General features: G+C 37.7%; 3 protein-coding genes across 4 annotated transcripts; 2 read left to right on the forward strand and 1 right to left on the reverse strand.

Moving 5' to 3' along the window:
- Positions 1 to 12,986: 12,986 nt before the first annotated feature.
- Positions 12,987 to 16,097, forward strand: LOC145006100 (EIN3-binding F-box protein 1-like). Its single transcript, XM_078965198.1, has 2 exons — positions 12,987 to 13,309; positions 14,013 to 16,097. Exons 1-2 carry the CDS (start codon positions 13,285 to 13,287, stop codon positions 15,875 to 15,877), a joined length of 1,890 nt encoding a protein of 629 aa, XP_078821324.1. The 5' UTR covers positions 12,987 to 13,284; the 3' UTR covers positions 15,878 to 16,097.
- Positions 16,098 to 16,412: 315 nt separating this feature from the next.
- LOC145003974 (glucan endo-1,3-beta-glucosidase 5-like) lies at positions 16,413 to 18,701 on the forward strand. The gene is made up of 2 exons (XM_078962879.1): positions 16,413 to 16,815; positions 17,481 to 18,701. The coding sequence occupies exons 1-2, from the start codon at positions 16,472 to 16,474 to the stop codon at positions 18,631 to 18,633; spliced, it is 1,497 nt and encodes a 498-aa protein (XP_078819005.1). The 5' UTR covers positions 16,413 to 16,471; the 3' UTR covers positions 18,634 to 18,701.
- Positions 18,702 to 18,850: 149 nt separating this feature from the next.
- LOC145003975 (CBL-interacting serine/threonine-protein kinase 24-like) lies at positions 18,851 to 22,936 on the reverse strand. Of its 2 annotated transcripts, XM_078962880.1 has the most exons (16): positions 22,695 to 22,936; positions 22,485 to 22,572; positions 21,735 to 21,956; positions 21,512 to 21,574; positions 21,344 to 21,415; positions 21,130 to 21,237; positions 20,962 to 21,036; positions 20,783 to 20,836; positions 20,574 to 20,699; positions 20,247 to 20,336; positions 20,061 to 20,183; positions 19,852 to 19,968; positions 19,664 to 19,780; positions 19,524 to 19,580; positions 19,355 to 19,429; positions 18,851 to 19,244 (listed from the first exon to the last, which is right to left on the reverse strand). In XM_078962880.1, exons 3-16 carry the CDS (start codon positions 21,897 to 21,899, stop codon positions 19,152 to 19,154), a joined length of 1,335 nt encoding a protein of 444 aa, XP_078819006.1. In that variant the 5' UTR covers positions 21,900 to 21,956; positions 22,485 to 22,572; positions 22,695 to 22,936; the 3' UTR covers positions 18,851 to 19,151. The 2 variants fall into 2 exon arrangements, with proteins under 2 accessions (XP_078819006.1, XP_078819007.1); XM_078962881.1 differs by lacking the exon at positions 22,695 to 22,936 and having other exon boundaries at positions 21,735 to 21,952.
- Positions 22,937 to 72,089: the final 49,153 nt, after the last annotated feature.

A 72,089-nucleotide genomic window follows, 5' to 3' on the forward strand; every position in this document is an offset into this window, starting at 1 on the left:
AGTTGGGGTTCCCTTTTTTGGAGATTAAGGGGTATGTTTTTAGATTCCCTAATTATCACGATTTCTTCCAGACATGTGATGGTCCTACCTTGGAGGGAATGTAGTTGATCAGGCTACATCCGCTCCTTGATACAACCAAGAACAGTCCTGGATTAACCGAGATACTAGCAGTATCTTGTTTGGTTCGGTGTTAGGTTCTCGTTCCTAATACAAACAAGGGTGTTTTATTGTTATGTTTTACTTGTTTTGTTTAGAGTTATGTTAGTCCCTCTTTTGGTTTATAGTTGCATATCAATGTATGGTTAGATATGCTAGTTCACTATAAACAGAGCTCTGATACCAACCTGTCACACCCCCGAACCAGACGGCGGAAACGTCCGGGGGCTGTTGTGACTCAATTGAATACCATCACAATGAATATACATGAAACATAACATCATACATCACTAAGCATTGGAATAATACAACTGGTAGCGTTTACATTTAGTACATTGTTCCCTAACATTACATGCCCAAAAAGTAGATTGTTCGGTACTAATTTAACAAGCAGCAAAACGTCACTGGGTACACTTATCCCTTCGACTTATCTGTTACCTGAGAATACAAGTATTTTGAAAAACGTCAACATATGAAATGTTGGTGAGTTCATAAGTAATGTTTGAAATCCAATGTTTGTATCGTTTCGAAAACCACCAGAAAATCCGATATTTTCTGAAAATAGTATGGTAAAAAAAAATGTGTGGATCCGTAAGTATGCTTGTTTGTTTTCTATAGATGTAAGCGTACGAGTTGTAAAATTCGGCATGAAATTCGTAAATGTATTAGTTGAAAACCCTAGGAAAACCCGACGTTTTCCTATCACTTTGCTTTACTTAGTTTGTGTACCGTTGTTTCGTTGCGTTAGAGGAAACCGTTGAGCTCCGGAGGCATTGAGAATACAGTGGGTGGTGAAGTGTTGTGACGTGCGTTAATGAAAACGTCCAATCAACAACCTTACAAGCGATCCTTTAGGCATCACTCGTAATTCTTCACACAACTCAATCCTCCCGGACTTGTGTAGTCCCACGACCGGAGGGAAGAAGAGAAGGTGCAAAACCTTCGGTATTTCCCCGCGTCGTTCAAGACCATTGCAATTGCGAAGGGCCCGAAGCCCAACCCGCAATCGTGAGTTACAGACTTTACTAGCAGCACTGAAGGACCCTTAGGGACCATCAACATGTTTGCCATTGAAAGTCCTTTTACGTTATGTCGGATCGGTAAAACCCAACACTTCGTAAGAGAGAGGTCTTCGGGCCTTAAGATCAGGTCATTGGGCTAGCTAGGCTCAACAAACAAGATTTTACACTTTTGGGGCCCAAAGATGGTGCGTAGACGTCTGTGCACACTCGCATGTATAGTGATTTCCCAATCGTTATTAGTTATAAATCGTAATGTCGTAATGTCATAGTGTCGTCGTGTTAGTAGTTTCGGATTGTTATTGGTTCGAGACCGAACCCATTCGTTTGACAACGACTTTTGGTATTGTAATGTATTGTATTTCGTCGATAGGCGAGGTACTAGTATTTCATCGTGTCGGGTTCGTGTTAGTTATTGTTTTGTTTGTTTTGGTATTGATTATTTACATGATTGAAATCTAAAACCCACTTTTGTAAAATGATGCTCTTGGCCCAATAAGCCAAAAATTTAGGATTAAGGCCCAATTTTTATAAGAATAACACTTTGGTCTCCATTTTGTTCAAAACTTGTTTTGATAACTATTTTGTAGTGAAAACGACATTTTGAAATCCCTTATTGTCAAAAATAACATTCTTAACTTGAGTTATGTGAAAACGCATATTTTCTGATTTTTGAACTTTTTCGACCTAGTTGTTTGAAAATTTGTAGAAAAATCATCGTAAGTCGAAAATTGGATCCGTAAACTATCAAAGTGTAGAAATCTTGTCTATTTTGTTCCAAAATTTTCTCATAATTTTTGATGGCTTCTAACAAGTGTGAAATTGTTCATCTTCACAGGTTGGTCCGAAATTATTTCAAATATGATAGGCAGTTTTGTAAAATTCGCCAAAAATTGTAGAAAAATCGTATGAAAATGTGCGAGTAGTCATTTTAAAGGTATAAACCTGAACTTTATCCATGTAAAACAGTTTTGACAAATACTCCCATTTGGATGGTCAAAACAGTCCGAGATTGGACCAAAACTTTCCTGTCAAGGGCTGTTTTGTGAGTTTAGCTTATAGATCTTTGAATACAACACTCATTTTTGCTATTTCAAGTGTACAAATCCCAGATCTAAAAGTTTAAATGCATTATATGTGATAAAACATACTTTTCTCATGATTCATATGGAGATCCTAGTGATACACTTCAAGTTTCTTAACATCTTTTTAGATTAGTGAAGGAATCAACACATAATCACTAAATGTTTCAAGAAAACACACATAGTCAAGCATAAATATATAGATCTACACATATGACTTGTATTCTCCCCCCAAAAACAAGTGAAAACAGAAATCAAGGGGGTATGAACTCACCTTGGGGTTTGGTTTGGTTTTGGTGAGAAGATGGAAGGAGAATTCGGCCTAGCTTGCTTTTTGATAGGAGTTTTCGAATTCAAGATGGATCTAAGAGTCATGATCCACAAAAATATGGTGTAAGAGGAGTGATTTTTGAAGAGATTAAGAAGCTAAACCATGGATCTAAGCAAAACTTACCAAAGATGATGATCTAGGTGAAGATCCTCTTGAAACTACACCAAAACTCGAGAATTTTGAGAGGAAATGTAGGAGAGTTCTTAAGAGACTTATTGTGAGAGTTTTAGAAAGTAAGAATAATGGTAAGGAGGCCTTATAGCCGTGAGTTTTGAAGAGGGGAGAGGGAGAGAGAAGGATTGCCTAGTTATATGAGATATCACCTTGTTATATGTGGGGTTTTGGTGCATGGGTGACCACCATGCAATATTGAGGTGGCACTTGCTCATAATTTCCCATTTCTTTCTTTTTTTTTTTCTTTTGTCTAGTAAACACCTTGGGCCAAGAATTTGGGCTAGGAGGAAGGAGTTGAAGTGGTTTGGGCTCAATCTTGGCTTTGCTCGATTTTTATGAAGTTTAAGAATACTTTTCGGCCCATTAGGCCTTTAAGGTAGTTCGTGGTTCAAGTTGTATAACGAAATGGACATTATGGCCCAACAAGGCCTATTAGAGATGAAAATGAATTATTTTAGGCCCACATGGCCCAAAAAAATCTAGTTTCATGATTGTGGTCTATTTAGAGCCCAATTAGGGTTTCTAGGTCCAAGATAGTCAACTTGAAGGTTTATTGGTCCATTAGGCCCAATAAGAGAATCCTAGGCCATAGTAAACTTGAAATGGGATATCTAGGGTTTCCAACCCTTATTTGAGCATATGAGATGTATTTGAATAGGAATGGAGCATAGTATTCACTTAGAGTACAAGTTATCACACTAGGTGAATGATCGCATGAGAGTAGAATCTCCTAGCAAAAATGCTAGTTGTGACAAGTTTGTTGATAAACTCAGCAAGTTGGCTCAGTTTTTCCCGACTTTACAGATAAAGGAGAAACACAGCTAGTTGAAGGATAAATTGGTGTGTTGGGTCAACTCGGTCCGTTGACCTTGACTTTTGACTTTGATATTGACCATAAGTTGATTTGGATTGGCCATTGGATATTTTGGGTCGCGTGGTGTCATTTCGGGCATGAGCTACCGTTTGGGTTTTTATTGTTTAGGGTTTTGTTGGGCTAGCTGTGGATGTATGTTTTGGAAATATTAATGGGATTTTAGGAAAGGCATATGTAAGGGTTTGGGCCCAATTTGGAAAATCAGGCTATTAGTGGGCTTTTATGGACCTTGTAGTTTTAGGTCTTTTGGTTTTGGGCTTAGGCCTCAGTTTTGGTTCATGTTTGGGTCAGGGGTAAAATGGTTATTTTACCCCAGGTAAGGATTATGGATTATAGCTTGGAACCCAATTGCTAATTGGGTGTGTTGTTGGTATTGATAGCTCGGGAAGCCGTCAGGGTAGCAGCTAGGGATTTCTTTCAGTGAACTTGTAACAACCCGTAACGTTTTGTATAAAGAAAATTCTAGACCATAACCAAGTACAAGTAAAACTACATTGCAATCCTTGTTGCATTGTATCCTCTATTGCCTTTATAAGCTAAGAACTAAGTGTAGTTTGAAACCTAAGTTGATTTATGTTAGTATAAATCAATATAAGCCAAAAATAAAAACTTAAAACCATGAAATATCCCACCATATATGTGTTTTCGGTCATAGACTTCTAGAACTAGTGGTTTTCGGTCCCAAGATAATAAAAACAATTAGATTTTGGTCCAACAAATTAAAGCAAAAGTAGTTCACGGTTTAGAGAATCAAATCAAAATGAGTTTTCGGTTGCTTTAAGCCAAGGAACTTGTGTTTTTGGTCATGTGTTACCAAAATCACCATCATTGAAACCGAAATCAAGTAGCAAAGCCCATTAATGGACCGAAAACACAATCTTAGGGCCCATTATGAACCGCAAACACTTTCCTATATATAGTTATTCAGCAGCAAATACTCCTCATTTCTCACTTTTCACACCGTAAACACTCCCACTTTTGCTCTCAAGTATCATCCGTAAACCCCATATCTTCAAGAGATCAGGCCGACGTCTGAAGAACGTTCTGACGTCTGAAGAATGTCGCGATCAGGCCAACTAGGTTAGTATGGTTATAAGAACTCACAAGGAGAAAACAACGACATATTTACGAATAATATATTTTCAAATAATTGTATTTGAATATTAACTTTACATTAGGATTTCAGGGCAAATATACTTTCAAGGGTTTTATTTAAATAATAAAGCAATATTACATTGTTTTCGAGTACTGCTGATAGCAGTGGACCCGTACCCAAACAAATGCTAGACCTGAAAGCTTGGAGGAGAACCGGTGCGGAAAGATCCCCTATTTGGGGCGTACTGATCATTATGGTTTACGTCATTACAGTTCAATATGGTGATGACACGATTTGGAGTGGGGGGATCAGGATCCGAGGCTGGGTCAGGTGACACTACCGAGGTTATCAACGAGAGGCTGCATGAGCTTATTGCAGCAGAGGTTACCAAGGACATCCTTAACACCACCCCAGTTATCTTTGGGACGGTCAAGGAGGGTATGATGGAGATTATGGAAGAGAGGCTCAGGGCGTTCAGAGCCGAGATTGCTGCCGACTAAGTCGGGACCCAAACTCCCTCGTTCAGGAAGTTCAAGGCGTGTGGAGCGCCAGAGTTTTTCGGGGTTAGGGACCCCATTGTTAGCCGATGCTGGGTGGCGAATATTGAGATTGCCCAGCACACGAGTTCTTTCTCGGATGCGCCAAAGGTGGGATTCGCTTCCTGTATGCTGAGAGACTGAGCTCGGGATTGGTGAGGCGAGGTGACCAGTCAGGTGGGAGCAGCCGAGGTGGCTAAGATGACATGTGTCGAGTTTGTTCGGCGATTTGATTTGGAGTTTGCACTAGCCATTGAGGTGCAACGGATGGTTAGGAAGTTTCAGGAGCTCCAGCAGACCACCGAGACTGTGGTGAAGATCACTGCCAAGTTTCGTGAGCGAGCGTTTTTGATCCCACACTACGCTACTGATGAGGATATGAGGAGGACGCAGTATCATTCCATGTTGAGGGATGATATCCAGGAGTTCGTGAGCTTCACAGGGTGCAAAACCCTGAACGAAATGGTGGAAAAGGCCCGCGAGCGGGAGATGGAGTTGGACTTTCGCACCAAACGGAAGTCTAAGTAGACACAAACAACAGTATGTCAGGATAAAAAGCCTAAGACCTCGGATTCCTCCAATAGGGGCCAGTAGGGACGGGGCCAGTATGCCAAGTACGGTAAGCCACATGGTGGAGCTTGTCGGATAACATGCTCGTGATGCTACATATGTGGCCACCAGGGCTATTTGAGCAGCGATTGCCCCAAGTAGGGCTTGATTTGTTTACATTTCAACCAGACTGTCCATAAACGGGTCAATTGTCCGAGGTTGCAGTAAGGGGGAGGAGCAGTGGCGGCGCCTGCGCCTGCCACGATGAGGATTATCGATGGCCTCCCTTCTAAGGCGGATGCTCCATTGGTGAAGAGCTGCGCATTTCAGTTGACTACCGAGGAGGCTCGAGCAGCACCAGACGTCGTGGCTGGTACGCATTTATTCTTCTCTGCTCTATATTTAATTGCATTGATTATGTGTATATTGTGCGTATGTATAGGGACTTTTTTGGTCAATGGTATGTCTGCTCACGTTTTGTTTGACTCGGGAGCTACTCGATCATTTGTGTTTCTTGCGCTTAGGAAGAAGTTTTTGGATGCGCCGGGAAATTTGGATTCCCTGCTCGAGGTAGAGATTACCGATGACCGGACTGTGAGTTCTGCGAGGGTGTATTGGCACTATGTCCTGAACGTGTTTGGAGAAAGGTTTCGGGTTGATCTAGTATTCTAGTCTCGATACCGTTATGAGGGCTGAAGGTGATTGTCAGAATGGACTGGTTGGGGGACAATGGGGCCATGATCGATTGCGAGCACCGGTTAGTAAGGGTTCAAACCCTAAGTGGGGGTGAACTGGTCATTTATGGAGAGGGCTAGGGGCCGATCCTCTGTTCGACAGTGAGGGATCTTAGATTTTTGCAGCAGGGTTGCATGGGATTTCTGGCATATATCTCGGATACAAGGACCGAGACCACGACAGGTGTGGGCAGTGTGCCAGTCGTGCGGGAATTTCAGGATGTCTTTCCCGAGGAGTTACTGGGAGTGCCTCCGGAGAGGCAAGTAGAGTTTCGTATTGACTTGATGTCGGGTTCCGCTCTAATCGCAAAGGCATCGTACTAGCTAGCACCACCCGAGATGCAGGAGCTATCTACATAGCTCCAAGAGTTGCTAGACCGATGGTTTATCCGTCCGAGCAGTTCCCCATGGGGAGATCCGATCCTTTTCGTGAAAAAGAAGGATGGATCGCATAGGATGTGCATTGATTACCGGGAACTGAACAAACTAACGATGAAGAACCATTACCCGTTACTGAGGATCAGTGATTTGTTCGATCAGCTGCAGGGCGCATCTTGGTTTTCCAAGATTAATCTTCGATCGAGATACCATCATATGAGGATATACCGAAGACAACTTTCAGGACCCGGTATGGGCACTATGAGTTTGTGGTGATGCCATTTGGGCTCACCAATACCCTAGCAACGTTCATGGACCTCATGCACAGTGTGTGTAGACTGATGTTGGATCGGTCAGTGATCATGTTTATTGATGATATCTTGGTCTATTCTAAGACCAAGGAGCAGCATGAGCAACATCTAAGGGAGGTATTGGAGACTCTGAAGGCGGGGAGGTCGTATTCCAAGTTCTCCAAGTGTGATTTCTGGCTGCGAGAAGTACAATTTCTAGGGCACATCATCAACTAGGAGGGTATTTCGGTTAATCTAGCCAAGGTTGAGGCAGTGATGCGGTGGGAAGTACCGAAAAATGCCTCCGAGATCCGTAGATTCTTGGGTTTAGCGGGATATTATCAGAGATTCATTCAGGATTTCTCCGAGATTGTTGTGCCTTTGACTCGCTTGACCAAGAAGAATGTGATATTTCGGTGGGGCACAAATCAACAGATGGCTTTTGAGACCCTAAGACAGAGACTATGCAAGGCTCTGATTCTAGTGCTACCTGAGGGGTTAGATGATTTGGTGGTGTACTATGATACATCGATTTCAGGGTTAGGCATGGTGCTAATGCATAGAGGGCATGTGATAGTTTACGCCTCGAGGCAATTGAATCCTCACGAGGCGAATTACCCCACTCACGACCTAGAATTGGGAGTAGTGGTGTTTGCCCTCAAGATTTGGAGGCATTATTTGTATGGAGTGCGGTGCACCATTTATACTGATCACAAGAGTTTGAAGTACTTGATGGATCAGCAAAACTTCATCATGTGGCAGAGGAGGTGGTTGGATGTGTTGAAAGATTACGACTGTGAGATCTTGTACCATCTCAGGAAGGCCAACATGGTGGCCGATGCTTTGAGCCGCAAGGCGGCAGGCTCCTCAATTGGGAATGTTTGTTTGAGGATGACGGTGATCTCTCCCTTTCTAGATATGATCAAGGAGTCCCAAGTCGAGGGTGTGAAGAAGGAAAATTGGAAGATTGAGCGAATTTGGGGACAATATCCTTTGTTTATTAAGGATAGCCGAGGTCTTCTGACACAATGTGGTCGGGTATGGGTAACGATAACTGGAGGGGTGAGGTAGAAAATATTGGAGGAGGCACACAAGTCCAAGTTCTCTATACACCCAGGAGCTACAAAAATGTATAGAGATTTGAGATTGAGTTATTGGTGGCCCTGCATGAACCGCCTGGTTTGTAGAGCGATGCTTGACCTGCTAGAAGGTCAAGGTTAAGCATCAGCAGCCTCATGGCAAGGTTCAACCACTACCCATTCCCATGTGAAAGTGGCAAGATATCACTATAGACTTCATCACGAAGTTACCAAGGACGGCGAGGGGTGTGGATGCCATATGGGTGCTTGTGGACAGATTGACGAGGAGTGCCCACTTTATTCCGATCTCTGAGAGTATATCCACTGAGAAGTTAGTGGATATTTATGTGCAAGAGGTGGTGGCTAGACACGGGGTGCCAGTGTCGGTAGTCTCTGACAGGGATGTTTGGTTTAAATCTAGGTTGTGGAAGAAGTTTCATGACGAACTGGGCACTCGGCTGCATTTTTGCACGGCTTACCACCCGCAGACCGATGGCCAGAGCGAGAGGACGATCCAGACATTGGAGGACATGCTTCGAGCATGTGTGTTGGATTTTGGAGGGAGTTGGGATATATACATCCCATTGGCAGAGTTTTCATACAGCAACAATTATCGTGCCAGTATTGACCGACCGTCATTCGAGATGTTGTATGGTAGGAGATGCAGGACCCCAGTTTGTTGGGGCGAGGTTGGATATCGGGTCATAGGGAGCACTGAGGTAGTACTTAAGACCACCGAGCTGATTCAGCATGTACGTGATCGGCTGCGGGTCGCGTAGAGCCATCAGAAAAGTTATGCTGACCGGCAGCGATCGGATCTTGAGTGCCAAGTGGGGAACTTTGTGTTACTGAAAGTGTCACCATGGAAGGGGGTCATCGGGTTTCGGAAGAGGGGTAAGCAAGCAACCCGATATATAGGCCCGTTTAGGATCACAGCTCGGGTGGGGAAGGTGGCATATCGTTCGGATCTACCAGATAAGCTTAGCCAGATCCACAACACTTTCCACATGTCACAACTTCATAAGTGTGACACCAATAAGGTTGCAGTCGTTTCGTTGGACGACATTCGATTGGATGAGATCCTAAACTACATCGAGAGTCCGGTTTCCATCTTAGATAGGAAGACTAAGGTTCTACGGAACAAGGAAGTAAAGTTGGTGAAGGTGCAATGGCATCACCACAGGGGCTCCGAATGGACTTGGGAGCCGGAGGACGAGATGCGAGGTCACTACCTGGATTTGTTTAAATTAACAGACTTCGAGGACGAAGTCTAGTTCAAGTGGGGGAGACTTGTAACACCTGTTCCAGGTATTTCTTGATTTATTTAATTTTAGGGTTTTGGTGCGTGGACTCGGCGAGTTGGGAGTCCAACTCATCGAGTAGAGGGATTATTTACGGATGCGGGATTGGGACCTACTCAAGTCGGAACGCCTCGACTCTGCGAGTAGGAGTTGTAAAGTGAAACCCTAATTTTCAGGGGTTTGTACCCTATTTAAAGGACTTATGGCTCATTTGAGCTTCCTTGAGTGTGTGTGAGCCATTTTGGAATATTTGTGAAGGATTTCAAGCTTAAAGAGGAAGGAGTAAGGAGAGGAACAGTAGATCCAACATTTACTTCGTATTAGCCATCATCCTGAGTTACAAAGTTGTCACCTTGAGCTTTAGTTGATTAGATCCCTTCTCTTTCAAGTATATGATCATTTTTGGGGCAAAATGGAGTCCAAACTCGGATCTAGAGCTATCACAAGGATATGGTTCCAAATCTGGACTCCTTTAGGTCCCCAATGACACAAAGTTGCTCATTTTGTGTTGTCTAGCCACTTTCCATACACAAAAGCCTTGTAAGAAGCCTAGTTTTGAAGATATAGCCTTGGAAGACCTTGCATGCACGTAAAGTTTGCAACTTTGCGTGGTATCTGCACTAGGAGAGCTTAGATCTAGAGTTTAGGACCTTAGATCCCACTGAAAAGGACTAAACATGAGAGGGAATGAAGGAACTCGTCGAGTTCCTTATCTGACTCGGCGAGTCGAGAGGGGTTTTTCCCGTTTTCGGGGTCCAGAGTCTTTTCGGTGGAGAACTGGGATTTCGGCCATATGAGTTTTTGGTCTGAGTTTTTGGCCTAAGTAGAGTTTTCGGTTGGACTAAGTTTTCGGTTCAGTATTCACGAGTTTTCGGGGGGATTGGACGAGTTACACAGGTAACTCAACGAGTGGATGAATTACTCAAAAAACTCGATGAGTTGTTGGATGCACTCGACGAGTAGAGGTCAACATTGACTGTTGATCAGGTTTGACTTTGAGGGTATCTACGGGATTTGACGAGTTAATCACATGATGATTATAGGCGGTTGATTTGGAGCAGCACGTGGGGATTAGCTAATCTAAGCATGTCAGTTCAACATTCACGAGAGGTGAGTCTTCTCACCATACCAATGGGTCTAAGGCACCAAGGTCGGCCCATTTCATGATAGATGGTATACTTGTTGTGTAGAGATATGTGATATGCTTGTTGTAGAGATGTGTGGTATGATAGTTAGATATGTGTGGTAATATGCTAACTATATATGTGATACTTGCATGGAAAGACCATAGGGGGAGCCCATGACACTTGGATGTAAGACCATGTGGGGAGCCTATGACTTTTCAAGCAAGACCATGGAGGAGCCCATAACACTTGGATATAAGACCATGTAGGGGAGCCCATAGCTTCCAGCTAAAGACCATAGGGGAGCCCATGGCACTTAAGTGTAAGACCATGTGGGGGAGCCCATGACATCCTGGAGTAAGACCTTGGGAGGAGTCCACGACATCCTTATATGTTTGTATGCATGACTTATGTGGTAGAGATAACTTTTATAGCTAATATGATATATGTTATGTGGATTGTGTGTAGGGTATACTCTGGGGAACTCACTAAGCGTTAGCTTACAATTTGTGGATTTGTTTCAGGTACATCTGAGCCTAAGGGCAAGGGCAAAACTTGATGGCGCAGCGTGTACTCTCTCTCTGTCTCTTTCTCTCTCTCTCTCTCTCTCTATCTATCTCAGACATTTTATGGGACACTTTGATAATTTGAAATAAATTGTAATGGTTATGAATTTTGGAAACAATTGTATTTGGAAATCTCATGGTTTGTGAAATATTTTAGTTAATTAAAAATGAAAATTTTCTTTTGAAAGATCGGGCAGTTACATCAGCATTCAAGTATGTTTTTCTGAATTATGATTCTTGTAGTACATTTATTTTAATTTTGTTTGTTTCGATTATATATTTCATTGTTGATTGTATGCTTCTGTCATATTACTATCATTGAATCTATAATTATCACACCATTAATCATAATATTAATGAAATTGTAACTAGAAGCAAGCAAATATTGTAGTACAAATTTATCGTGCCACACATACGATAATGACAAAGAAAAACTAAAAATGATTGGTCCCATTTGTCTTGACATGGGAAATAATTCACAAATTAGTTCTTTCAAGATTATGATAGTAAAGAGGAGGTTGACAAGTTTTTTTTATTTTTTATTTTTTTTATTTTTATTTTTTTTCGTGAGCTTGATTTAATGAATTCATTTTTAGCTATTTTGTAGTACAAATTTATCCTACCACACATACTACAGCTAATAAGAAAAACTAAAAACGATTGGTCACATCTTTCTTGACATGAGAAATAATTTTCAGATTGGTTTTTTCAAGATTATGATAATAAATAGGATGTTGACAAAGTTTTTTTTTTTTTTTTTTTTTTTCGTGAACTCAATTTAATGAAGTCATTTTTAGTTGTTCGAGGTTGATAATCATAATGCGTAAATTGTAATAATAGAAAAGGTGAAACAAATGCACCGAAGAAAAGGTCAATATTAAAACCATTTCGGAATGTGTTCGGAACGTACCATATTCTGTTCGAAATGTACGAAGTCAATCCCGAACATTCCATCCCTTCTTTGTGGCATTTCCAAAATGTGTTTATGTCACATCTCACCAACCTCTTTTCAACTCCGGAAAATACATTAATACTCAAGTAACGGTGTTTTAGTGTAAATGGTCATTTTATTAATATGAGAAAAGCTAGATCATTTTTGTTACTTTTTTTTTTCGTAATGTTAAGGGGGTGTTTGGATAGGAAAAAAAATAAATTGTTTATTGTTTATTGCTTAATCCCACTGCGATAAGCAAATTTAAGTGTTTGGATAGAAGTCTTTAAAAATCAGCTTATTGCAGTATGAATAAGCTAAATAAACTAATTTTAATAAGCAATGGAGGGAATGTTTATTGCTTATTAATCATTTTACTCATATAAGCTTTTTTTTTTTTGTCAAACACTTAAAATGTTTATTACTTATTGTTTATTCTCACCACAATAAGTTATTCAAAACACATTTTAAAAAAATGTTTATTCCCACATCAATAAACAAATAAGCAATAAGTTAATAAACCAAAAAAATTAAGTTTTGTTAATTTTGTGTAAGTTTTGTTAATGTTGTGTTATTATTTTTTGGATACAACATTTCATCCTAATCATGAAACATAATTATTTCAAACCTACAATTCTACAAATGGGAACACTACGGAAAATGAAAATAAAATAAAATCATTGGGCTCCTAGTGTTGGTACAAGTTGTAATGCCGCAGAAACAACCGGAAACAATATGAATTCTTTAAAGATTCAATGAATGTATATGCAACATGCATTTAACATCTTCTGCGATGGTTTAGGGGGAGATGCAGGCAATGTATTTGTAGACTAAACCTCACTTTTACATACATGCACCCCATATATATGTACATATATATAGCCCAGAAAACCTGTAACACAAATAAGTATACGCTCTTCAACAAATTCACAATTTAGGTTAAACGCAATAAAATCTTGAAAAAAAAAAAAATCAATCAAGTACTACACTTTTTTGATAATTTCTTTGTGCTTTTCGGTGGAATATCAGATTCTCTTGGTGGGTTATTCCCAGAAGTTACAAAGATGCCTACTTTGGTTAATTACTGTGGTAAGTTGCCCTAAATTTCGTGTTCTTGAAATTTTCCAATTGGGGGTTTCTTGGTTTCTTGGTCAAAGATTGAAACTTTTAGTTAGATCTTGATGGGTTTTTTTTAAGCGGGATGGTTTTCATTTCTGGGTATTTCTTAAATTTCTGAATTATGTGTTTTTTCATCCATTTTTGTTTGTTTATGTTGGTTAATTGACATGATGAACCTAAATATTTTTCAACTTTGAAGCAGTTTTTAGAGTTTATCTTAGTAGAATGGACATAAAAGATTTAATAAACTATTCTGTAGGGTTTTGTGATTATCTATTTGTAACCCTAGATTGTAGTTATAGTTTAGTACAAAGCATTGACCTTTTAGAGACCATTCTTGATTCTTCAACTATAAATACATGTAAATCTTGAAATTTGCTATTATGAGTAGCATAATCGTTGAATATGAAACTTGGTGCATCGAATGTTCTTTTGAGGATCTAAATGGAAGGACTGATTCTATTCAGGGCTGATTTCCGATTGGATGAACAAAGACTATTTTTTGCACCGAACCGTCTGAATGACCATTTTACCCCTGGATTTTGGAATCTGATGGTTGTATAGATAAATAATGTCTGTTCGGATAAAGTATAATGTTTATGTTGTGCACCGAATGACCATTTTACCCTTTTTCTGAATCTAGTTTCTGATGATCTGATGTTTGCATTTATAGGTGATGATAAACATCATACGGGAGGATCATTATGTTCCATGGATTCAAACCGTTTACTTTCCATTCTTGATGTTTATAACCACCCTTGCAAACGTTCACGAATCAATGATTCATATAGTCTTTTTTCCAATAACAAAAACAATCAATCAATCGAAATCCTCCCGGATGAATGTCTTTACGAGATCTTCCGGCGATTATCTGGCGGCAAAGGGAGGAGTGCCGCCGCCTGTGTCTCACTCCGGTGGCTTACCCTTATAAGTAATCTCAAAACCTCAGAAATTATTGATAAAGTCAAAGTCAAAGTCAACAACGAGTTTTCATATGATGATGAACAAGAGAACGATGGGTATCTCACGAGGTCTTTAGAAGGAAAGAAAGCAACCGATACAAGACTTGCTGCCATTGCGGTTGGAACATCTGCCCGAGGTGGATTGGGCAAGCTTTCGGTCAGGGGAAGTGATAAAGTGACAAGTGTTGGATTTTCAGCGATTGCCCGAGGCTGCCCAAATCTTAGGGTTCTTTCTTTATGGAATGTTCCCATGATTGGAGACGAATCTTTAATCGAAATCTCCAAATGCCAATTTTTAGAAAGTCTTGATCTTTGTCATTGTCCTTTAATTTCCAATGAGGGTTTAATTTCAATAGCCAAGAACTGCCCAAATCTGTCTTCTTTGACAATCGAATCTTGTAAAAACATTGGAAACGAAAGCCTTGAAGCCATTGCCCGGTGCTGCCCGAATCTACAATCACTCACCATCAAAGACTGCCCGAATGTTGGTGACCAAGGTGTTGCTACTCTTTTTTCATCATCTTTGGTTCTTACAAAGGTAAAGTTTCAATCTTTAGATATAACGGACTTATCACTAGCGGTGATCGGGCGATACGGGAAGTCAATTACCAATCTTGCCCTCACAAACCTTCGAAACGTGAGCCAAAAAGGTTTTTGGGCGATGGGTAATGTGGGAAATCTTGAATCTTTGATGTCCTTAACAGTAATTTCGTGTTGTGGGATCACGGATTTGAGCCTTGAAGCGATTGGAAATGGTTGTCATGCTTTAAAACATATGGTTCTTAAAAAGTGTTGGTTTTTATCCGATAAAGGGTTGGTTTCGTTTGCCCGAGCTGCCCGGTTTCTTGAAAGCTTGCAGTTAGAAGAGTGTAATCGGGTAACCCAACAAGGGATTTTGGGTACTTTGTCGAATCAAAACTCAAAGATGAAATCTTTTTCGGTTGTAAAATGTATGGGGGTTATAGATTTAGACGAAAAAGCCATTGACTTTTTCGAAAAAAGTCAATCTTTACATTCTTTAACAATCAAGAATTGCATCGGGTTCGGAAACAAGAACTTGGAAATGATCGGGAAGTTATCTCCAAATTTACATAATATTGATCTAACCGGGCTCTCCGGAATCACCGATTCTGGCCTTTTCGACTTACTCAAAACCCACACCGCCGGACTTAAAAAAATCAACCTTACCGATTGCATAAACTTGACCGACAAAGTGGTGGTGGATTTGGTCAAGATCCATGGCGGAACCCTAGAACTACTCAATCTTGGCGGGTGCCGGAAAATCACCGACGAAAGCATGGCGGCAATCGGAAGAAATTGCGGACTTCTCAAAGATCTTGATGTTTCGAAGAGCGGAATCACGGATTCCGGTGTTTCTTGGCTGTGTTATGAAGGGAATATGAGGTTGCGGGTTCTTTCTTTATCGGGTTGTATGGTTTCGAATAAAAGTATGTTGTCTTTTGAGAAAATGGGAGAGACACTTGTGGGGTTGAACCTCCAAATGTGTAATTTGATTAGTAGGAGTGCGATTGAGTCACTTGTGGTTAATCTTTGGAGATGTGATATACTTTCTTAAGTGAACCGGTTAGGGTTATGGTCCGGTTTTTTTTTTTTTTTTTTTTGGGCTCATTTTGGGGTTGGTCAAACGTGAGATGGTTGACTTTTTGTACGGTCAAAGTCAAAGAAACAATTGGGGTTGATTTTGGTTAGGTAAAACCCCAAGTTGTTTAATTGGATTTAAGTTCTTATTTCCCATTTTTTGTGTTACACTTTATATTAATTATATTTATTTATAATACTTATTGCAATTCGCAAAGAATTAAAGTACACATTCCAATAAATCATCAACAATTCAAATGAATAAAAGACATTTAATTTTGAAGTAAAAGAATATCAACGATTCAAATAAATAAAATATAATTTTAAGTAAAAAAGAAACACGCATGGTTATAAAAATACATTAGAATGTCATTTTTACATATTTACAATGTTAAAGAAACAAATTCCTACTTAACCTTTGTTCCAAATAATCTCTAGAACAAGTTACCACAAAGATTGATCCATTTGGGCATCTAATCCCTTTATCAACTTTTGTCCAATTCCTTGCCTTTTCACAAAGTTCTCCTAACCTTATATCAACATACCTTTGCCACTTTCCATACCCACAAAAATGGAATCCCGCAAATCTTTATTTTTGTGGGTTTCTATGATCGTTTTCATATTACATTTCAAAACTTTATCAGTTCGAGGGCTTGGGGTTAATTGGGGTACGCGTGCATCACATCCTTTGTCACCTAATATTGTGGTGAAGTTGATGAAGGATAATGGGTTCGATAAAGTTAAACTGTTTGAAGCCGAGCCTGAGGTTTTGGATGCGCTTAGAAATTCAGGACTTCAGGTTATGCTCGGGATTCCTAATGATTTCTTAGCTCCATTGGCTAGTGGTGTTAGGGTTGCTGAAGACTGGGTGGCAAAAAATGTATCTGCTTATGTTTCACGTGGAGTTGATATAAGGTTAGTTATATGTTAAAGTATGAAAATTTTATTTTTATTTATTAGCGTTTAATAGTTGGACTTGCATTGTTGTATCGAATGCATCGATCAAATCAATATTTCAATGATCAACCACTTTCAGCAGTCTGTTTATTGATTAAAAAATATTAAAATTACGGATAAATTTCTTCGACCTTTTACTTATTTTTTTTGTATGATGATTAGAACACTTGTATTTTGTGACTAAATGGAATTAGTATTTTGTGACTAAATGGAATTAGAAACAAATGTATAACTTTTCTATTACATTATAGAACTTTATATATCATGATGTTTCTTATATTTAACTAATTATTCATATAATTACTTATTTGTATGAAATCATTTTTAAGTATTAAAGGTAAATAACAATTAATCCAATCATAGTAGACAATGTGACGTATCTATTTTTTGAATAACAATAAAAATTGTTTTCTATTTTGAAAATATTGTTATGATATAATAAGATGAATAAAACAAATAAAAATAAGAGTAAAATAAATAAACAAATGATGAAAATAGTCGAATCGAATACATTACTATTTCTTGGATTAATCTAATAATAAGATGATTAAATAAAAAATAAAATAAGATTCTAAAATAAAAATTGTTTCTAATTTGAAATTTTTGATTTTGATTTTTATTAGGTATGTAGCAGTTGGGAACGAACCCTTTCTCAAGACCTACAAAAACATGTTCACAAACGCAACTCTCCCGGCTCTCCAAAACATCCAAGCCGCCTTAATAAAAGCCGGTCTAGGTCGTCAAGTCAAAATAACAGTACCACTAAACGCCGACGTTTACGAAAGCAACTCCGGCGTCCCATCAGAAGGTAATTTCCGGTCAGACATCCACAGCCTCATGATCTCCATCATCCAATTTCTAAGCGACAACGCAGCACCACTCACCATCAACATCTACCCTTTCCTCAGCCTCTACGCTGACCCACATTTTCCAATCGACTTTGCATTCTTCGCCGGAACAAATGCTCCGGTGGTTGATGGAACAATTTCATACACAAATGTATTTGATGCTAATTACGATACCCTTGTGTGGGCCCTTGAAAAGAACGGTTTTCCAGGGATGCCGGTGATCGTCGGAGAGATCGGGTGGCCAACTGACGGTGACCAAAATGCGAATTTAGGATATGCACGGAAGTTTAACCAAGGGTTGATAAGCCGGATAATTCAAGGACAAGGGACACCGAAAAGGAAAACACCACCGGATGTTTACATTTTCGGGCTTATCGATGAGGATCGGAAAAGCATAGACCCTGGTAATTTTGAACGACATTGGGGAGTTTTTAATTATGATGGCACAGTCAAGTATAGACTTGACCTAGGAAGTAATAATAGGACGCTTGTGTCAGCTAAAGGGGTCCGGTACTTATCCCGACAGTGGTGCGTTATGGCAGAGGGGGCAAGTGAATCAGACCCTAATTTAGCTGATAGTGTGAAGTATGCGTGTACTTATGCAGATTGTACAAGTTTAGGTTATGGTTCTTCGTGTAATGGTTTGGATGCGCGGGGTAATGCGTCGTATGCGTTTAATCAATATTTTCAAACGTTTAATCAGCAAAAGGGAACATGTGATTTTCATAATTTATCCATTGTTACGAAAATCCAGCCAACGATAGGGATGTCGGATTGTAAATATGAAATTATGATTGATGTTGGGAAGCATGAGAAGCCGCGGAATCCGGTGACGTCTATGGCAGCACTAGGGTGGAGATTGCAAGATTTGAGTTACTCCGGTGTGGTGGCGGTTATATTGTCTTTTATCATTAGTTGGGTTTCATGAGGAGTTTTAGTTTTGAATCTTGTACATCGTATTTCTACTTTATGTTCCACTTGATTTATTTGATCAAAGATGAATAATGATTTCTGTCGCGTTTCTAATTGTTTATTGGTTTATTTAAGTTTCACTAAATCATTGACGTCCCTACTGTTTTCGGTTTGTACCAAAAAGCCCTTCAATTATATTTAATCACCAAAAATGTATTCAAATGACTGCAATCTTTTGTTACAAAAATAGATTATTATTTTAATAGTATAGTTTTGCAACCATATAATACATTCACATAATGGATCAAGAACATCAACAAGAGTCACGCTAACACACCCATTTAAGAAATCCACCAAAGCCTATTTCGTCATATCAACTATATTATAACTAATTACATGGGAACATATAATTTTGTTTTAAAATTTTAACACACCAACTCTAAGTTGTTGTTTTTTTTTTTTTTTTTTTTTTTTTTTTTTTTTTCTTTTTCCATTTTCTCGACTTAATATAAAGGAAAATGGAAGATTTTTGACTTAACAAGTCATAGTCCTAAGTAAAGAATTCTCCATACCTTCTTTTGGTTTCCAAATAATGTGGTCCAGTTTGTTACAAAAGTTCTTGTAAAACTGCAAGTCAAAAGTACACGACTTTAATTTCATCATATTTAACTCAATAATTCTTTATAACAATATTATTTATTTATTTTTAGAATGGAAGAAAGATATATATTGTTTACCTTATGGTATTCAAGAGTATCTCCAGCAGCTTTTCGCACATCCACCATAAAAAGAGATGCTGCAACTTCAAATACCTTCATAAAAAGATTATTAAATTAACATAACTTAACAAAATAATATTCCAAGTGTAATAAAAAAAAAATGAAACGCAAAAGTTTTAACTTTTACCTCTAAAACAACCGCAAATTGCCCCACTCGATTCACACAAGCTCCTTCGAGACGCATCTGTAGATTAATTTGTGGAATTTAAATTATGAAAAAAATATATTAGAAAAAAGAAAATGATGGAAATTTAAATTTTGTATAACCTTGTAGCCATGTGTTTGGACCTTGAAACCCAATAATTCCGCAACCACTTCAATTGTTGAAATTATATCTTTTGCTGGCTTACGTGACACAAATCGAGTTTGTCTCTTTACACGATCCTTTAAAAAAATAAAAAAAATAAAGAATCAGGTATTTATCTGACATTGGACTGAGACTGAGACTGATGTACCTGATGTCTGTCAAACAAGGCAGACAGGTTTAGGCCTTGAGACAGAGTGATCATTTCAAACGCGTTCATTAGTAAAGGGCCGGTTTTTTCTTCGGATTTTTCAGTTACGTATTGATCCTGTTAAATAAAAATATAAAGTCCAAATTTTAATAATTTATTTTTTAATATAGTTTAAAAATAATTTCTGGATTATGATATTATGATTAAACCTCTATCCCATTAAAAACTGCATGAACATCGTCTAAACTGACATCAATGTCTTCTCCATGGCTGATAGATGTGTAGTTTATTTGGAACCATGGGTGTTTCTTTACCCCATCAATCCCAATTCGCTGCATGGGCAAAATGGTCATTTCACATGTAAAATGAATATAATAATTAAATCAACTCCTTACAGTTTTAGGGTTTGGATCCAGTATCCTATTTATTAATGACTTTGCATTATCTGGGAACCAAAAAGGATATGAAACCTCAGCAGCATTAACCTGAATATAAAAGATTATTTAATTGAGTTGATTATAATAATATAATATATAACAGAGTGCTTAAATTTTTATGAGCCCATAAATAAATATAGTGGAAAGTACACAGAAAAGCAATTCTACTTGATTTGACCTAATATTTTCTGTAGTGATTCAACCAGTATACCTTTTTTGACAACTTCAGCCAATAAATATATAACATGTGACAAAATTATAAATATTTGATGATTGAGTGTTAACCTTTTTATACAAAGTTGGCAAGTCTGATTCCTCAAATGGAAGGTATCCAGCCAAAATGACATAAAGAATGACTCCACATGACCAGATATCAGCAGCAGCACCATCATAGCCTTTGTTATTTAAAACCTGAACACCAAAAAAAGTTGCGTATTATAAAAATAAAAACCAAGAAAATTAATAAAATGGGAAAGATGAGATGTATGATGTACCTCAGGTGCAATGTAATTTGGGGTTCCACAAGTGGTATAAAGAAGTTCAACACCCTGAAAAGAAATCACATCAAGAGATGCTTTGATGGAATGGAATGAACAAAGTAATGGGAATGGGACATTCCATTCCATTCCCTCTTCAATTACCATATACCAAACACTACCTAAATTCTGCTTACTTGTTGTGGTAATGCACTGAGTCCAAAATCAGAAACCTTCAGCTTTCCTTCAGAATCAAGAAGAAGATTTTCAGGCTACATTTTACAAAAAAGACTGTTAGCAGAAAATAATAATAATAATAATAATAAATCTTTTCACTATTCTAAAGTCTAAACCTTTTTTCTCACCTTTAAATCTCTATGATACACACCCTTTTCATGGCAATATGAAACAGCATCAATAAGCTGTTGAAAGTACTCTCTAGCTTCCTTCTCAGAAAGCTTTCCTTTGTGCACCTGTAACCAAGGGTATAAAGGGAAGAGGGACAAAAATTGGTTTCATGAATGATGTCTGTTGATTAACACATATCAGTGTTCTATCCAATGGGGTAATGGACCTTACAATTCTATCAAAAAGCTCTCCTCCATTGATGAATTCCAGTATTATGTATATCTTTGTGTGGCTTGATAAAACCTGACCAAAGGAAAATCATGGCATCATTGGAAAACTCTTATATAAAGAAATGTAATATAGGATCAAATGTATTGCATAAGTTTTAAATATATATACCTCATGGAGTCTCACAATATTAGGATGCCTCATCATCTTTGTTATTGAGATCTCTCTTTTAATCTGCAAGTCAGCTGAGAGAAATGAGAATATTTGCAAATACAACAAGAAATAACTACAAAAGCAATATAAGTGAATAACAAGATAAAGCTATAATATTTATATAGATAAGTGAAGGACAATTTAAATTGGTACTAAATATGCAAAAGATACAAAGCCAAACCTGATCCACCATTTTGTGCTTGAGTATTGTGCTTTTAGCAAGAACTTTAATGGCAACTGCCTCACCAGTCTCTGTATTTTTTGCAAATTTAACCTTTGCAAATGTACCTTCACCAATGGTTCTACCAATCTCATATTTTCCAACCTTCTTTGTCACTCTTTTCATCTTTCCCACAAGGCTTTCAACATTCAAAGTTTCTATCTCCACTGATTTGATAGCTAGCTACATGGAATCACAAATAGTTTAACAAGTACAAGTATTTAGAATCAAATTTAAAAAAGTAGGCTCTCATTACTACTATGATAACCAACCATCTCCAATAACATCCACAGAAAATGAAAGATGCAATCTGTCAAAGATAAAGCTACTATAGGCTTTAGCTACTTTCACACAAGTCAGGGGACAATTTTCTATCAGCACATATATTTAAGTAGGAAAAGTCGAGCACTAAAGTAGTATTACCAACTTTCCATGATGTCATTGATAATTATTAGTACTATTAAATGTATTCGATCATTAGAAACAAACGAAATTCACCTAGTGAAATGTGATAAATAACAGAAATTTAGCAAAAAACCATACCACAATTGTAACATAAGTCAATAACAAGACCTAAATACTCGCTCCAAGCAGCGAGATAAAAAATGATATCATCAGCGAATAGAACCCTCATATACAGGTAATTTGTAATAGACATACATGGATAGTTTAATCACAAGGAATTCTAGAAATTGAGTAAAACGCACTTACAATTTAGGCGCAAATCAAGCAACAATTGTATAGTTAGAGATCCGAGAATAGTACAGATCACCAAAACGCTCAAGTCTCCGTCAAATGACTACAATTGTTAGAACAAGAGATATGATTAATCGCAATTGAAATTCTCCTGGGCAATAGAAACACAATTTCAACAAAAAAAAATCATATTAAAATTCTAATAGAAACAGTTGAAACCATCACCTTATAAGTCCCTAACTACGCATATACATAGTTTAATGCTAACGGATTTCAGAAACGGTACAAAACGTCGTACACGGAAGAGCACGAAGGGAGATGCAGCGGAGTTGGAATCGGCGGTTACGGTGTAGAGCTCCGGCGAAACGAGTAACCGAGCTGTTAGCTACAACATGGAAATCGAGCCGACAATTTAATTTGATGAAAGTCGCCGGAAAATGAGATACATGTTTAATGGACTTTATAAAAGGATGACGATTAAAAAGGACACCGATTCAAAAATGTTTTTTTTGAGTACACAAAATATTATTAAAATATATTTATTATTAAAATATATTTTTTGTAAAATATCAACGAAACAAAATATTATTAAAGTATATTTTTTGTATCTAAAATACTAATAAAATTCACAAAATACTAACAAAATACATATGTGTTCAAATAAAATCTTATGATAACCGATTATCTTAGGTAAACGGAAAAATAACTAAAAAATATAATAAAGTTTCCAAAATATTCAAAAAATATCATTATTTTTTTAGTATAACAAATATCTTTAAAGTATATCATTTGTACACAAAATACCAACGAAGTACATATTTTAGTACAAAAAAATATCATTGAAATTTCCAAAAAGTTCAAAAAAAAAAAAAAAAAATCATTGTTGTTTTTTCAGAGCGCATTGTGTTAATTTGTTGTTTCCGGATTATATAGAACACAGTTATCGGAAATTAGTCACCGTCGTACTAGTTCACACCAGTTGTGTACTCTTTTTCATTCAATCATTTGATCAGTTTGTATCTAAATCCATATTTATGAATTCTCATGATATAACGTCACACTCATTTCTCCTTTGTGTCTCTCTTGTGTCACAACACTAATGAATAGTTAACATTGATGTATAATATGTGTATTTATATAATGTATATATGTTTTAGGTTTGAGGCATAAATGTGATCTGGAAGCAAGAATGTTTACCTAAGGTTATTACCCACTTACTTCTCTTGTTACCATAAGAACGATCGAGTGAAGGAATGAAAGAGATTTTCACAATTGTTGTCAACTGATATGACGGTTCATGATCTCCGATGATTGTGTTCAACATAATCCGACAGGAACGCAGTTAACAAAAAGTGTGATATTTTTTAACATTTTGAAAATTGTCCATGCACATGAAGTACCTGGTTACCACAATGTTTTATTTGAACACATGTGTGCTTTGCTGATATTCTGTGTACAAATAGTAATATTAATGATATTTTTTGTACTAAAAAACAACAATGGTATTTTATAAACAATTGGAAACTAGATCACCTACAATAACCGGTAAAATAATATTTTATGTACTAAAAAATGATAATGATCTTTTATATATATATATATATATATATATATATATATATATATATATATATATATATATTAAACTTCGTTACCTTTTTAAATTATTATTCCTTATAAAATCTTTACTATTATAAGTTGTTATATATTTATCTCACCATTGAATAAACTAAAAATAAAAACAAAAAGACCTAAAGAGCTACAAGAAATGGCTTTTGAATTAATAGTTTTTTTCTTCTTTTTTTTCTTTTTGAATCCAACAAATTTTTTTTAAGACAACTTAAAAGCACATATAAAGTTTACCAATTGTGGAAGGATTTAATAATGATCATAATTAGCAATCATAATACTTTTTAATCAAAACCTGTCTTTTAACTTTTGAAATTTTTTATTGAAGAACAAAAAGAGCTATTCTCTTTTTACACTTTCTTTTTCGACAAGACCAAACTTTTGATTAGTATACTAAAATAAATGACAAGACAAAAGCACACAAACATTTTTTAATTATTATTTTTATTTTAGAAAAATTACCCTTCTAATATATTAAGCTGGATCGGATATATATTAGTTGGATCAGATCAGATAAAGATTCAAAAGTTAGGCTACCAGTTATGGGTTAATATCATGCGTCTTGGGCTGAGGTGGCGTGCCTCCCCACGCGTGAACACCGCCTCCAAATCCGGTGAGTTGATTGTACCGTGGCTCCGGAAACGGAACGAGACGACGAATCAAAAGCTTTCTTTTGCAACAGGTGGATTTGGGTGGGGAAAAGGTCATTTTGACCATTTTGTTGCTGTAGCCATTGCACATTAAAAAAACACATCACAGTTGCAGGTATAGAAATGGAGGAATGGAGACGTCAGGAAGGAGACATATTTTCAACAATTGTCAATTATAGTCCTTTGAGTTTGGGTCAAAAACAGAAACAACCTCTACTTTAATTTTCTTCCTCAAAACTAGTTTATAAAATGTACAAATTCCACAATAGACTTTTATATATATATATATATATATATATATATATATATATATATATATATATATATATATATATATATATATATTAAAGTTTTCAATAAAAGGAATAGTAAACTTACTTATTTTTTGGTAGAATTGATCTCTACACTTTGCTTCTTATCTTTTACTTATTTTGATATTTTTGGTCCTTACAATCAATATTTTTACACATTTTAGGAACCTTTTAATATTTAAAGTTTGACCACAAAATTTTAACGGTTTGACAACTTTGAACCATTTTCTAAAAATTTGTTAATTCCTACCCCTTTAATTCTTTAGTCGTTTTGACACTTCTGATCATTGCAGTCAAAACTTTTACATTTTTTCATAAAAACATGAAAAAAAAACGTTTCATGGAAAAGCTCGGGCTTTTCATTCTTGCACTTTCTACGTTTGTAATATTTATCGATTCGGAAACAACATTGAAAGTTTTTAACCCCCGCGTAGCAGGGGTAACCTTTCTAGTATATATATTAAAGTTATGAAAAATTTTAACAATACTTTGTTGTTTTGATTGGTTGAAATTTATTTTTTCAATTAATGTTACAACATTCACCATTCAACTTTATACTTTTGTTCACAAACAACCATTTCACTTTTGTTTGAATATTTCATAACCCTCGCTTTTTATTACATATTATTAGTATTTAGTCATATTAATATATTTTTGGTAGGAATGATCCCTCAACTGTATTTGAGTCATTTTAAAGTTGCTTCCTTTTTATCTTTTTTGGTCCCTCTACTTCCGTTGGTTATTTGTGGCATTATAGGTTCCTATGTTTTCGTTTAATTGTTACTTTATTAGTTTTGCTTACAGATTCATTGATGTTTTTTTATTTCTTATTTATTTATTTATTTATAGATCAGTTAAAGAGGGAATGAATGAGCAACTCAAACTATAAACATTTTCAAAGTATAAACAATGGAAAAAATTATCGCATCCAACCCCCACAACGCGGGGGTTCCCCATCTAGTTATTATTATTTTTCTATGTTTGTATTAATTATGTTTTTTATTTAATTTAATGTACAAATTCCACCCTAGACTTTTATATTATTATTATTATTATTATTATTATTATATACATATTAATTTTCAGTACTTTTATGCACAATACCTTATTCTTATTGGACCGTTTCAAATTCTGCAACTTTTCTCCACCGTTTCATGTATTACTACTTTCAGTTTCATCTCTCAAACGTATCCGTCTTCCACCGCTTCGGATTTGATTTTCCCTCCTCTCTATCGTGCCTCCGATGACGACGTACGGATAATTCCCCCGGTCGCACCGGACTCGGAGTTCCATTTACGACATCCAAAGATCAAGTTCATCCGTCTCCTTCAAACATCATGGAATCAGGCTGGAAAATCCTTGGAATGGATCCGTCAAGTCCTTTCGAAGAGGATACGTTAACTCTCTCGTACTCCTCAGACAACCAGTGCATCCAAACAGCTTACATCCTCCATCTCTCAATCCTCTTTCTATCTAACCCTACATGTCATCTGTGACATCCCCAATTTCACAATCAGAAAAGACCGATTTGTTTATGCTTTGTTTTTAAAATCAGACTAATCTTATAAAGAAAACAGTTGCAAAATTTGTTCCCAAAACAAAATATGATAAGAATTTATCAAAGCATTTCTTTAAATAAATGTATTTTTGCTATATAACAAAATTTCGGGATGTCATGTTCAATACAGACCAAAAGCATAAACATAACAAAAATAGACCTTACAACAGTTATTCATAACTACTGGCCTATAATCCAAAATCTCTCGTTATGTCAGCCAACTTATGCTCTCGTACCATAACCTGTAATACAAAGAAAACTGAGAGGGTCAGGTTTTGGAGTCTGGTAAGTATACAGGGTTTTCAACCCACAATAATATAATTATTATATTCAATTTTCAAACAATCAATCCAATTATCCACCCTCATTATCTCTATTTATTTCTTAAAGATTTATCATAAGAACCGATTACCCTTCTCCCATTCATTCCTAAGGATTGCCCTAAGGAACCGACACAAATTCTAGTGCTACTAAGGTTCTTAGATTACCTCTGGTGAATACGCAGTTCATAATAATTAATGAACACCTAGTTCAAGAACACCTAATGAACACTTAGTTCCAATATTACCAAATGAACACCTAGTTCACAAACACTTAATGAACACTTAGTTCAAATATCCCTGATGAACACTAAGTTCAAATATCTAATGAACACTTAGTTTGAATATCCTTGGTGAACCCAATCACCTAAGGAACATAGAGTACGAAAGCTCTTAGTTCAAACAATGTGATAATAAAGTATATCTCGATCTTGCAAAACCACTAATATTATAAACACATATAAATCATATTTCTAAAATAATATATACCATCCCGTCGATCCCCACATACTGACACTATACAATGATCTTACGAGATCTAGCTTAAGGAATCGATATGAACCACAAACTGACGAAGCTACTTTGGAAATTCCCTGGCAGCAAACGAGGATCAATAGAGACATCAAATGAGGGGAATGTGTAACAGCCCAAAATCTCAAGTATTGTTTAATTGCATTTTGGGGTGTTTTAAAGGGGAGACTCGGCGAGTTGGAGCCAGACTCGTCGAGTAGGGTCGCAGTTGTGGTCGCGGGTTCGCGACTGGACTCGACGAGTCCAGGTATGGACTCGGCGAGTCGACGCTGTTCAGCGGAAAACCCTAGCCGTTCAGTGTGGGACGTATATAAGGGATCTTATGCCGTCATTGCTCGCCTTTTGGCCGACTGAGAAGGATCCTAAATCGGTTGTGGGCATCCAGAACAAGGATTGAAGATCATTGGTGATTTGAGGAAGTTATTGTCCAAGAAGGAGAAGGTTTTGGCTAATGGGACAGCAAGGGAATCACGTTTTGAGGCTTGGGGACACTGAGAGTGCATGATTCAGGTAACCTTTCGGATTATTTTCTGTTATGTGAATGTGTGCACGGATTTAGGGTTTGTGAAACCCATTTGGAGATTAGATGGATTGTTGTGTTGTTATCCAACGTTTATAACCCTGTATTAGGACCCTTAGAGGTCCAGAAGGTCCCATGTTTGTATATTCGGGAAAATATGTATCTCAGGAAGCAGTTTGATCGACTGCATGGCATGGACTCGCCGAGTCGGATGATCAGACTCGGCGAGTAGCTTGAAGATTCACTGGGACTCGCCGAGTTGTTCTTCAGACTCGGCGAGTGGAGTCGGGGTGGCCCCACGATTCTTCCAGGAGTAACTCGTCGAGTCAAAGAGGATACTCGACGAGAAGAAGGGGAATCTTAGAGGATTGAAGGACGACCAGACTCGCCGAGTCGCCAGGGAACTCGCCGAGTCCAGTCGGGTTGACAGTGGACTGTTGACCAGAGTTGACCGGTGTGATTTCTTAGGGTCAGTTAACGTGGGAGATAGAAGTATTAATAAGAGATATATGATGTTACAGGGAGCTGGTAGCTCGGAGGATCAAGTGCAAGGGATTTCAGGAGTTGCTATCTCCCAGCGTCCGCGAGGTGAGTCTTCTCACTATACTTTACCCGGAAGGGTTTGATTGTGTGACCGGAAGGTCAAGTATGTTATGTGTTATGTTTATATGCTATAAATGGAAAGTTAGCTGCTACGCGTGATATACATGTTTATATATGGGCCGGAAGGCAAAGTATTATGTGACAGAAAGGTCAGGTATGATATATGATATGTGTACTTTATGTGTTAGAGTATGTTACGGGCCGGAAGGCAGGTTGATATATGATATATGTGCTTTATGTGCTAGAGTATTTGTATTATGTGTTATATATGTGTATGGGCCGGAAGGCAATTATCTTATGGGCCGGAAGGCAATTATCTTATGGGCCGGAAGGCAATTATTTTATGGGCCGGAAGGCAACTATCTTATGGGCCGGAAGGCGATTGTCTCATGGGCCGGAAGGCATTGTGCAGTGGACCGGAAGGTCAGGGCCTGGAAAGGCGTACGTGCGTAAGGTGTATATTGGGGAACTCACTAAGCTTCGTGCTTACGTTGTTTATGTTATGTTGTTTCAGGTTCTTACAGTAGCGCGGGATGGCAACGGTTCGATTGTACACACCGAAGAAAGAGTTGTGTTTTGGAGGATCCTGGTCTTCTATTATAATGAAAATGAAACTATGTTTTGTAATTCGAATGTGAATAAGATTTTAAACAAGTGTTTTTAATATTAAATTGATTATTTAAATGAAAAATCTTGTCTTGAAAATCACGGTGTTACAATTGGTATCAGAGCCTTGGTTTGAGGGATTCGGACGCGCCTACGGGTAAATCTGGACTCAAACTGAGGAAGTAAGAAAAAGTTTTCCAAATAAATGGTTTTCTAAAAGTGAATAAGAGTTCAAAGAGAAAGCAAGAAAGAGCAGTGTGTACAATCAGCCAGAGCCAGACGGTGATTTCCCAAAATACCCTTACTTTTGTGTTATGAAATATTTATTATGCACTTTATGAGATATTATTGCATGCTAGAGACAGGCTAGGTATTTCATATCTTAGGACTAGAGTGGCCTGATTTGTGATGCCTTAGTCTAGGGTTGGTTGTTATATGTGCGTTATGCTTTTGTGTGTATGTGATGAGTGAGGGTATCTAATTAGAACGCACGAGGGTTAGAGCTACAGAGTACAGTAGTACTTCCGAGGATGAGCCGAGAAGGTGGAGCTATCACAGATAGGGAGTCCTATGTATGCTTCGATGCTCGAATGCTGCTTGCTTCGTGCTTTGTGGAGTTCTCGATGATGGGAGTCAGCTACTAAGTGAGTATGACGATACTCAGGAGGTAGATGGCTGGCATCATTAGGAACTCTTCAGCAGCTGATAGCAAAGAAGTGGGGGGACGGCGGAAGGGACTAAGGAGTAAACCTAGCCAGATGAGTGCGCTGGTAGAGTAGAGGATTTCGCTGGAGAGCGAGCACGTGCGATGGGATTGGTGAAAGAGTAGATTGATCAGCTACTTAGGAACTTTGGGATGGTCCGTGTAGAAAGTATGGGTAGATGTGGCAGGTAGTATGGGCCCGTACTACTGAAAGCAGAGGACCCATACTTGATACAGGGAGCATTCTGAAGGTCCTAAGGAACGGAACGAGGAGTGATGTTATGGTTCGAGTACCATACATCGGAGCAGATTGCGGAGTGATGTTATGGTCCGGGCACCATACATCGGAACAGATTGAGTTAGATGTTGTGGTCCGTGTGCTATACATTGGAGCAGATTGAGGAGTGATGCTATGGTTCAGGTACCATACACCGAAGCAAATTGAGAAGGGATGTCATGGGATGAGTACCATGGTTCGTAGTGGATGATGCTGGTGACTATCTTGTTATCCGGTTATGATCGATGAGGTAAAGATCGGACGCTATGGGTTTTAGGCCAGTAGATCATGATTGAGGATGGAGAGGCGTTCCTTGAGGGGAAAGGTGAGTACCTATCAGAGTATTGTGGTAGGGAGTTAAAAGGAGAGGAAATTTCGGTCTGAGTCGAGAAATCAGTCGATAGAGGAGAGGTCACCTTCTAGGTGGGTAGTGCCATTTACGTTCGTGTGCAAGACACGAGAGGTCTGGTGTTTCAGTTTTGGATTGGAGTATACCCTGCAGGTAGTTATCGATAATGATTTCCCTCAGAGCATCAGGTGGCGGGTGTGCCGCGAGGCAGTGATTTACTGTGAGCAGACAGTCAGTTGGGACTGAGGTAGTCGAGAACCACACCACACCTAATTGAGAATAATAGGTTGTGTTATAGTGGTAGCCGTGAAGAGTTCAGTCGAGTTTTGCAGTACAGAGAGTTTTCGTCTATGTTGAGAGTGAGTTCCTGTCCTTGGGACAAATCCGGCGTTGGATATGGGTTGATGAGTTGAGATGAGAGAAACGATGATTTTGCGGTGCAGTCTACGAGTCAAAGACGTTATCGAGCAGTGCAGATGCTTAGTATTAGGTTGGTATGGGATTTGGAACGATTGGAGGCAGCCGTGATGAGAAGTTCTTGGAGAGTTAACCAGAGGTTCAGAGTATAGAGGGTTGATCGACTTTATAAGGGGAGGGACTATTGGGTGTTGCATAGCACTTTCCTGGAGCGGGTACGATTTCGCTGGTGAAAGATAGTCGTGGGTTGATGGTATGCTAACTAGTGACGGTTCGAACCCTAGTGGGGGAGAACCGGGTGCAGTACGTAGAAAACAAAGAATTGCCAAGAGTAGTTATAAGTGGAGTATAGAGATGCAGTAGGAAATCATGAGACCAGAGGTGTCGATGATCGAGTAAAGGGGTCAGAGTGAGTTAATGCGGGAAGTACTTGAAGAGGAGAACGAACGTATTCATGACAGTTGATTGGTGTTGTTGCAAGAAGATAGAGAATGATTGGGCAGTCAACTTCCGGAGTCGGTATGCGTATCCTTGTTTGGATTTTGAGTGTCGGGAAAAAGGGATTGGAGAATTATCAGCGCATTTCGTACGTCAACGTTATCTCGCATTCCAATCGAGAAATTATATGCACCAAGGTTGTAAGGCGGGGAAAATATAGATTAATTATGGGGTGCAGGGGATCAGTGGTGGTGGTAGTATTCTGGGATATTCGGGTATGATATCCTTATTTTGGAGTTATTCGGGAATCCCGAATTGAATTGACGTGTGGCATATTAGGTATCTGCAGATTTAGTAGGAGTCTTCGAGTATGGGCATTTAGGGAGATTATTTGAGAGGATGGATTTTCGCAAGATGGGCGTTCGTTATGTTGATTGCCTCCATAGTCTGTGGTGGATGTTCGAGTCGCAGTACTCATTAGTCAGAGGGTGTTGTGATACTGCGTGGAGTTGCAGTACTCACTGGGTGACAAGAGAATTTTTATGTTGGAATATTTTCGAGCAGCGTATGAGGTGGAAGAGTTTCGAGTTTGGGTAGCCCTGGTATTGAGTCTTTGGAGCTTGGATGTTGAGTCGGGGGCGAGACGGGGGTCTTCGTCTCTGTCGGGAGATGCGGGGCGATACGCAAGGAAGAGGCACAGCAGAAACCAGAGATTAGAGTTGAGACGATCCTCGGTGGGATTGTATTTTCTCTTACGAGGAAAAGAAGATTTTGTGACTTACGTGTCACTGGGTCGGGATAGTGGTCACGGGGAGAAAAGTTAGTGGAATATTTGGATCGCGATATGGGTGACCGTTGGGGGCTCAGAGGTGGAGCCAAAAGTTGATCTGGTACTTAGTCTTGAAGAGGAATATGGGAAAGGAGCTTATCATGATGACATCTGAGGACACTTTAGAGAGGGCGAACGATGCGGACGTTCGAAGACATGTTTCGGGCATGTGTATTAGTTGTCGGAGGAAGCCGCGGTACGTAATTATCATTGGTTGAGTTGTTCCATATTAACAACCATCATTAGTGCATTAGTATGCCGCCCTTTGAGCTGTTGCATGGAAGGTGATGTCGGAATCTCGTTCATTGAGGAAAGGTAATGCATGGACCCGAGAGTCCTTGCGAGCAGATCCGGAACGGGTGCGGTACATGGAATAGTGACAAGGTCGTCAAGCGGATTTCCTAGGTAAGGGAAGAGAAAGGTACGTGGGGGGCGAGTGCAGCATGTGTATACGATTGCAAGAGGAGAACTCGTGAGAGTTGCCCTGAGAATTGAGAATGGGTCCCTCAGTTGTCCGATATGGATAAAGTGGGCTTAGGAACGGGGAACCGGTGATTCAGAGTTTCATAACCCTTATGGGTCGTGTGATCATTGAAATTTAGATCAGAGTCGCGTCTTGGGTAATTCTCGGTTGCAGGAAGCGGTGGACAGTACAGCGATCGTGTTTTGGTCGACAGAGCAGATGTAGCAGGATTAACCAGAGGTTAAAGATCGTTAGAGTTGACAGGAAGGTTATGCTGACAGACGCCGTTTCGAGCATGGGTTTCAGGTCGGCGACCTCGTATTCCTGACAGTCTCTCCCTGGGAAGGGGTGTTTCGATCCAGGAAGAGGGGTAAGTAGGGGCCCGGTATGTTGGGTCTTTGCGTGAAGGTGCGAAGGTAGGAAAAGTGGCCTACCGGTTGGAGCTGCCAACGGAATTGGGATGGATCCATGACACTTTTAGGTGTCGCAATTGAAGAGGTGTATAGCAGATGAGTCAGCAGTGGTTCTACTAGAGAACGATTAGGTGGATGTGAGCCTGTGTTACGCCGAGAGACCAGTGGCCATCAGGGATCGGAAGATCAAGTTTCTGAGGAACAAGGAGGTACCTCTGGTATTGATTCAGTGGCAACCTCGGAAGAGATCGGAAGTGTCTAGGGAAGCCGAAACGTGTGATGCGGGAGCAGCATCCAGAACTATTTTCAGAGTGAGACTTCGAGGGCGAAGTCTAATTCTAGTGGGGGAGAATTGTAACAGCCCAAAATCTCAAGTATTGTTTAATTGCATTTTGGGGTGTTTTAAAGGGGAGACTCGGCGAGTTGGAGCCAGACTCGCCGAGTAGGGTCGCAGTTGTGGTCGCGGGCTCGCGACTGGACTCGACGAGTCCAGGTATGGACTCGGCGAGTCGACGCTGTTCAGCGGAAAACCCTAGCCGTTCAGTGTGGGACGTATATAAGGGATCTTATGCCGTCATTGCTCGCCTTTTGGCCGACTGAGAAGGATCCTAAATCGGTTGTGGGCATCCAGAACAAGGATTGAAGATCATTGGTGATTTGAGGAAGTTATTGTCCAAGAAGGAGAAGGTTTTGGCTAATGGGACAACAAGGGAATCACGTTTTGAGGCTTGGGGACACTGAGAGTGCATGATTCAGGTAACCTTTCGGATTATTTTCTGTTATGTGAATGTGTGCACGGATTTAGGGTTTGTGAAACCCATTTGGAGATTAGATGGATTGTTGTGTTGTTATCCAACGTTTATAACCCTGTATTAGGACCCTTAGAGGTCCAGAAGGTCCCATGTTTGTATATTCGGGAAAATATGTATCTCAGGAAGCAGTTTGATCGACTGCATGGCATGGACTCGCCGAGTCGGATGATCAGACTCGGCGAGTAGCTTGAAGATTCACTGGGACTCGCCGAGTTGTTCTTCAGACTCGGCGAGTGGAGTCGGGGTGGCCCCACGATTCTTCCAGGAGTAACTCGTCGAGTCAAAGAGGATACTCGACGAGAAGAAGGGGAATCTTAGAGGATTGAAGGACGACCAGACTCGCCGAGTCGCCAGGGAACTCGCCGAGTCCAGTCGGGTTGACAGTGGACTGTTGACCAGAGTTGACCGGTGTGATTTCTTAGGGTCAGTTAACGTGGGAGATAGAAGTATTAATAAGAGATATATGATGTTACAGGGAGCTGGTAGCTCGGAGGATCAAGTGCAAGGGATTTCAGGAGTTGCTATCTCCCAGCGTCCGCGAGGTGAGTCTTCTCACTATACTTTACCCGGAAGGGTTTGATTGTGTGACCGGAAGGTCAAGTATGTTATGTGTTATGTTTATATGCTATAAATGGAAAGTTAGCTGCTACGCGTGATATACATGTTTATATATGGGCCGGAAGGCAAAGTATTATGTGACAGAAAGGTCAGGTATGATATATGATATGTGTACTTTATGTGTTAGAGTATGTTACGGGCCGGAAGGCAGGTTGATATATGATATATGTGCTTTATGTGCTAGAGTATTTGTATTATGTGTTATATATGTGTATGGGCCGGAAGGCAATTATCTTATGGGCCGGAAGGCAATTATCTTATGGGCCGGAAGGCAATTATTTTATGGGCCGGAAGGCAACTATCTTATGGGCCGGAAGGCGATTGTCTCATGGGCCGGAAGGCATTGTGCAGTGGACCGGAAGGTCAGGGCCTGGAAAGGCGTACGTGCGTAAGGTGTATATTGGGGAACTCACTAAGCTTCGTGCTTACGTTGTTTATGTTATGTTGTTTCAGGTTCTTACAGTAGCGCGGGATGGCAACGGTTCGATTGTACACACCGAAGAAAGAGTTGTGTTTTGGAGGATCCTGGTCTTCTATTATAATGAAAATGAAACTATGTTTTGTAATTCGAATGTGAATAAGATTTTAAACAAGTGTTTTTAATATTAAATTGATTATTTAAATGAAAAATCTTGTCTTGAAAATCACGGTGTTACAGAATGGAACAAGTTTCACCATGGAACTTTGTTCGTAAAAGAAAGAACCACAAGACATTTTAAGTCAGGGGTAGTTATCTAGATAACAATGCCTAGGCGTGGTCCGACTATCATGAGGTATTATACCCCCAGACTCTACATATCCCAACATCAAACTTTGTCTAGCAGTGGCCTGAATATCATGAGGTATTTCACCCCCAGACGCACCCTTTCCAACAATATAACACCAGACATACCTAGCAGTGGTCTATTACCGACATACTTTATTAGGCAGTCTACGAAGTTCCCTTAATTACTTCGTGAAAGAAAACGCTGATATACGAAGCTCATTCGATCACTTCATAAAAGAAATGCTGACTCCAAAGTTCTTTCAAAATAAAAGTATGGGGAAATACTACTAGAGTACTCCCGTACGCTCTCGTAACCGACACACAAAATTGTCAAAAAGACTTTGTACATGATAGTGCTTCTGGCACATTATTGTACTCTAGTATGCGAAAGACTCGTACCCGAGAACATAATAGTACCCTGGCACAAGCAGCACCCAAGACACAGAGCTTTAAAAAGGACTTTGTACATAAAATATACTTCTGTACGTAGGACGTACTCCACCGATCATCAATCTCACAAAACACGTACTCTTAATAAGAGGCTACCCAATGTCCAAACTTAATGGAACTAAACATCCCTATTTAAGTCTTAACCCATCACTAGGCAAGCCTATAATGCCTATAATCAATTTTCGATACTATCTCCATTTGGAAACGCTAACTATGAGTATACTTAACACAAAGTTTTTAAGTAATATATCATATATACACATCTTAATACATATTGGACCATAACTGGTTCGTACGTTGTGTATCATCAATTATATATATAACATACGTTTTGAGCAATAGCAAATAATTCACACACACACACACACACACACACACACACATATATATATATATATATATATATATATATATATATATATTTCATACTTTAATCAATACTCATATTAAAATCATGTTCCTAAAAGGGACTATACACATGATACCTTATCGAATGAACACATAGTTCAAAAATACATAATCCGTACTTCCGGATCTTAAATTTGCCTCATTACCTAATCCATAATCTCGGATCTAAAACTAGCCTCTTGATCTGACCCATACTCCCGGATCTATAACAAGTTTATCTCTTTACCCTTTTATCTCATGATCCAACTCATCTTTTATCACATACCAACAATCTTATTTACCCATGTTCTACCCAACATATTTGTAGATACACAATACATATACGGTTTAACTCATTAAAACCTATATAATTCATCCATTCCACAATCATCTCAAATAAACAACAATATATACACACGTAGCATGTATTTCATAGCAAATACTTAATATTTATGTGTTAGAAGAAAGTGACCATACACTCACTTGATTAGAAGATGATCGGGCAGCACTACGGCTTGTAGAAGTAGTATTCTTCGGTGAAACTGTGATCTCTTCACACACTGGGCCTCTCGCAGGAAGAGCTTCGGCTCGGAAACTCTTTTCTTCTCGGGATCTTTGAGGCTTTGGGACTTTCTTCAGGTCTTGGGATGATACCGGGGCTTCAGGGTAATTCTTTGCATGAAAATCAAGGTAATATGGGTGAGAGAAGGGTGAATTAGCAACCTTGGCCGGCTGCCCCTTCAAATCTATTTATAGGGCTAATTTCTCATTTTCCACGTCGTGGGCTTGGTCATCATTACATGCGTCATCGCAAGTTGGGTCTGGCAGACTCAGGAGGCGTCAGAAAACATGCCACGTCGTGGGCACTGGTTCCACGTCGTGGCCACTGACACAACTTTGGGGTTCGCGCCCCGAACTTCAGAAAGTTATAACTTTCGTATACGAACTTCGTTTTCGACAGTCTTTATATCGATGCATAGGTGAGAATATGCTCTACAACTCTCTTTTAGACTCCATTGGCTGATTTTGAGTTTATTTTTAATATATTATAAATATATTACTTTTATATTATTTTTAGTAGGCCGGGACAGGAAAACTCCATTAGAAATTCATAACTTCTTTATCCGACGTCCGTTTTCGTCTGTCTTTTTACCGTTGGACTACTATCGACGAGATATTCGCTTCTCGTTTAGATTGTTTTGGCTAAAAATCACTCGATCTCATATTCGAGTATTCGGGCTGCATACCGCTAAGTCGAAACTTCAGAAAATCATAACTTCCTCATACGAAGTCAGCTTTGGGCGTTATTTTTATGCACGCTCTCGGTTTACATATTCTATGACTTTTTTTAGATCACTAAGGCTAGATACCGCTCTATCTTAAATTCATATTTTACGTCATTTAACGTCGTGCCGGTTCTGTCGCGAAACTTCAACAGGTCATAACTTCTTCGTTATAACTCGAATTTCGGCGTTCTTTATATGTACTGAATCCTTGTAACATATACTAAAATTTGGTTAACATTAATCCTTATAAATAATCTTCCATCAAAAAGTCATTTTTGATGTTTATCGTCTCTAAATTGACTAGCCCGAATCTATGGGCGTTACACCATCGCCGACGAACAACCATCCTCAACATTGTTACTGACTATGATATTACTTGAGGTACTTTCCTCTTCAGCTTCGCTTCTTCTTCAACACCTGATGCTAACTGAATCCAGGCCATCAACGGAGCTAATCCAGCAGACCACAGGTGAACTATTAATTCGGATTTTTATGGGAAACAACCACCAGCTCTTAATTTCTTCCACTAATAGAAATTGAATGGTAATTTTATAAACCCTAGGTAATTAGTTATATGAAATTGAATAATATTTCTTTCATACATGGTGTAAAAACTTGAAATTGAGCCCAAACCTGACTTGTGCGCTTCTTCTATAATTATGCAAATTTGTTACTTCAAGTAACCAGTAATAGACATATCAACTCATGTGAGCTTCGCTACTCATGACTACCGTTTCTATTTTGAATGTTTTTTAAACTTTTATCTTTTAAATTTTAGTTATTTTGGAACTTATTACCATTTGTTTTTTCAAGTGACCATGACAGAGAAATAGGATATGTTAAAGAAAATAGATCTAATTATTTCATAATATTAGACAATCTGGGAACCATATGTTCTTCGAAGATTCTAAACAGGACCATATGAAGCTTCGAACGAATTCGATCCTAGTTATAAGGTGAGTAAAATCATCTCTTTCAATGAATTCTATTCGATCTTAGCCATTTTGTACTTAATTTTCCTTTGTTTGAAGGAAACTGTGGAAGCAGTTTTCGCTTATCAGAAGAACCTTAACAACATGTTAGAAGTAGAGACTTCTTTGATTGAGATTTGAAGTAAAGAAGAAACCTTATTTTTACTCTGATGATCTGATCTTAAACCAGGACCAAAATTTCTTGAGGTGTAAATGAACTAATTAAACCACCATTAAAATTCAAACACCACATATTCATATCTTTAGTTAATCATAGACTTTTTTTAATTGATCTTAGTCAAACATAGCCTTAACTTTGCAACAAGAGAAGATGTTGAAACAAATAGGAACAACAGCTACAAGCTACATTTTTCATGCTTTTTCATTGATAAATTTTTAATTAAATTTTAGGATATGGATAGTTTTAATTTATTAAAAATTATTGATGATGAGGGTTGTTTATGTGTGATTAAAAAATGTTAATTTAACAAAATTTTACAGGTACACGGTACACCTCAAGTTTCAGTGCATTCTTTATGGGCTTAACTTTGAACCACATGCTAACTAAAATAAATATTATTTTTTGTATGTCATTAAACTGTTAAAAGATTTATTGGTATGTTTCTGCCAAGTATGACCTTTTAAAAACAAGGAAACTGAGAAAATGATATGCAATGATTGACTGGAACAAGACCCCTCCTACTCCAGGTATAGATTTCGTTCGTTTTTTTTTTTTTTTTTTTTTTTTTGGCTTTTTTCTAAAATTTTAATCATGCATATGCTTAATTTGTATTTAACTTTCATACCTCAAAGTTGGAACTTAGATTGTTCATTCATGGACAAAGACTTGGATGTACGATATTATTATGTATAAACGAATTCAATTTTCACTTTGAAAGTGAATTCTTTCTTTGTTTTTGGTTGCCGGATGGATCTTTGATAGAAATTACTAAAGTGTATCCCTTATATGCAGTTTATGACAACCAAGAACATGTTCTTGAACTTGTATGTTTAGCTTTAAAATAATATTCCTATAGTTTATGACATTATAAGTATCATTTATTAATATAATTTATATCTTGGAACTCTTTCAAAAAAAATTATATCTTGGAATAATGTCAGAATGTGCAGGTTAAATCAAATAAACGTTATGTAAGGTCCTTAAAGTGCACTCTTAAGGTATGAATTTCCTAAGGGCGTTTATGGATTTTGCTATCTTTTCTATTAATTGGAGGTTTTTTAAGGCTTAATTTCGGGTTGATCAGATTTGAACGTAATTGTTGTGGAGGCAAACTTTGATTTTTATTGATTTTACAGGAATATCATGTTATGAAACATCTACTTTTTGCCCACGTACATTGGCATGCATCTGGGGTCTTTTCATGTTATGCCATAACAAGGATCCACACTTGAGCACATATGGCATCTTGATTCTAATATTTAGAATGACCAGGTAATTTCTAATATTTTCTATTATTCCTTACTAATTAAAATCCAATATTTTGAACTCATTTGGAATATAGGAACACTCAAAGTGGATCCGCCTATAACTCCGACATCATTCATCCCTTGACAAGTAGGCCAAAAAAGATTAATAAAAACATCCTAAAATAGAAAAACAAGAGATACAATTGTAATTCCCATTTAAAATCCGTACATGGGAAGCCCTCAATGAAAAAACTCGTCATACATTTTGGACCTTATTCTTGTGATTGATCAAATCATGGACATATTAGCTTTTTTCTATTTTGTGTGATATTTATGAGGTTTCTTCCTCAATTACTTACTAATATGTGTTTGTTCTACCACTATATGTCACTTTGGTCTAACTTTATTTATTTATTTATTTATTTTTGAAATTACTTTATATGTTTCGTAAATTCCATTTTTCAGCATGTTTCGTAGAATGAGAAACATTTACAAATTTGATTTTTTTTCCATTATCTTCATTTTTTCACTTCTTCAATCAATAATCCCTAAAATCGATCCACCTTGATCCACTTCAACCCACAACCGTTGTTATAGAGGGAGGTGTTCCATCAAATCCACCCCCACCCCACAAAAACATACCAATATCAAAGAACATGATGTAACACCTAGGCTAGGCATTAATATTGATGTAATAGTCTAGGTTAACCTTTGTAACTCGTTTTGAAGTAATAGAAATGTATTATTGGAGTATTATGTGTTTATTACTTAATTGTGTGGCTTAAATAAATTAAGAACAAAAATAAGCTTAAAAATAAAATGTTAGATAATACCGATATCGATACACGAAGACGTAGTGGTCGTGACAAGGATTCCGAATGTATAAAGAATGCCGAAATCCGAGTTATAACGAAGAAGTTATGACCTGTCGAAGTTTCGGGACAAAACTTGTACGATAGAGCGATATTTAGCCTTAGTGATCTAAACGAAAGTCGTAGAATACATTAAAACGAGAGCGTGCATAAAAAGAACATCTAAATCTGACTTCGTATGAGGAAGTTATGATTTTTCTAAGTTTCGACTTAGCGGTATGCAACCCAAAGTTCGAATATGAGATCAAATGATTTCTAGCCGAAACAATCTAAACGAGAATTGTAGATCTCGTCAATAGTAGTCCAACGGTAAAAAGACAGACGAAAACGGACGTCAGATAAAGAAGTTATGAATTATTAACGGAGTTTTCCTGTCCCGGCCTACTAAAAATAATATAATAAAAATAAATTCAAAATTAGCCGACGGAGTCTAAACGGAAGTCGTAGAGCATAATCTCACATACGCATGGATATAAAAAATGTCGAAAACGGAGCTTGTATATGAAAGATATGAATTTCTGAAGTTCGGGTTCACGATGTGAACTCAACCATGTGTTAGGGTTCAAGACGTGAACAGTGGGTTCACGATGTGAACTCAGTGATGTAACCCTTCTGAGCATGGCAGACCCAAGTTGCGACTACGTACCTAATGACTGATGGGTTTTGGTCATAAGACATCCTATGTGCTCATACAAACCCTAATGCTTGGATCTAGGTTTCTCTATTGTACATGCAAGTTATCCAAGACTATAAACCCTAATTCTAGCATTCAAATAATCATATTAACATATGAATGGGTTTAAGAACATACCTTGATTGTTATATAGCAATAACAATCCTAAATCTCCTTGTATTGATTTTGGAAGGCTTAGAGTCACAACTGTCACTCCTCTAATGGCTTACAAACACCAAGAGCAAATGGAGAAGGTATAAAGAGAGAGGAGAGGTATGAGAATTCGCCCTTAGGACTTCTTGGGAAGGGATACATGAATTCATGAGCCTTGGGGTCTTTATATAGGTGTAGAGATAGGGTTTCAATCATTATCCTTATCTAGTTGCTTATCCACCAAGCAACCCATAAGATAATCCTTGAATCCTTATCATAGTCGAATTCTAAGGCCTTATCACCTCAAATTCGTTCACCCTATATTTAAGATAATCCTTACCTTATTTTGTAACTATCACATAATTACAAATCAGCCCCTCTAGTTTAATTAGTTACACTTGATCACAAAATTAATTCCTAATTAATTATTGACCAATATTAATTAAACAAATATGATTTCTCTTTTAATATATTATTCTTATAACATATTAATAAATCATAATAACCTCTCTCTCTATTTATTTCTCCAATCAAGTTGCTTTGGTGAAGGCAACCCAAAATGACCATGCACCATCGGGTCAAGTACATACCAAAATAGTTATGGACTTAGACACTAATCCAACAGTCTCCCACTTGGATAAGTCTAATAACTATTCTGCGTATGACTTCAGATCCTGATCTGCAATCGTAGCTTTCCAAAGCCGCTGTCAACTCTGATCCTATCAGATACGCGTGTCCTTAGATAAGGGATCATATATTCCTCCATTCTAGATATCGTATGAGACATGATTTCTAATCATTCTCTTTGTACTATTTCTCGATTCCTGATTTATGACGACTGACTAATTGAACAAATCAAATTAGCCCTAGCCCGGCCGAGCATTTACGTTTGTCATCACTAAACTATCGAGGGGCCCAAAGATATCGCTTTTATCCTACTTTGGATAAAAGGAACGGATAAACTTTGATACAATGCTTGCTTGCACTCACTAACCAAATCACACACAACAATATGTTTTATAACACCAAGTTACTAGTGCGTTTTCATATTATCAATGTGCAACCGATTAGCAAGATACAACTCACACATCTCGGTTTCAAGAATATAAGATGTTATCGTCTCACCAATCACTCGTGATACAATTCATGGAGTGATCCAAGTGAGCGTGGCTTTAATCCAATGCTCAAATTCATATTCATAAGCACTCATGAATGTTTCAGCAAACATTTGCTTATGTCTAATACTCTTTTAGACAATCCACACACCAATTCACGACAGTCTTCATTCATATCTACTTCCAACATATGAACAACTGTGGCCCGTTTGAATAATTCGATTATTCTTAATAAACTCAATTATTCTGGAAGTCAAAACATGCAATGTGAAACACAAGAATAATACTAATCCCATATGGCCTCAAACCTTTGAGTATAAATAAAACTCCTTTTATTTATCACCATATCGATTACTCATTATTTATCGTTTCGGGTAATCAACTTCTTAATTGAATTATTACACTTGTCCCATGCTCTTAGCATGCACACAATGTTCACCTATGGTTCTTACTTTTGTGAAATATACGAATTGAATACATATCCAATCATTCTCACTTCACAACTCCAAATCCATTTTCATAAGTGAAAGAATATCAAATTCTTGCTACTTATAGAATATGTTAGATTCTAACATTTTATGCAATGATTCTTTCGTAATATCACTGCACCAAAGTCACAAAGACTATTGCCAATGATTTTACAACGTTTTCTAACGAAGATTGTTACAAGAAAATTCCTTAGATATGATGTCTCTCACTCAAAGTACATTTCCTTGAACATCCTTTTGCATAAAAGTTTCTAATCTAGACATAGATTTTCAATATTCAATTCCTAATATGGACACGCTTTCATATTTTCCATATGAAAACTCATTCTTAATAGAATCTTATCTATTCATAATAATGTCGATATGGTCCATCCAATACCATGCTTCCAACTACTCACAAGCAACCAATCCTCGTCGAACTTTGGATTGTCCTTTGATAGTTGTTTAATTATTTTAGTCAAAACCAATTCTAGTCCCTTTTTCCCTCTAAATGCGCTAGACATTTGGAAAAGTTTAGAATGGTAAAATATTAAAGCACTTGCAATCGATCCTTTACTCGAAGCGTATGGGACATGATGCATAATGTTTTATTTGCTATGTTCTCAAAATTCGAATTGTGAAAAGGAATTCCGTAATCAGAATCGAAATTTTAAGAACACACTATGTACCTTTGACTAAATTTATTAACATTTCTCAACCTAATCCTTTAGATTTGAAATAAAGCATAATATTCTCTCCCTTAATTATAGCACAACAACTATACAACCCTTACAACTTTGCAAGGTATAACTCTTGTTTTCTATAATTAATATTGCCAACTTGCAATACTTTCCATAATAATCATACAATCATAACTTTTATGCTCCCACTATCATGATGATTACTACAAAACATAACACTTATGCTCCCACTAGCTTCGACATGTATTCATAAACATCTTAACTTTCAGAAAAACAATACCTATTGAATTTCTTAAGTCCATGTTTCTAATACTTAATGCTTTGATAATCTTTTATCAAGGCTTCTTGAACTTATACACCTTTGCCTTAGATAGTTCATATGTGTGTCTAAACAGTTAAGACTAATTGCCAAACCTCACAATTCAAATCATGGAAAGGGATACTGTAACCATAATCGAATTCGAGAATGCAATTTTACAATCACTATCTTCTTAAAATCTTTCTTAGTGAAAGCATTTCCTCAATATCATTTTCATGAAGGAGGAAATCTTATGACACTTAGATTTAAATGGTGTATTTGTTCCTATCCATGTGAATTTGTTAAAACCAAAGTTTACGACAAATTCAAACTCATATGGACCAAACTTTCTTAATCTTGATTTCTTGCCTTATGGTAGCACAGCTTCCCACCATGTCTTCCAAGTATTTAAGCAGCTCACCCTTTTCTATCAATGTACCTTTCATTGATTAAGGTGCTTTGCCTTTTATGCGTTCAAAATGAGAACTCATAGAACTCTCATGCATAATTAACTCGATTGGATTGGCACAGAATCAAAATGTCATCAGGATAGGTTGTAAACCTTAACTCGTGTGCTAGTGATGATCGATAAGGTTTATTTGATTTGTTCTTTAAACCTTTCAAAACCATTAAGACTCCTACTAACTCCTTGACATATAAGATTCTTTTGGCAACAAACATTTCTTGACAAACAAATTTTGCAAGAGTTAGTGTAGCTTTTATCAAAACACTTCATAAATTGGTCCTAGTTGGTCTTTGTCTTATCCAAGACATCACAACTTTCCACATTTGATGAATGTTATAAACCTTTAATACTTTTCACTCATTGTCACAATCTTAACTTTAAGACTTGTTATTGGAACGAAGTATGATAGACTTCTTGATTTAACCATTTCTTCAATCCTTGATTCCTCTTCTTAAACATACAATTGTACTAAGACTCACTTAGAGGATCAATTGAGATATGGTTCTTAATCATTAAGACCCATTATAAAGCATAAAAGCTACTCTCCCTTCTTCTTAAAATGGAGAAACTTTTATCTTTCTGCCTACTTGATTCTTCTTATTCGTTTTGCTATTGATTTAAACCTTTTTAATCAAGTCTGAATTACACTTAATCTTATAAGTATAATCATATTTACTAAACCTTTAGCAAATCATGACAAATATCTTTGTTACTCTTATGGTGGACTTGATCAATACGCAACTTTGTGTACTCGATCTCCTAGTCCTTCACTTGACACTTTGTCAATGAATTAGTGTAATTTCCAAATATGAAATTTCTTATTCATCATGCAACCAAGTTGCGTGATTCCAAATTTCTGTCCAATTGAAACTTGGGCGATGAGAAACTCTCCCTATTTGGAGAATTCTTGACATTTCCACAAATAACATAACTAAGAATCATATCCATTCGGTGTAGAAATATGCAAACATCAATTTTCATAATGATTTCATTGCAAGGAAATAAACAAATAAATAAATGAGTCAAACAAAATTTATTTTATTTATAAAAGCAACGGAAAAAATGTCCTTACAATGTAAAATCCATTGAAAACTATGTATTTCAAAAGGAAAATTTCTAACAACTCTATCATGACTATCTAAGCTCAAAATCTAATCTTCAAGTCCATGCGATCAAGATCCATTTCTTTGTGATTAGATTCATCTTTCTCTTTCACCAAGCTTCCTTTCTTTTCACCGATCCTGCAAAACATTCAAATGCAATCTTATCACATCATGTATTTTGAATCAATGAATAGGAACTTAACGAAGTTAGATAGTGGATTTTACCTGAAGCACAGTCATACTCTTTGACTCTCCCATCTTTGGAATCTTCAAGCTCTTTGGGCAGACTTGTATCCAACGCCCTATCTCTTGGCAGCAAACGCAGGTCGGTTCTCCTAGAACGTCCTCGGAAGCATGGTTTGTTGACCTTCCCAACAAATATGCTCCATTGCTTCGCCAAATCATTTCTGATTCAGCAGCAATGAGCATGTAAGTTAGGTCAATGAGGTTGTCGTCATGATCCATCATATAATACTTTCTTTTGAACTCATTATATGATTCAAGGAGTGATTGCAGAACCCAGTTCACAGCCAACTCATCGGGAAATGACATACCCAACATAATCAACCTATCGATGTGTGATTTCATTCCTAGAATGTTAGCACACACGGATTTACCATCTTCATGTTTCATTTCCAATAGGGCCTTAGTGATATTGAACCTTTCAATTCTTCGATCTTGTGGGTTAGGGAGAACAATTTGAGGAGGAGGAGGAAGTGAAGCATGATTTCTTGTTCCTCGATCGAATCGTGGAATACCATCTTCATGTGGAATTCTTGTTCCACGGGATTTGGGAAGACCATGATTGTCGAACTTTGACATCTACAAAATGGGAGAAAACGAATTCAAGTTAGTTGATTGATTGAGTCCTTAGTAAATCACCCAAATGAGATACTAAGGCTAGGACCCAACACAATACGCTACAACCTAGAAAAGGGATGCCGTAATCTAGTTGCAGAACATTTGAAGGTAAGTGAATGACGATTCACTAATTTCCACCATGAAAAACGAAAAAGAAATATGAAAACTCCTAGATCCTTTGAGATTCATTGAACTTTCAATGGCATGTTTAAATCTCGATATGCCCCTCTTGTTTGTGACTGGGATGCCGAGGATCACAAAGCGGGTGTGAATAACCATGCAAAGTTACATGGTGCCCTCACATGTTACAGTCACCTATTCGATGTGCCGGTAAACCACACACGCTCCACCGAACTATGACAAACATTGAGTCACCCTTTGCTACCTTTGCTTAGAACCATTTAGTGTGCCGGTAAACCACACACGCTCCACTAACGTCTTCGCAAGGGCACAAAGTGTAATTCCATGGAATTGCATCAATTCACTTTTGCCTAAGTAACTAAGATTGGGAATTTGAAAAACATTTAGTTACTTTGTATTTCATTATACTTATAATGGAAGGTTTCGTCCTATCCTACCCGTTCGGCTAACGACCCTCCACTAGTCAAGAGTGCGGTGGGTAAGAGTGGATACCCATTCAATCGCCATATTATAGGCAATTTCCTTAAAGACCCCTTATAGACCAGCTTCGTGAATGAGACCTACTAATGGTAAGACTGACTTTTACTCATACATATATATAATGTTAGACTTTTAATGTTATATATATAGTATATGGTGCATTTTACACTTTTAAAATACTTATGTGGTTAACTTTAACAATTACACTTTTATTCAATTAAATGGTTAACCTAAACTTTTATGGATTTATTAAATCTCTTTTAATTATATTCCTTAATTAATTAATAAAACCATAAGGGTGTATTTGAACTTTTCAAAACATTACTAGGGTTTTAGAATTTAACATTCCTAATTAACTTTTAATCAACTTTTAAATTCCAAAACTTGAGGGCAAGTTTTGAAACATTTCAAAACATTAGGGTTTAGAATTTAAATATACATCAAAATTAAACTATTAATCAAAATTTAAATTCCAAAACTTGAGGGCAAGTTTTGAAACCTTTTTCAAAACATTAGGGTTTTAACTATTTAAATTTCAAAACTACAAAACTTTTGGGTTCAAATTTAAACTATAAAACCTAAAGGGAAAAATATGAAACTTTTCATAACAACAAGGATCAAATAACAAATAATTTTAAATTAACATTTAATCACATAATTATCCATATTTGATTTATTTAATGATTTCTTGCAAAATAATTTATCAATTTACTCAAAATAATTAATCAATTATCTTATAAAGAAATAATTATCTTATTAATTGATAAATATCTTCATTTAGCTAAAAAAAATAAAGTCAAATATATCATATAATTGGATTAATATTCATCTAACATGATAAGGTAACTATCCCAATGCAAAAACAACAAGAAATCCCGAGATAAGCACTATCTGACGCTCGAACTCGCCGAGTACCACACTGTACTCACCGAGTTCCTCAGCCATAAAGCCCAAAAATCGATTTTCCAGTTATACAATGCATCAATATAATTGAAACCAAGCTAGGCTCTGATACCACTGATGGGTTTTGGTCATAAGACATCCTATGTGCTCATACAAACCCTAATGCTTGGATCTAGGTTTCTCTATTGTACATGCAAGTTATCTAAGACTATAAACCTTAATTCTAGCATTCAAATAGTCATATTAACATATGAATGGGTTTAAGAACATACCTTGATTGTTATATAGCAATAACAATCCTAAATCTCCTTGTATTGACTTTGGAAGGATTAGAGTCACAAGTGTCACTCCTCTAATGGCTTACAAACACCAAGAGCAAATGGAGAAGGTATAAAGAGAGAGGAGAGGTATGAGAATTTGTTCTTAGGACTTCTTGGGAAGGGATACACGAATTCATGAGCCTTGGGGTCTTTATATAGGTGTAGAGATAGGGTTTCAGTCATTATCCTTATCTAGTTGCTTATCCACCAAGCAACCCATAAGATAATCCTTGAATCCTTATCATAGTCGAATTCTAAGGCCTTATCACCTCAAATTCGTTCACCCTATATTTAAGATAATCCTTACCTTATTTTGTAACTATCACATAATTACAAATCAGCCCCTCTAGTTTAATTAATTACACTTGATCACAAAATTAATTCCTAATTAATTATTGACCAATATTAATTAAACAAATATGATTTCTCCTTTAATATATTATTCTTATAACATATTAATAAATCATAATAACCTCTCTCTCTCTATTTATTTCTCCAATCAAGTTGCTTTGGTGAAGGCAACCCAAAAGGACCATGCACCATCGGGTCAAGTACATACCAAAATAGTTATGGACTTAGACACTAATCCAACAATGACGTCCAAGGTCACAACGTGAAATGATTGTTCATGATGTGAAAATCGAAAAATCAGCCCTATAAATAGAAACCGAAGGGAAGCCGGCCATGGTTGCTAATTTCTTCACTCTCTCACTCCCGATACCCTCTCTAGCCCTCTTAAAGCACCCCCGAAGCCCTTGTATCATCCTGAGACCAGAAGTGAGTCCCAAAGCACCAAATATCCCAAGAAGAAAAGAGTTTCCAAGCTGAAGCTCTGCCTGCGAGAAACTCGGCGTGTGAAGATATCCCGGATACATCGAAAAGTTACTATTTGAGGAGCCGTAGTGCTGTCCGATAAACATCTTATCAAGTGAGTGCATAGTCTCTTTCATATACACGATTTTAATAAAAGTATTGATAAATGTATTAGATATATAATATGAGTAAGTGTGTAGTTGCTTTTTGATAATATGTGCTATGTGATTAGATACTATTTGTTATGTGGTATGAGTATTGAATGAATATGTTATACAGGTTTTAAGTTGTATATAAACAAGTATATTTTATCTAAAAATATGTTGAATAGAACATGGGTAGATAGTGATGTGTGATGAAATAAAAATGATGAGAGGTCTCGATGTGATTGTGATCTAGTCGTCCAACAGAATATGGATGATGACCACAGACTTTTCTAGATAATTCGGTGGAACACTGGCAGGCTCATAACTTGTATGTGTAGTGAACTTGGGTGTCCATTTGCTGTATTCTATCCCCCTCATGGTTGCCTTAGGACATTTATTGCTGAGGAAACCCCTTTTTAGTAGTGTTTGTCCCGATGAAAATCCTAGATCGAGTCCCTTGTAATAGTTGTAGTTATAGGGACGTAAAGTGAGGATAACAGGAACGGGTAATCGGGTTATTGCTGGTTGATGAAAATTAAATATAATTATTTATTGTGGGTTGAAAACCATATATGCTCACCAGGCTTCCAAGCCTGACCCACTCAGTTTCTTTGTATTACAGGTAGTAATGCGAGAGCATAAGTTGGAGAACTTGTAAACATATTTTTGTTTATAGACCAGTAGCTGTATGTAACTGTGTGAGGTCTATGTTTTATTGTTTATGCTTTTGTGTCTGTATGGGAACATGACATCCCGAGTTTTGATAAATAATGAAAATACATTTCTTTAAGAAATGCTTTGATAAACCTTATTTTATCATGTATTGTTTTGGGGACAAATTCCGTAACTCTTTTAAATCAATGGATTTACTCTGAAATTATTTTAAAAACATAAATGAAACCGTCTTTTCTGGCCGTGATTGTGGGGATGTCATACATGAGATATGAAACTGGCGTCAGTTTGCTAATACGTCTCAATACAGTATGAATGATTAAGTTTTCCTAATATAGTCGTAGTCATAGTAAGAATGGATATTACTACCATGCTTTTCATAACATGCCAAATATTTGCGGTTTCACATTTGTATTGATCATTTGATATATGCATATGTGAATGTAATACATGTTGCAGGTTATGATGTTGGGATATTTTAGTCAAACGCATTGGCCGAAATTCAATTTCTAGATTTGTAAATTTCTCACTTGGATCATAACTGGTATGGAATATACTTACATCTTTATAATAAGGAAGGTGGTTGGTGATTTTTTAGTCAAGGGAATTTTGGTCAAAGTTGGGAAATAACATATACAAGCCTCTTTGTTGCTTGTTGTTGTTGTTGTATTGGATTAGAAGGTATAATTTAACAATTGCATTGATCAGTTGGTCCATGCACTTTTCAAATGATAGAAATGATCCTTATAAGAAAAGTGAATCGTAATTCTGGTCCTTTTTTAGTATTGTACTTTCAAAGCCAACCAACTATAACGACCTACTTTCATGACTTGCCAAACATTAACAAACAAATTCCAACCCATGCAACGCACGACCTCTTCCCTAGTTATGATTATTATTATTATTTTCTATGTTTTTATTAATTATGTTTTTTTATTTAATTTAATGTTAAAAAAAAGATAAATATTTTGGAGTTATGACCATTTCCTATGTGTAGTGGGTTGGTGGTGGATTGAGTGCGAAGCTGAGGTGGCGCAGAGGTGGCACCACTTTTTCAGTGGGTTAGTGGTGACCACTCCCCATAGCCTTAGTGAGGATTGTGAAGATAATTTTTAATTTTACAATTGAAAAAAATAAATGGATAAGATTTAATTTTATTTATCATCAAAATCTCATAAGATGATATGATTTTTTTAATAATTATTTATAATATTTTGGCAATATTCGATGAATGTTAAATGTTTGGAGGGTTAAAATGGAAAAGGAAATGAAAAAAAAAATCTAGGAATTTCCCATCCCCACACATCCTCCCTCACTTTCCCCGACTCACACGTTACTTGTCACTCCCATATTGGATGAAATTTTTTTCCACCCATTTCGTTTTTGATCATAAGTTTTTTTTCTTTGAAAAAAAATCTAACAAGTCAAAGTTTTTAAAATTTAACTCTCTAAAAGACGAACATAATCATGAAATTTTGATTTTTTTTTTATTTTTTAATAATTTATAAAAAAACCATAAAAAATCTCAAAATATCATGAAAATTTAAGGGATACTTCTACTGATTATACTAGTGACTTTATACAAAGAATTATTCAAAAATAAGTTTTTGAAGTGTTTAATTTTAATTTTAAGAAATATTAGTTTTTCTAAAAAAAAATATTGAACGTATGATCGAAAATATGATTATTCAAAATATTTATGATTAAAAAAAAAAAAAACTTTTGATTTGTTGCAACTAGAAATTCACCGATCCGAAAACCAAGTCAAAAGGGGTCTTGTGTATGTAATAGTTATAACTATATTACTATTATTATGTTATGGTAATGTAATTTTTGAGAAGTATACTACTCTAAGGTCTCCTAAGTCAATGCAAACAAATAAGAAATTTAAGTTACTTCAAAATATTAATCATACAAACAATAAAGCCAACATATTTGAGTTCCTACACTATAGGGCCACGAACACTTCCCTAGGAAACACTTTGGCTGTGAACACCTAAAGGGAAGGAATCTAGGCCGTGAACAACTTTCAAGGGCCACTTTGGCCGTGAACTACCTCAAAACACCAAGGATGGACCATGAACATCAATTGAGGAAGGAAACATGACCATGAACACCATCCTAGGCCACTATTTGGCCGTAAACTCTTGTGAAAAACTCAATTAGACCGTAAACCACCTTGGTGGACCTTCCTTAGGTTGTAAACCTTAGTTTAAGGCCCATCTAGACCGTGAACTCTTTTCCAATTCAAAGGTGTTTACGGCTTGTGAGCTGTAATGTGTTAAATTCCAATGCAATTCTTAGTAATCTATGCATTACCCACTAGTACTCCAAGCATATATCATATTAACTCCTTATTCCCATATGATAAGAGCGTAAACCCCATTTCTCATTCCACAAACTTATTTCACATTCTGTGAAATCTCTGTAAACTCTCTCAAGCATTCAACCAAGTTCCATAAACCAATTTCTTCTCAATTCATCCTAATATTGGTAAGTAATCTATGCCTAGTTAAATGATTCATACATTTAGTTATTGTAAATCTTCTACTCACACATAAAATTATGTGTTCATAGCCTTATGCTAGCAACAACCCCCAAGTGATTCATCCAACACTCCAAGTATTCTAGGCTCCAATTTCTCACTTCATCTCTTCAAATTATCCACCAAATCAAACTAAGGTGAGCTTCATACCCCTATTTTTGAGTTTTCATTGTTTTCGGGGAGGATACAAGTCAAAATCTTGTTTGAATCTTGATATATTTGCTTGTTATGCATGCATGCTATGTTATAAGTACTCGAGGTTATGAAGCTCTATATGAATTAGTTCAAGAACTCGAAATTTTTAGCAAGTCTCAAGAGTTTGAACCATATTTCATAAATTATGAGTAGAAATATAAACTAGTTAGTTTATGAAAAAAATAAGTCACAAAATTGTTATGTCAAGAAACATAATGATTTGCTTTAAATTTTGCTTAAACAAAGTTGTTGATATAAAATTTTGGAAGATGTAAGATTATGAAAATTTTATAATGTTTTGGACCATTTTAGGCCATATATATATATATATATATATATATATATATATATATATATATATATATATAGAGCTAGGTTCATTTGTTTAAACTAATTATTGTGTTATTGTATGCATAAATGTGGGCCAATCAATATTTAAAAAATAAATAAATAATCAAACAAATAAATAAGGGTAATTTAGTAATTTGATAAATAATTTCTACAAATACACTCCTATAATTATGGTAAATACTTTGACCTACCTTTATTCCTTTTTAAAACAATAAACAAATTGTATTCTATCCCATTCGTAACCCTAGCTCCAAAACAGAACAAAGATACGATCGCTGCTTCCCCCTGTTTGCTGCTTACAATCAATAGCTGCTTCCAATCGGTGGTTCTGCTGTTTTCGCGCACACACACACAATCAACAGGTACATAAAATGTGAATCTAATCCATTTCCTCCATCGGAATGAGATCGCATTCACCATTAGGTAATCGCCTCTTTTTGTCGATTCAACCCGATTCCTATTTTCCACATCTTTATTGAATTGTCGATGTGAAGTTGTTGATATTTATTACTGAATGTGGTCAAACTTATCAGATGCCATCGTCTCCTCCTTCAAATGGTCAAGTTTGGTTTTGTTATTGATAATTTGTGATTGTGCACCAAACTTGCACTCCAGGTATTCGATGAAAGCCAGACAAAGTAATTATATGTATGTGTCATTAGTGTTTGTGTTTTCACATAGTGATGCAATGTAATCTGTGTGAGCTTCATTGTGAATGGAGTATATATATTTTCTGATTTTAATTCGTTATTCAGGGAGAAATAGTTAAAGAAGCCATGGAAAGTTCCTCATTGACATGATTCATGGTGAAATTGATTTCGTCATCACCGCTAATTTGTTGTTCTTGGTCGTAATAATTCTCTTCAAATCTTCTGTGTATTATTCATTTTGTCTTGGTGTGTGTTAGTTGGGATGGAAAGTTCCTCATTAACAATCGTTGTTGGGAAATTGATTTTATTGGGACTAATATACATATCAGAATGAGCAGTTTTTTGGCTGCATTTTATGAATTGTTTCATATTTCAATTTATGTTTTTTTTTTTAAATTTTTTTTTATGTGTGTGTGATTTAACACTTCATTTATGTGGACATTGCAGGATCTTGACAAGGTTGAATTCTGAAAAGGTATCAAGTATGTTTTATGTAGACGATTCAATGGATGATATTGGTGAGATTCCAATTCTATTCGAATGGAATCACGAATTCCAATTCTATTGGAATAGAATCACGAATTCCAATTTTGTTGGAATCACAGAAGTTGATGCTTGAAGAACGGACACCAAAATTGAAACGGACCGCATTATTCTTTTAGAATGCATTAGTCGTTGTTAGATTTTTGATGTTTTCTTTCCCGTTTTGAAAGTTTTTTAGTTTTATTCTTTAACAATAAATGTAATTCTTAACAATTGTTACCCGTATTGTATAAGAAATAATGTATTTTTTTGTTTTTATTCTTCAATTGATTGTTCAAGAATTTGTTATTCTAGAAGAAGTTTTTAAATTCATGGTCAATAAATAGGTTCAAGAATATTTTTATTATTTACGGCTTAAGAATATTTTTATTTTTTAATATACTCATAAACATATTCTGTCAGAATGTCCGAATTAAAAACATATAATTATTAAAATTCAGATTTTTAAAATTAATAGAATCTACGATCCCTTAAAATATGCAAATTTCCTTTATTAAAAATGTATTAATCGACTGAAATATCCTTTTAGTTAAATTGGATGGTAATTTTCAATTATTTTTAATTCAATAATATGAGTTAATCACTTTCTTAAAATAAGTAAAATGATTGGCCCATATTTATGCATACAATAACACAATAATTAGTTTTAATAGAATAACCTAAGCCTATATATATATATATATATATATATATATATATATATATATATATATATATATACATATATATATATATATATATATATATATATATATATATATATATATATATATATATATTAGGTCATTTTTGAAATGTTGGCTAAATTTGAAATTGGGCCAAAAATGGAGCATCTAAAAATTAAGGGTCATTTTGGACATTTTCTTAAAATACGAGCCTAAAATGAGTATTTTAGAAGTAATGTACAATTTTTCAACAATTCTCATATTTCTAGAACACTCATGATACTTTTTAGCAAATGTGGGTCTTAATTGATAATTTATAAAAAGAAGGGCCACTTCTGCCAACATCGATAGTATTAAGTCATTTTTGATATATATGATTCAAAGTGTATTATTTTCAATAAACAAAACAAAACACTGAGTTAACGAGCATAACTAAGGTTATGAAACGAAACGAAATACCGAGTCAACAAGCACAATTAATGTTATGAAACAAAATGAAACATCTAATCAACAAGTACAACTATTATTATTTATTAAATAAATAACATATTTCAACTATTTGTGCAAATATCTGTTAGTATTCTAGTCAGACGCATCTTCACCGTACCTATATAATAGTGTACATTTAAAGTCCTGTAAGAGTTATAACCAGAGTCTCCTGGAAGGAGAGCGGGAATTTGTGTATTTCTATACGGGGTTGACACCTTGCATGCTGTTCATTACAGCTAGACTAGCCAGTCGGGTGACAAATGTCTTCAACAAAACCAACGCCTGAAGAACGTTAAGACAAACACTCCGTTGTATCAGTATGGTTATAACGACTCACTAAAAATATAACGATATTATTTAGAGATTTACGTGGGAACACCTTACAAACGGTTAGCACATTGTGTTGATCGTCCCTATGCATGGTATTGATTGTCCGCATTCGTTGTGTGATCGTCCACATGTATTGTGCAGATTGTCCACAAACAACTGTTGATTACTCACACCACCCCGGTCTTAGGGTTTTAAGACCACAAACGATGACACGATTTACTCGGATCACATCTTTTGTTCATGATAAATTATGATTTTGAATATTTCGAATGAAACTTTATCACACAAGTCTTAGGGTTTTAAGACTGCTATTTTTGTATGGGGAAAAACAATTTTATACAATTTCGAAAAGATAACAAACTAAATCACACCTGCAACTCTATTTGATTGGAAATAAGACTTAAAACTATTTTGCACATAATATAGGATTTTATGGGGAAAACGATTTTATACAATTTCAAAAGATGACAAACTAAAACACACCTGCAACTATATTTGATTGGAAATAAGACTTACAACTATTTTGTACATCATAAAATATAGGATTTTCTGGGGAAAACGACTTTATACAATTTCAAAAGATGACAAACTAAAACGCACCTGCAACTATATCTGATTGGAAATAAGACTTACAACCATTTTGACAAGAAAATACTGGATTTTTTGGGTTTCTAAACTATCACAAATTTTTATACGAAAATGTTAATGAACTCACCAACATATTATATGTTGACGCTTTTTTACGACTTGTATTCTCAGGAAAATAGTAAGCAAGCTTATGGATCGCGGATTCTGGATTATTTTGCTCTAGTTTGGAATTTACCTACTAATGTCTCTTTTGTGTTATTCGAAAACAAATACATGATGTAAAAACTATGTAAGTTTGTTATCTTAATGTATGATGTTTGAATTTGCTATGTTTCATTACTATTCAATTGTTATGATACTGCATAATAACGTCATCCGCCTCCGGACATTTTCGTTGTCCTGGTCCGGGGGTGTGACATGATTCAACTTGTTTATGATCCTTAATTAGTTATTATCTAAAACCATTTAGATTTAAATATTTTATAATACTTAATTATATCTTTTATGATTCAAAATTAAATAATTCAAAATATATAATGATGCATGGTTTTTTTAATAAAAACTTCATTCAAGTGAATATATTATCGATCCAAAATCATATAATTCAAAAATAATATGATACAATATACTATGGTTCAAAATAATATGATTCAAAATATTTTAATAAAAAAATAATGTGATTCAAAAGTAGTATGAATGAAGAATATTATGAACATTAATATTTTTATTATTTAAAACTTTTATTATTGTTAAAAATTTAAAACTTGAATTGAAAGTTGGTTTTAAAATAATAATAATAAATGAATAAAACTAAAAAAATTAAAAAATTAAAACAAAACTAAACAAAAACACTAAAATCTTCAAGTATGTAGTAAAGACATTAAAAGGAAAAAAAAAATATTTTATAAAAAAGCAGAAAAAAAAAGAAAACGAAAAAAATAAAAACCTTAAAACAGAGTATATATGTTTACGTTTTTTTTTAATTAAAAAAAACTCACTTAAATAACGTTCGATTAACATGCGTCACACATTAAATTATCGAGTCCGTATGCGTCACACATTAAATTATCGAGTCCGTATTAATTATCATGGATGTAGGCCGCGGCGTTACGTTCAAGTATTGGATTTGATATTTCTATCATTGAAATAGGTAGTGAAGAATTATCCTATCAATCTTTACAATTTATTGAGTCATCACTAAAACCGAACCATTAATATAATTATGACTTTCATCATACATACATAAACGGTTTTAATTAGTTGTATATTGTAGTTTCATTTTATTTTATATGTAATGTAAATTGCTATTTTATATTTATTTTAAATACTTATTAATTTTTATTATTTGCTTTTAATTTACCGGTAGTCCGATGTTGTATACTAAGCTTAAATCCTTGCTAGTTCGACCATAGGTAATCTAAAAAGTTGTAGTTTTTTATTTTTTATTTTTATTTTTTATTTTTTTTTATTTTTTATTTTTTTTGCTTAAACAACATTTCACCATAATCAATTGTATTATTAAAAAGATAGACGATTATGACTTATAAAAAATCGTTTTGAAAAAGACCATTTTATCCCTCTATGGTTTCCTAAGTCCAAGTCAACAGTCCATGTTGACCCAACTCGTCGAGTGCATCTATGCGACTCATCGAGTTCGTCCTGTTCTCAAAAAAATTGAGGAAATCCAGCTCAACTCGCCAAGTTATCTCACCAACTCGTCGAGTTTTCATAGTGTCCAGAATAACAGGGAAAACCCTAACCAACTCGTCGAGTTGGCTCACCATCTCGTCGAGTTCCCTCAAGCCATTCTCTCATTGAGACGTTTGTAAGCAAGACTAAGGTCCCAAACTCTAGATCTAGCCTTCTAAGGCTTAAGGATCATGTAAAGCTGCAAGCTTTACGTCCATGCATGACATCTAGAGCTAAATATGCTAAAAAACAAGCTCAACAAGGGTTTAAGGCATGGAAGTTGGCTAAAGCTTGATAAAGCTTGAATCTTTAGGCCTAAGGGACCTAGTATTGTCCAGATCTGAAGTCTCATCTTCAAAGCATGCTCAAATGACTAAATGACTAAAAAAGAAGGTGGAAATGACCATAAACTCTCTAATGGAGAGATCTAACAAACAAGTGATCAAGATAGCGCCTTTTACATCTTAATTTTTAGTGTCATTCCTTAGCAGCCATTGCAATTCAAAAACACCGGATGAAATGAGATCAATTTAAAGAGGGCCAAGATATGCACCTGTGTAGGGGTATTCATTTGGATGGATTGGTTCGATCTGATTCAATGTAATAAATCTAAACTGATTTTGGTTTTCAAAACATGGATTTGAATTCTCCAAATTAAATTCAAATTTGATCCGCTCCAACCAAATTACAATTTGGTTGGATCAATTTTTATAATTCAGTTTTCAAAAACCGAAATATATTAGAACCACTACAATTAGAATATTAGTCAACTTTATAGAAGAAGCAAAAACAAATTATTTTGTTGTGGTTTAAATTTTATAAACAACTTGTAACATATTGGTTTTTACTATAAAAATTTTCATTTTTAAACGGAGAAAACAACAAGTATTATAAAACCAAGTCGTACAAATCCCATGTGAATCAAATACAATCATCCTAAATCAGAGTATCAAAATGTGGAAAATCATAAAATCTGCAAGCCAGATTGTACAGTCAAGCTTTCACCTTTCCGAGATCATATGAAGTACATGAAACATATTTAATCTACAGTTGTAAGCACAAAACTTAGTGAGCACTGAAAGTATTACATACAACTCAGCAAAAAAAAAAAAAAAAAAAACAACTATGGGTTATCAGCAACCCTGTGGATTAACAACACATCTCAGGGGTTATCAACAACCCTGAGGACTATCAACATTCTCATAGACTCACATATGTCCAGGGATATCAACAACACAATTTCACAAACAACATCAATCAACAAGTAAGATCCAACTGGTCAACGTGCATACACTAATACATAGGTAATATAATGAGAAGACTCACCTGACAAATAGAAGCTAAATCAATACAAATCTCACACAATGAATGTCACAACTAGCATTTTTGCTAGGAAATTCTACTCTCATATAATCATTCAACCAGTATAATAAATGGTACTCTAAGCGAATATCATACTCTATGCTCATTCAAATACATCTCTCATGATCAACAAAGAGTTTGAAGCTCTAGAAATCTCGACTCAAGTTTATTATGGACTAGGATTCTCTTATTAGGTCTAATGGACCAATAAACCTCCAACTTCACTATCTTGGGCCTAGGAACCCTAATTGGCTCTAAATGGACTACATTCATAAAACTTTATCATATTGGGCCATGTGGATAAAATGGCTCTTTTATCCCAAATGGGTCTTGTTGGGCCATAAATGTTTCCATTAGTCCTAATGGACCATAAATTACCTATTGGACTTCTAGTGGGCCGAGAACCTTAATAAGGGACCCAATGGGCCGAAAAATATTATTAAGCTTCATAAAAATCGAGCATAACTAAGAATGGACCCAAAACTATTCCTTCCTAGCCCAACTCTCGGCCAACAATAAAAAAAAGGAAATCAATAAAGGGTGCTTAAGAGTTTGACACCTCACTTTAGTCTAGTGGATATCCATGCATAATTTGCATGTATTTAGGCAAGCATCTTACCAAACTCTTCACAAGACAAACTCCCATTCTCTCTCCCTCCCTTTACCTCTCGGCCAACACCAACATCCCACGATCATCATTTTCTCAAACTCTCACAAGAAGTCTCTCAAGAAGTCTCCTCATTCTCTCTAAAATTTTCGAGATTGGTGTGTGTTTTCAAGAGATTCTTCTTCAAGATCACCATCTTTGGTAAGTTTTTCACTTATATCTATGATTTCACTTCTTGATCTCTTCAAAAATCTCCTCTTATACCCATAGTTTGTGGATCATGTTCTTCGAACCATCTAAGTTCAAGATCTACTCAAGAAATCTTGCTAGGATCAAAAATCTTTTTCTACTTCAACAAAACCGATCCATCACCCCAAGGTGAGTTCATACCCCCTATTTTCGATTTTTACTTTGTTTTGGGGGAGAATACAAGTTGTGTTGTGTAGATCTATGTGTGTATGCATGAATATATGTGTTTTTCATGATTTATTTGGTGGTTATGTGTTATTTACTTCATAAATCTAAAAATATGTTAAGAATATTAAGTTTATCACTTGGATCTACTTGAAAAACTTGAGAAAATTATGTGTTATCACATATAATACATGTAAACTATTAGATCATGGGATTTATACACTTAAAATAGTAAAAATGAGTGTTGTGTTCCAAGATCTATAAACTAAACTCAAAAATCAGCTCTTCACAAAAACGTTTTGGTCCAATATCGAACTGTTTTGACAACCTAAATGATAATATTTTTCAAAACTATTTTACATTCAAAGACATCAGGTTTCTACCTTTAAAATGACTACTCTCATGTTTTCATACGATTTTTATACAATTTTACAAAACTACCTATCAGATTTGAAGTAATTTCGGACCAGCCTGTGAAAGAGAGCAATTATATACTTGTTGGAAGCCATTAAAAATTATAGAAAAATTGTGAACAAAGTAAACAAAATTCCCAAACTTTCAGAATTTACGGATCTAAATTTCAACTTACGATGATATATCTACGAATTTTTCAACAATTAGGGCAGAAAAGCCCAAAACCAGAAAAATGTGTGTTTTCACAAAAATCAAGCCAAAAATGATAGTTTTGACAAAAATGGGTTTAAAATGCTATTTTTACCACAAAATAATCATCAACACAAGTTTTGAACAAAATGGAGACTAAAATGTTATTCTTACAAAAATTGAGCCTTAATTTTAAATTTTTGGCTTATTGGGCCAAGAACATCATTTTTACAAAAAGTGGGCTTTTATGCTATTTTAGTGAATACTTGAACCAAAACCAACGATAAACTAACAAACGAATTTATTTGATCATTTTCTAGGTTATTTGGCCTTAGTGGCCCATTTATATGTTTGATAGGTCATGTATACTATTTATATGTTTATTGGGCCTTATTGACCCATTAACATGTGTGACGAACCTTGGATACTATTGTGTGCTATTTGGGCCTGTAAATACCTTACATGTGAAATGGGCCTTAGTTGCCCTTTCATATATATTTCGGGCCCATGTTATATACTCTCATTCCAATTGGGCCTTGAAATGATTTACATGTTTAGTGATGCTTTAGTGGTTCACTTACATGGTTCATTGGGCCTGAAATGAGTTTATACTTTTCTTCATGTAAATTCGATTAACGATTTAGTGAGTTTTATCGGTTGGCACCTATTAAGTGTACGATCATAGCCTGTAGTTATAACCAGAGTCTCTTGGAGGGAGATCGGGGATTTGTGTATAGATCTATACGAGGATGACACCCCATACCCGAGTTGTTCGCTATAGTTAGGCTAAATCAGTCTAGGGTGACAAAAACCTTATTCTATTTTCTGTCGGCGTCCAACAACGCCAAGATAGGCGAAATTGTCATTATTTAGTATGGTTATGACGACTCACTTAGATGAATTAACGTTATAAATTTACAAGAACATACTCTCACTAGTACTCAACCTCGGGGGTTGGTATGGTAATATTTTCTTTTACGGACAACATAGGGTTGTCCTGTATCACCTGGTTCCTGGTACATATAATCTATCTAAGTGATTTAAATTTTTAGCCTTGGACTCAGTGAGTTGTAGGCCCGACTCGCCGAGTAGTGACGAGACATTGATCACGTTTAAGTTGGCGACTCGGCGAGTCCACATTTTGGACTTGGCGAGCCCCCGCTGTTTGAATGAAACCCTAATTTCAAGGGTTTGCACCCTATTTACACCAACCTTATGCGCCCCAAGCCCGACTCCTTCACCCTCAGAGCTCCCTATATCATCATAACCCCTTTTTCTTTTGAGATTGAAGTGTTTTGGTGTGATTTCTTTAAGATTTTGAGAGAAGAAGAAGAGTAGATCAAGAGGAGAAGAAGGAGGTCGAATATCTTGGTGATATTTCAGTGATTCATTGAGGTATAACTCAATTCCTTTTGTTTTTATGCTTAAAGTCCCTTAGAGCACCATTAAAGTCCTTCTTGAACCATTTCCAAGCTTGAGTATGGATTAGGGTTTGTAATGAGTTGTGTAACCTCTAGATTTAGGCATGTTTGAGCTCCATAAGCTCGGATTCAGGGCCTTTATGGAAGCATATTGCTTGAATGTTCTAGATCTACCATTGTAGCCCTTATTTGGCCTTAAAACCTACCCTAAGAACTCAGATCTATGTATGTCATAAGTTGGATTCAAGCAAAATCGAGTATATAGTAATTGCATGTGAATGACTCGGCGAGTCGAGTCGCGAGTCCCCGAGTTTTCCCCCTTTTCGTGTTTGCTAAGTGGAGTTGTGAGTCATGGGTGGACTCAGTGAGTCGGAAGCCAGACTCATCTATGGAAGGACTCGGCGAGTCAATGCCCTGACTCGGCGAGTCCAAGGAAATCATCTTACCTCAAGAACAGACTCGACGAGTTGATCATACAACTTGGCGAGTCACAGGCTAGAGTGTTCTTCGGATGAAGACGAACTCGACGAGTTGTTCATACAACTCGGCGAGTTGGATGAAGGATCATTGGTCATCAGTTAGAAGGATAATTCGTCGAGTCATCGCCTAACTCGACGAGTGGAGTTGTGTATGAGGACAAATGGGAAGGATAGGGACTCGGCGAGTTGGCGAGCCAACTCGGCAAGTCTGGTAGTTGACTTTGAATTTGACTTTGACTTGTTCAGGGGTAAAATGATCATTTTACCCCAAGGGCAGTTAGCAGTGTTTGATTGAGTATTTTATGGGAAATTACAGCCGGAGGATTTCCGAAGCAGCCGCAGCAGCAGACAGACAATTCCCACACAGACCAGCAGCTACTACGAGGTGAGTTACCTTCCAGTAGCGGTGGGTCTACGACCACAATGCCGGACCACCAGTAGGAGTTGTATGTTAGATGATTGTCTCTATGATATTCATCTAGGGTTGCTACTACCTATGCCATGTACTAGTATGATATAATGCTATGTGTTTGTGACGGTAGGGGAGATAGTCCCTAGATTACTGGTCGATAGGGCCGAAGGGGTAGTTATGTCCAGCCACGCTAGGTAGATTATGTGATATGTGTTATATGGTGGTAGTAGGGGGTAATAGTCCTCAGTATCTGGTCTAGAGGACCGAAGGGGAGGCCAACACCCATATATGCTAGTCGATATCCGGTCGAGAGGACCGAAGGGGAGGCCAGCACCCAGATATGCTAGTCAGTACCCGGTCGAGAGGACCGAAGGGGTAGGTCGGGCACCCAGATATGCCTGACAATATATATATGTAATGTGGTTATATGGTATGTGGTACAGTGGGGGAACTCACTAAGCTTCGTAATTACGATGTTCGGTTGTTGTTTCAGGTACCTCTTCTGTCAAGGGGAAGGAGCTGGCGCGGTAGCGGCGCATCACACACACACTTTTGTTTCCGCATCATGAGTCATTTTGGGATTTTGTACTCTGACATTATTATGTTTTACATTTTGGTTTATGGTCACGAGACATGTTTCATTAACAGTTATTATCATAAGATGTTTTGTTACAAACATTTTGCAAATTACTTAATTAAAAATGAAAATTTTGGCCCGTAATTTTTGGGATGTTACAAGTTGGTATCAGAGCCCTGGTTTAAGGGATTCGGAAACACCTTCAGGGGTGTCTGAACTCAAATCGAGGGATTAAAAGATTTTGAAAAAGAAAATGTTTTCTAAAAGGTTAAGTAAAGAGTTTTAAGAAGGAACAAAGTGTGTGATGTGCGCGACCGGCCGAGCTCAAGTAAGTATTCCCCAATGTACCCATACAAGTTTATGTATGTTTATCAGTTTCAATAGAACAACATGTTAGAATAGGACTAAGGATCTAGGATTGATGCCTTATGTGCCTGCTTTATGTGCTTCAGTATATGAAAATTGCATGCTAGGATTAGACTTCGCCCTCGAAGTCTCGCTCTGAAAATAGTTCCGGATGCTGCTCCCGTATCTCAAGTTCCGGCTCCCAAGTCATTTCCGATCCTTTCCGGTGTTGCCACTGAACCAACACCAGAGGTACCTCCTTGTTCCTCAGAACCTTGATCTTCCGATCCCTGATGGTCACTGGTCTCTCAGCATAATTCAGACTCGCATCCACCTGAATATCCTCTAATGGGACCACTGCCGACTCATCGGCTATGCACTTCCTCAATTGTGACACATGAAAAGTGTCGTGGATTTGTCCCAACTCTGCTGGCAATTCCAAACGATAGGCTACCCGGCCTATCCTTGCGATCACGCGAAATGGCCCAATATACCGGGGTCCCAGCTTGCCCCTCTTCCTGAATCGAATTACTCCTTTCCAAGGAGAGACCTTCAGGAGAACGAAGTCGCCGACTTGAAATTCAAGTTTGGATCGGCGTCTGTCCGCATAACTCTTCTGTCGGCTCTGAGCGGTCGATAACCTCTGCCTAACCTGCTGAATCTGCTCTGTCGTCTGAAGCACGATCTCTGTACTGCCCATCACTCTCTGTCCCACCTCTCCCCAACAAATGGGGGTCCGACACCTCCTAGCATACAACAACTCAAAAGGTGGCATACCAATGCTCGAATGATGGCTGTTGTTGTAGGAAAACTCTGCCAAGGGTAAATACGCATCCTAGCTACCCCCGAAATCTAACACACACACTCGAAGCATGTCCTCCAGCGTCTGAATCGTCCGCTCGCTCTGACCGTCTGTCTGGGGATGGTATGCGGTACTAAAATGCAGTTTAGTACCCAGCTCCTCATGGAATTTCTTCCAGAACCTGGAAGTGAAGCGTACATCACGGTCTGAAACAATCGAGATCGACACTCCATGCCGAGATACTACTTCTCTCACATATAACTCCGCAAACTTCTCCGCTGATGAACTCTCGCTGATGGCAAGGAAGTGTGCACTCTTTTTCAACCTATCCACAATCACCCAAATTGCATCGACTCCCCCGACAGTTCTCAGCAATTTGGTGATGAAATCCATAGTGATCTGTTCCCACTTCCACTCAGGAATCTCCAATGGCTGTAACTTGCCATGCGGTCTCTGGTGCTCGGCCTTAACTCTACGGCAGGTCAAGCACCTCTCAACGAACTAGGCGACGTCTCTCTTCATACATGGCCACCAATATTCCTTCCTCAAATCCAAATACATCTTCGTAGCACCGGGATGGATCGAGAATTTCGATCTATGAGCCTCTTCCATCAAAGTAATACGCGTACCGCCCACGAACGGTACCCAAATCCGACCCTGAAACGTCAGAAGTCCTCGTCCATCCTTAACGAACTCTGAAATTAACCCAACGACCCGCTCTTTCTTCTGCACCTCAGGTCTCACAACCTCGGCCTGTGCCCCACGAATAGCATCCAATATTGGAGTCATCACAGTCAGTCTCAGACATACATCTCGCAATGGAGTGCTCTCCGCCCTACGGCTCAATGCATCGGCTACCACATTAGCTTTGCCCGGGTGGTACAGGATTTCACAATCATAATCCTTGACCACATCCAACCACCTCCTCTGATGCATATTTAGGTTGGGCTGATCCATCAAATACTTCAAACTCTTATGGTCCGTGTATATCGTACATCGAACCCCATACAGGTAGTGACGCCAAATCTTGAGAGCGAATACTACTGCCCCCAACTCTAAATCATGCGTGGGATATCTCGCCTCATGAGGCTTCAGCTGCCTCGATGCATAAGCTATCACATGACCTCTCTGCATCAATACTGCACCTAGTCCCGAAATCGATGCGTCGCAATATACAACAAAATCTTCCATCCCTTCCGGGAGAGCTAATACCGGGGCTTCGCACAGTCTCTGGCGAAGTGTCTCAAAGGAAGTTTGTTGCTCGGGTCCCCATGAGAATGCAACACCCTTCCGGGTCAATCTGGTGAGCGGCACTGCGATCTTGGAGAAGTCATTAATAAATCTCCGATAGTACCCTGCCAACCCAAGGAAACTCCTGATCTCTGAGGGTGACTTCGGCACCTCCCAACTCATCACAGCCTCAACCTTGGCCGGATCGACCAATATCCCTTCCTGATTAACAACATGTCCTAGAAATTGGACCTCCCTCGACCAGAAGTCACATTTGGAGAACTTTGCATAGAGCTTCTCCGACCTCAATACCTCAAGGACCTCCCGCAAATGTTCCTCATGCTGCTCTCTAGATCTCGAATACACTAGGATGTCATCGATAAATACAATCACTGACCGATCCAACATCGACCTGCATACCCTGTTCATGAGGTCCATGAACACAGCCGGGGCATTGGTGAGCCCGAAAGGCATCACCACAAACTCATAATGCCCATATCGCGTCCTAAATACTGTCTTCTGGACGTCCTCATCCCGCACTCTCACCTGATGGTACCCTGACCTTAGATCGATCTTGGAAAACCAGGATGCCCCTTGCAACTGATCGAATAAATCATCGATCCTCGGTAACGGGTAACGGTTCTTGACCGTCAATTTGTTCAACTCCCGGTAATCAATGCACATCCAGTGTGAACCATCCTTCTTCTTGACGAACAGAATAGGTGCTCCCCACGGCGAGCTGCTCGGCCGAATGAATCCCTTCCCCAGCAACTCCTGGAGTTGCGAGGACAGCTCTTGCATCTATGGAGGTGCGAGACGATAAGGCACCTTCGCAATAGGCGCGGCCCCCAGAATCAGATCGATACCAAACTCTACTTGCCTCGCAGGAGGTACTCCCAGCAGCTCCTCGGGAAAAACATCTAGAAACTCACGCACCACTGGGACCTCCTCCACTGACCTCAGTCTCTCAGAAGCCTCCCGCGTATCCATCACATACGCCACAAAACCCTTACATCCTTGCTGTAGACATTGCCTCGCCCTAGCGGCCGAACAAAAAGCTGATCCCAAACGGGTACCCTCGCCGTACACCGTAAGAACTCCCCCACTAGGGTCTCGTATAGTCACCAGCTGACGCTCACAGTCGATGACAGTGCTGAATCGACTCAACCAGTCCATGCCCACGATGACACAGACATCACCCATCGCAATAGGAATCAGGTCAATTGGAAACTCAACCCCGAAAATCTCTAGCACGCATCCCCGAAGAATCTCCGTGGCACAAATCACTCTCTCGGCCGCTATAGAAACTCTCAGAGGCCGACTTAACGACTCACGACTAATGCTGATATGCTGACTAAAAGCTAAGGATACAAAGGACCTACTCGCACCCGAGTCAAATAACACTAGAGCAGGCACAGAGTTCACAAGAAAAGTACCTACACATATAATAACATAAGCATAACATTTCGACTTTAAATAAATACGTGAATTACAGCATACCTGCCACAACATCGGGCGCAGCGCGGACCTCCTCCGCAGTCAGCTGAAAGGCTCTCCCGCGAGCCCTCGGGGCCTCGACCTTCGCCGGTCGAGTCTCAGTAGTCCTGGCAGTAGGTGTAGATCCCTGACGAAGCTGAGGGCACTCGGCCTTCCGATGGCCTGTCTGGTTGCAATGAAAGCAAACCATAAACCCCTTAGGGCAATCCCTGGCGATGTGTCCCTCCTTGCCACACTTGTAGCAAACACCAGCTCGACACGCCCCATCGTGACCCTTGCCACACTTTCCGCAAGTGCGGCCCTTCGGACCTCCCGTCCTCGAATCGGCGGACTTGGTCCGCTTGGCTGCCGGCTGAGACTGAGCCGGCCGCCGGTCCACCTGCTGAGACTCGGCCTCCTCCCTGGCCTGGGTCTCCAACTCGATCTCGCACTTCCTGGCATTCGCCTGAAGCTCAGCAAAAGTATGATAGGTGGAGTTCGACACAAACTCCCGGATATCCCTCCTCAAAACACCCAAGTACCGGCTCATCCGCGACTGCTCTGTGGACACCAGCTCGGGGCAGAACATCGCCCTCTCATGAAACTTCCGCGTGACCACCGCAACCGAATCAGTACCCTGCTTAAGGGTTAAGAACTCCTGAACCAATCGTTCCCTCTCCACTGGGGGAACGTACTCGTCCCTGAACATGGCAGTAAACCTCTCCCATGTCACTGCTGTAATCTCCGCCAAAGTGAAGTTCGCCGTCACGAACTTCCACCAATCCTTCGCTCCCAGACGGAGCTAGTTCAAAGGGAATCGTACCCTCAGGTGCTCCGGGCATGAACAAGTGTAGAAGCACCCCTCAATATCAGCGATCCACCTCATCGCAGCAATCGGATCCTGCGTCCCATCGAACTCAGGTGGTTTCGTGTTGCTGAATTCTCGGAATAGCAACGAGTCACCCCCCTGTGGCCTGGCAGCGGCCACAGCTGCGGTAGCGGCAGCGGCTGCAGCTTCAGTCAGTGCGGTGTACCGCTCCTCAAACGTCTCCATCAGGGTGGTCTTAATAGACCCAAACATCTCCGGGATCTCAGCCCGGATCACTGCAACTACCTCCTCTTGAATCAGCTGACGAATCTCCTCGTCACTCACACCGCTCGAACTCGCCCCGTGGCATGGTCTAACCATGATGTCTCTGAAATACAACATAAAACTATCAGAGACTCCATCAAGTACAATCGCACTCGATAACGCAACGCTACTCAGTCTCCGATATCCAGGGATTCTTACTTGGGTCTCCCACCAACCCGGTGTCTTCGGTAGTACGGGCCCAATACTACCGACCACACCGTATCAGCATTCGTCCCAAATCTTCCTCCCCAAACCCCGAATAGTGAGTACTCTACTTTTGATATGCACTATCTACCTGCACGCTATCAAGTATCTCATATCGACAAACTCCCTAGACTAAGGCATCACAAATCAGGCCACTCTAGTCCTATCATAAATACCTAGTCTTCTAGCATGCATAGCAATTCATATCATAATTCATCCCATAACATAACATTGCAAGGTATTCTGGGGATCTTTACCGTTCGGGTGCTGACTGATCGTACACACTGCTTCTTTCTTGTTTACCATAATATCATTTATAAAAGTTTATGCCTTTATTATTTTTTTTTTTAAAAGTTTTCCTCAAATCCTCGGTTTGAGTTCAGTTACACCCGAAGGTGCACCCAAATCCCTCAAACCAAGGCTCTGATACCAATTGTAACAACGCAAATTTTCAAACAAAATTTTCATTTCAAACAAATAGAGTATTTTTATTCAAACTAAATATAATTATTCCAAGTGTTAAGTCGAAATACAAATCATAGAATTCCCAAGATCTCAAAACATCAATCAGTGTGTACGCATCACGCCGGCACCTTCCCACGGTCCTCGCTAGTACCTGAAACACATACATAACAACTGTAAGCATAAATGCTTAGTGAGTTCCCCAATATACAACTTACACATATACGCCTTTCCAGGCCCTGACCTTCCGGTCCACAACACAACGCCTTCCGGTCCATAACATAATCGCCTTCCGGCCCATAACATATTGCCTTCCGGCCCATAACATATTGCCTTCCGGCCCATATAACATACATAGCACGCATAACAATTAACTTACCACATATAGCACGTATATCACATATCATATCCGACCTTCCGGTCACACAGTCAAACCCTTCCGGGTACAGTATAGTGAGAAGACTCACCTCGTGGATACTGAAAGCTAGCAACTCCTGAAATCACTCGTACTCGATCCGCCGAGCTACAAACTCCCTATAATATCATATATCCCTTATTAACACTTTTATCTTCCAAGTTAACTGACCCTAAGAAATCACACATAGGTCAACTCTGGTCAACGGTCCACGGTCAACTTGACCGGACTTGGCGAGTCTAGTCGTCCTCCAATCCTCTAAGATTCCATTCTACTCGTCGAGTATCCTCCTTGACCCGACGAGTTACTCCTGGAAGAATCGCGGGGCCACCCCGACTCTACTCGCCGAGTCTGAAGAACAGCTCGACGAGTCCCAGTTATTCTCCAAGCTACTCGCCGAGTCTGTTCATCGGACTCGGCGAGTCCATGCCATGCAGTCGATCAAACTGTTTCCTAAGGTCAGAATTGTTCCGACCATTCATAGGTCTGGTCCTCCTAGACTGGTCCATCACGTAAGGTCTTCATTTAGGTGTTCATGCTACACCCCAAGACTTATAATTTACATGTTGACCTAAGGCATAAGGATTTCAATCCAAAACCTTCATAAATTCCCGGAATGCACAGACATGGGACATTATGGACCTCCAAAGGTCCCAACACGGGGTTACAATCGTTTGGGGGACTAGGGTAACATTCAATCTATCCACAAAAGGGTTCCATAAACCCTAATCCTCTAAACACATCACCATAGCAGAGCATACTTGAATTCTTACCTGGATGATGTACTCTCTGTGTCCCCAATCCTCGGAACGTGATTCCCTTGTTGTTCCTTTAGCCAAGCCCTTCTCTTCCTTGCACAACAACTCCATCAAAATCACCAATGGCCTTTAACCTTGCTCTAGATGCACACAATTGATTTAGGGTTCTTCTCAGAAGGCTAAAACGAACAATGACGGCCAATAAGTCCCTTTTATACATCCCAAATCTGAACGGCTAGGGTTTTCGCTAAACAGCGCGGACTCGCCGAGTCCATATCTGGACTCGTCGAGTCCAGTCGCGAACTCGCGACCAGGTCTGCGATCCTACTCGGCGAGTCTGGCTCCAACTCGCTGAGTCCCCTCTTAAAACACCCCAAAAACACAATTTAAACAATACCTGAGATTCCGGGCTGTTACAAGATTGGTGGGAGTCTGTTGGTGACTCGTTGGGAGCCTCGACTGTCGAGGCTATTGATGGGTTTTAGCCATAAGAACATTCCTATGTGCACATACAAACCCTAATTCTTGGATCTAGGTTTCTCTAATTGAACATGCAATATATCCATGACTTTGATTGATAGATTTGGCATAATAACATAAGAAATCAGATCTGAAAGATTACCTTGAATCACTTGCTTGAATCTTCTTGTCCTTGGAGCTTAGAGTCACAAATGTCACTCCTCTAATGGCTTACAAACACCAACTAGCAAGAGGATGATTAGTGAGAGATATGGAAGAGGGTGAGAAATCGGCTAGGGCTCCTCTAATACTAAGGGTGCCGATTTTCTTATCCCTATGGGTGTATTTATACTAGTGAGCCTGCTAGGGTTTCACCCTTAAACCCTAATTGGATAACTTAAGCCCTAAGCAATCCAATCTCCTTATTGATAAGCCTTTGGATGATTCTAGCCTCATCCAGACCCTAAAATCCATCCACCCCTTATCCCCAAGGAATCACTGCTCAAAATACAACTATCATACAATTGGCAATTTATACCCCTTTATTCAATTAATCTTTTTAAGCCACCAAATTAATTCCTAATTAATTTATGACTTATATTAATCAAATAAAAATATTATTATTCCTTATATTATTCTCATAATATATTAATAATATTTCTTCTCTCATTATAAATCATCCTGTCAAGTTGCTACGGTGAAGGCAAACCAAAAGGACCATGCACAACCGGGTCAAATACTTGCCAAATATAGTTGCATCCTTAGACACTATTTTTACAATCTCCCACTTGGATAAGTCTAGTAACTATATATACAAACATAATCCGATTAGCAATCGTAGCTCTCAAAGACGCTGTCAAACTCTGATCTTATCAATCCTATCCTTTAGATAAGAGAT

This window comes from Lactuca saligna, chromosome 7 (genome assembly GCF_052625555.1).
Source record: "Lactuca saligna cultivar CGN05327 chromosome 7, ASM5262555v1, whole genome shotgun sequence".
Lineage (NCBI taxonomy): Eukaryota > Viridiplantae > Streptophyta > Magnoliopsida > Asterales > Asteraceae > Lactuca > Lactuca saligna.

Coding starts and splice junctions, on each gene's coding strand:
- LOC145006100 (XM_078965198.1), top strand. CDS start 13,285: ATGCCTACTTTGGTTAATTACTGTG. Junction 13,310..14,012: donor TACTTTGGTTAATTACTGTG/GTAAGTTGCCCT, acceptor TTGCATTTATAG/GTGATGATAAACATCATACG.
- LOC145003975 (XM_078962880.1), bottom strand. CDS start 21,899: ATGAAAAGAGTGACAAAGAAGGTTGGAAAATATGAGATTGGTAGAACC. Junction 21,416..21,511: donor ATATTGTGAGACTCCATGAG/GTATATATATTT, acceptor TCCTTTGGTCAG/GTTTTATCAAGCCACACAAA. Junction 19,245..19,354: donor ATACTCTTGAATACCATAAG/GTAAACAATATA, acceptor TTTGACTTGCAG/TTTTACAAGAACTTTTGTAA.
- LOC145003974 (XM_078962879.1), top strand. CDS start 16,472: ATGGAATCCCGCAAATCTTTATTTTTGTGGGTTTCTATGATCGTTTTC. Junction 16,816..17,480: donor TCACGTGGAGTTGATATAAG/GTTAGTTATATG, acceptor GATTTTTATTAG/GTATGTAGCAGTTGGGAACG.